The sequence below is a fragment of the Xyrauchen texanus genome, chromosome 12 (genome assembly GCF_025860055.1).
Source record: "Xyrauchen texanus isolate HMW12.3.18 chromosome 12, RBS_HiC_50CHRs, whole genome shotgun sequence".
Classification (NCBI taxonomy): domain Eukaryota; kingdom Metazoa; phylum Chordata; class Actinopteri; order Cypriniformes; family Catostomidae; genus Xyrauchen; species Xyrauchen texanus.
In genome coordinates, this window is record NC_068287.1 from 20525497 (window position 1) to 20596260 (window position 70764).

General features: G+C 41.1%; 4 protein-coding genes across 4 annotated transcripts in view; 1 reads left to right on the forward strand and 3 right to left on the reverse strand.

Moving 5' to 3' along the window:
• Positions 1-4401, forward strand: part of fam83ga (family with sequence similarity 83 member Ga) — a 9255-nt gene extending 4854 nt beyond the window's left edge. The window contains exons 5-6 of the mRNA XM_052139762.1: positions 1-2927; positions 3032-4401. The exon at positions 1-2927 is cut by the window's left edge and continues 425 nt beyond it. Coding sequence (XP_051995722.1) covers positions 1-2927; positions 3032-3433 — 3329 coding nt within the window. The 3' untranslated portion in view covers positions 3434-4401. The remainder of the gene's footprint in view (positions 2928-3031) is intronic.
• A 6501-nt stretch (positions 4402-10902) lies between these two features.
• Positions 10903-29926, reverse strand: LOC127653036 (phosphoribosyl pyrophosphate synthase-associated protein 2-like). The gene is made up of 11 exons (XM_052139526.1): positions 29816-29926; positions 29118-29278; positions 19117-19169; positions 17480-17546; positions 17149-17321; positions 16859-16974; positions 16362-16417; positions 15917-16065; positions 15718-15788; positions 12530-12676; positions 10903-12430 (listed from the first exon to the last, which is right to left on the reverse strand). Exons 2-11 carry the CDS (start codon positions 29198-29200, stop codon positions 12272-12274), a joined length of 1074 nt encoding a protein of 357 aa, XP_051995486.1. The 5' UTR covers positions 29201-29278; positions 29816-29926; the 3' UTR covers positions 10903-12271.
• A 3832-nt stretch (positions 29927-33758) lies between these two features.
• Positions 33759-41061, reverse strand: cln3 (CLN3 lysosomal/endosomal transmembrane protein, battenin). The gene is made up of 15 exons (XM_052139231.1): positions 40797-41061; positions 40650-40686; positions 40478-40574; positions 40328-40396; positions 40157-40236; positions 39825-39910; positions 39672-39744; positions 38517-38660; positions 38271-38413; positions 37700-37752; positions 36496-36564; positions 36318-36373; positions 36002-36095; positions 34318-34458; positions 33759-34228 (listed from the first exon to the last, which is right to left on the reverse strand). Exons 1-15 carry the CDS (start codon positions 40846-40848, stop codon positions 34112-34114), a joined length of 1311 nt encoding a protein of 436 aa, XP_051995191.1. The 5' UTR covers positions 40849-41061; the 3' UTR covers positions 33759-34111.
• A 6128-nt stretch (positions 41062-47189) lies between these two features.
• On the reverse strand, positions 47190-51592 carry aldoaa (aldolase a, fructose-bisphosphate, a). Its single transcript, XM_052139834.1, has 7 exons — positions 51449-51592; positions 50291-50409; positions 49926-50192; positions 49242-49402; positions 48422-48680; positions 48087-48286; positions 47190-47702 (listed from the first exon to the last, which is right to left on the reverse strand). The coding sequence occupies exons 2-7, from the start codon at positions 50400-50402 to the stop codon at positions 47607-47609; spliced, it is 1095 nt and encodes a 364-aa protein (XP_051995794.1). The 5' UTR covers positions 50403-50409; positions 51449-51592; the 3' UTR covers positions 47190-47606.
• Positions 51593-70764: the final 19172 nt, after the last annotated feature.

Consider the following 70764-nt stretch of genomic DNA (forward strand, 5'->3'; position numbering starts at 1 on the left):
CACCGAGTGATGTCATTGGTTTCATTAATATAAGAGACTCCAACAAGACATTGCAAGCTCACCTTATGCGTTCAGAGCTCTTTGAAGTCTCTCAAGCCATCCGATTCAAGGAACCTTTTCGTGAGCCTAAAAAGCCTTTATGTGTGAGTGCTTGTCCCAGTCCCAAATCCCAAACCCCCTCTGATCCTGAAGCTCCAGCTCAGGAGCAAGCGCATACAGAACCCCAGATTAGGTCAGAGGAAACACAGAAGCATTCTAAACATTTTGATCAAAATCAACATCAAAACACTAGCCAGAGCGAGGATCTTATCTTGCCTCTACAATCTCCAAAGCCTGAAAAGGTGCATGTGCTTACCTGTTATAAAGACGATAAAGAAGCCCCATTTGTGACAAATAAAGAGCTGAACTATTTTCCAAATTCAATTTTCTCATCTGCTAAAGATGATAAATTCTCAGATACAAAGCAGACCCTGGATACTCCACAATCTCTGAAATGTCCTGCCCTAAACCCAAACCATTTTGACTTGAAATTATCATTACCAGTGTCCAATACAACTCAATGTGATTCATTTGCACATCAAGAAAGCATCACTATTCAACAAACCTTAAATGACAAAGTCATTTTTGATATTGCCACCGAGGACCACAGAGATACAAAACTAGAGTTAAAAATAAACGAAATACACCAAAACTGGAATGATATACAGATTTCTATCTGTGACTCTACCTTCTCATTGTCTGATGAATACTTTGAGTGTATTGGCCCTATAGCTGACTCAAAGTCTGAAGGAGACCTGGAATCTCTGCGTAATCAGATCAAAAACATTCATCAAAAGCAGGAATTGCCTTCCACGACAGCTCAAGACAGTACAGTCTGCTCAGATGATCAACTAACCTTGATTATTCCAAAACTTTTGAAATCCTCTTGCAGTACTCCATTCAATTTCTCATCAAAAAGGTTTAACACTACAATCCCAACTTCACCTTCCAAAACCACCTCTGACCAAGCAAGTTTAAGCAACTACTATTGTGCACCGACTTCTAACGGTGGTTTCAACTTCTCTTCAACTTCTGAGGAATACTTTGAGTGTAGTGACATGGTGGATTTTGAGTCAGAGTTTGACGGGATGATTCATGAGATGGAACCAAACGTACTGCTCATTGAGGAGGACTTGAACATAAATGCACTAAATGACATGGTCAACGACTCCATGTCCTCTGTATCACAGCAAATACAGAAATTGTCGGAAATGACCATACAGAAAGCTGAGAAACAGTACAACTCTGAGCCAAGCTATGAGAACATGAAAAGTCAGTCTGGATCACAAGAACAGCCAGAAGTCACACACATAATAGAAACTCACATAGATTACAACAACTCGAGGGTAGTTTTACAATCTAAAGATAATAATCAAGCTCAACTGAATGAGAAAGTTAAATCAGGGCCAATACTAGAGAGTGAGTCACCAAGTAAATCTTTGCCAGAACATGAGATAAATACACCTGAGATGTTAGAGATACTGTCTGAAGGACAATCTGTACTGTTAGCTGAGAAAACTAAAAATACGCTACTACAGGACTCACAGCCCCATGAATGCCTGGATATGATATGTGCTTCCATCCTCAGACCTTCAGAAGCGAATGTTGTCAGCAAATCACATTCGACCACAGATAGTGAATCTGTCCAGAGCTCAACTTTGCAGGATAAAGCAGCTTTAACTTCTGTAATCCCAGAGATGACAGCTGTGACAAAGTCTGTAGAATCACACAAGAGTGAGGAACTGCAAAACTCATTAGCTGATTTACATTCTGGATCAAATCATTCATCCAGCCTTGAGGAAGCTGAGAAAAAGCGCAACTCTGATCCAAGCTATCAGAACATGAAAGCAGTTGATGAACCTAAAATGCAGTCTAGATCACAGGAACAGACTGCAATTCAACACGCAATAGAGACGATGGCTCACAGTCACTTGCAGGCAGACTCTCGAGTAGTTTTTTGGTCTGAAGATGATACTCAATTGGATGAAAAAGTTCAAAGACTTCAAACACAAGAGCCTGAAATTAAATCAGGGCCAATAGTAGAGAGGGAGTCACTCTGTAGCTCTGTGCCAGAAAAGATAAATACACCTCGGAAAGTATTAGAGAAACCGGCCAAAGGACAGTTAGGTGAGAAAACTGAAAAAACACCAATGCAGCACTTAGAATTTGGGGTACGTCTAGATTTAATATGTGAGGGACCGTTGGTACAGGTAGCTGAGAAAATTGAAAAACTGCCACTACTCAAACCGTATGTTGTCGGCAAATCACAGTTGGCAACATACAGTGAATCTGTCAGGAGCTTGACACTGCAGGATGTAACCCCTGTAGTAACAAAGAAAATTGTGGTGACAAAGTCCATAGAGTTGCATAAGAACATTGATGAACTGCAAAAGTCATTGGCTGATTTAGATTCTGGATCAAATCATTCATCCAACCTCAAATCTTCAGACCAGGTGAATGAAGAAATAAGGTTGCAAAAGGGTGAGGTCAGCCATCAAACAGTGTTAAAGAGAAAATGTGAGGAAGACAGTCCAATAGAAGACTCTCTGAAAATGCCCAAACAGTTTGAATCTGTTGAGCTGTTGATTGTAGAGGAGTCTGATATCCAAGAGACTACCAAGAACCATTGTGATCACAAAAGAACAAGAGCTACAATGAGCAAAGAAAAAAGACTGAGCAAACCTGAGCCTACAGAGCTTAAGATCATCAATAATGGAAAGCAAATAGATAATAAGCTAGATCATGATCTTTACAGTAAGTTTGGAAAGAAAACTTGTCACTCAACAGCTCTGGTTGAGGAGAGCCAAGAAGGGGAGCATATTTGTGCAAATCAAGTAAAAAAGAACCTGCCAGAGGCAAAACCCAAGCTGGAGTGTCCAGTTAGGAAGGTAAGAATTAATTACTATACCAGGCAGAAAGACTAGCTTAAAAAATATTTAAAAACTAGTGTGAGGGAAAATGTTACTAATTGTTTTTCATTTCTTGATCCTAGCAACCACGTCAAGCACCAACCCGAGAAAGACAAGCCAGAGGAGGCTTAGCTAAATTACCCATCACCAAACCAGACAGTAGCAATCGCTCACTTAGGCCTCCAGTCCCTAAAGCTGGAACATACAAAAACTCACCTGGAAAACCTCTGGGGCAGAATAAGCCTAGCATTACTGCTTCTCCATCTCCTGAAAAATTGTCCACAGGAGGAACCGCTACATTTAGGTCAACGCACATGCAGCAAAGACCCCCTTGGACAGTCAACACATCAATAGGTCCCATCTCTCCCCCAAAACAGCCTCAGGTCAAGCTGAATAAACCTAAGATCAGGCAATCAGATGAGGCAAACTCTAAGATACATTCTGCATCCACAACAAAGCGTAGTTGTAAGTCTTTTGGAATTTAGCTTCCAAGACAAATAAAGAACTTGAAGCAAACATTTATAAATAAAAATCCTCCATGCAACTAGAAAAAGGCAACTTGAAAAGAAAAAGAGACAAAGTTTAAAGCTGTTAGATGGCATGCAATGTGAAAAAAATGAAACCATAAAAAACTTGACACATCTGCATTCTGTTATATTCAGTGTGTTGCGTCTAGGTTATTGCAAAAATGCATTTGATCTGAACAGACTCTTTATCAAAATCAAACTATTTGATTTTCATTTTGCATATTTATATCTGTGAGTGCAACAAATGTAATGATTTGCAATAGAAAACTGTACTTAGTAAGGGTACTTTTTTTGTTGTTTTTCTTTTTTTATTGTTTTATGTAGCTGAAGTCACAGACCTGCATTATATGTTTTTTCCCATTTACCTAATGGCATAACTGTGCCCTCTCATAATGCACCAAATGAAACATGGGTTTTCCCTGCACAAACAGGTTTTATTTTTACTTCAACAAAATGTTGCATGAAATTTATCGGCACAAACAGCCGTATGATTGTCACTATTTATATGTAAATCTTCTATTTCCTCATTCATCTTAATGGAAATAAAATTCACAGCTCACACATGATCTATTATGCCTTCTCCATATACAAAATTTTATGGCTCGTGCCCCAGTTAAAAGGATCTACCGATGCCTACTGCTCCAGACTGCATTTATATAAAGGCCAGACACTAAAGACTGTTCTCTTGTAGATTGATTTGTTTAATTATTGACACATATCTTCCAAGACAGTGTTTGTTTTGTTGCTGCTGGTCATATTTGAAGATGTTTTAATCGTCACGTTGACAACTGAAAATGTTTTTTTCAGCTGACTGCACATTTGTATAGACATACTGTGCTGTAGTGCTACAAAGAGGTTATAAAGTAATTTCCAGAAGCTTTGTACTGTGTTTTACATGGAAGTTAGATTAGTCATCTGCATGTCTTTCCAACATGTCTACATCAGTTTTATGCTTACAGAGCAGGCAAATAAGAGTCATATCAGCATTAGCAAGAAAATTCATAGCAGATAGTGACAATGAGGTAATTTGCAATGTCACTATAGAAATGAGAACACCACCAAACCTATTTTGTTCATAATGTGTTCCAGCCAGTTTAACGTGTACTTGACATTATACTCTGGAATTGATTCAGAACAAGCTTATGGGAGGAACACGAGTATCTAAAACCCTCCTCAAGCTTTGTGAAACCTATATCTCACAATTAAAAAAAAAAGATCTTTCATGGATGGAACTCTGTTTGGCTCAAGCTGATACAGTTCTGTGAAAAAGTATGTACCCCCATCCTGATTTCTTCTGTTTTTGTGTATATCTCATACTAAATAAAAAAAATTCAAACAAAATCTATCATAAAACAAAGGCAATCTGAGTAAACCAAAAATATAGTTTTTAAATGATAATGTTATTTATTGAAGCAAAAAGTTATCCAATACCTAATGGGCCTGCGTGAAAAAGTATTTGCCCCCTTAGTTACTAAATCCTCAAATCTATGAAGCTGCATTCATAATGGGGTTCAGCTGGACTAGACACACCCAGTCCTGATTACTGCCAGCCCTGTTCAATCAAATCAACACCTACATAGAACATTTACAGCAGCATGAAGTTGGCCAAAAGGTCTCAACCTGTAGCACACTATGCCAAGGTTGAAAGAAATTCTAGAAATTATGAGGAAAAAAGTGATTGAAATACATTAGTCTGGGAAGGGTTACAAAGCTATTTCAAAGGCTCTGGGACACCAAAGAACCACAGTGAGAGCCATTATCTCTAAATGGAGAAAACATGGCACAGTAGTGAACCTTCCCAGAAGTGGTCGTCCTTCCAAAACTCCTCCAAGAGCACAGCGACGACTCATCCGGGAAGTCACAAAAAAGCCAAGGACAACATCCAATGAACAGCAGGCCTCTCTCATATCAATAAAGGTCACCGTTCATGACTCCACTATCAGAAAGACACTGTCCAAAAATACCATCCATGGAAGTGTGACGAAGTGAAAACAACTTCTGACCCAGAAGAACATTAAGGCTCGTCTGATTTTGCCAAAGCACACCTTGATGATCTTTAAAGCTTTTGGGAGAATGTTCTGAGGACTGATGAGTCGAAAGTGGAACTGTTTCGAAGACAGGGGTCCCATTACAAATCAAACACAGAATTCCCCAAAAAGAACACCACACCTATGGTTAAGCATGGTGGTGGTAGTGTGATAGTGTGGGGATACTTTGCTGCTTCAGGGTGATGCAGTCAGTGAGGGAAATATGAATTCTGCTCTCTACCAGAAAATCCGGTCATCAGTCGGTGAGTTGAACATCAAGTGCAACTGGATTATGCAGCAAGACATTGATCCAAAGCATAGGAGTAAGTCCACCTCTGAATGGCTCAAAAGAAGCAGAATTTACATTTTGGAGTGGCCTAGCCAATGTCCTGACTTGAACCTGATTGAAAAGCTGTGGCAGGACCTTAAACAGGCAGTTCATGCTCAAACCCTCCAATGTGGCTGAACTAAAGAAGTTATGCAAAATTTCACCACAGCATTGTGAAAGTTTCAAGTTTCAAGTTTGTTTTTATTTATATAGCACATTTAAAAACAGCAAACAAGGCTGACCAAAGTGCTGAACAGTACACAAAGTAAGGAACAAGGACAAACCACACATTCATGACTCACAGTGTTTTAAATGCTAGAGAAAAAAAATAAGTTTTAAGAGAGGATTTAAAAACAGTTAGCGATTGAGTCGCTCTGATGTAAATCGGAAGGCTGTTCCACAGCCTAGGGCCAGTGACCCGAAAGGCTCTGTCCCCTCTATTCTTTAATCGTGATCTGGGGACAAACAAAAGTCTCTGATCACCAGACCTCATGTTTCGTGTGGGATTGTGTGTACAGAGTAGCTCAGACAAATAACACGGTGCCAGATTATTTACGGATTTAAAAACAAAGAGAAGAATTTTAAACTCAATTCCAAGATTCACAGGTAGCCAATGCAGTGATTTTAAAATAGGTGAAACATGATCGAATTTACGTTTTCTTTTGAGGAACTTTGCAGCAGCATTCTGTACTAATTGGAGACGAGCAATAGAGTTTTTGGGTATGCCATAGTAAAGAGAGTTGCAATAATCCAACCGCGATGTAATGAGCGCATGGATAGCAATCTCTACGGTTTTCTCAGAAAGAGAGGATTTAATCTTAGAGAGAAGACGTAGCTGGAAAAACAAGAACTGATCACCGCATTTATTTGTTTATCAAATTTGAGGTTCTGATCCCAGAGAACACCTAAGTTCTTAATGCAAGATGAAGTTGGATGAAGATAATCCAGATCAGTGTTACTGCTATTAAAGTTGTCATGGGGGCCAAAGACTATAACCTCGGTTTTGGATTCATTCAGAAATAAGAAATTTTGAGAGAACCAAATTTTTACTTCTAGGCATACAAAAAGAGATTTCCGTGCAGTATCTTTGTTGCGTTTCAGAGGCAAATAAATTTGTGTATCATCTGCATAGCAGTGAAATGATACACCATGCTTTCTGAAAATGGAGCCTAGAGGTAGTAAATACAGGGAAAAAAGAATGGGTGCGAGAATAGACCCCTGCGGCACTCCACATGAGAGTTTGGCTGGCGATGAAGAAAAATTACCCAATTTAACGAAGAAACTTCTATTTGTTAGGTAAGATCTAAACCAACTGATGACAGTTCCCTGGATGCCCACAAAATGTTCTAGTCGGAATAAAAGAGTTTTATGATCAACTGTATCAAATGGTCGAAATAGGTCGAAAATTATTAAAATCCCTATCATCAAGTGAAGGTTTCTTAAGAAGAGGTGTAATAGTGGCTTGTTTTAGTATATCAGGGAGCGTCCCTGTGCTCAAGCATTTATTCAGAAAAGACACCAAACATGTTCCAACTGAATCAAAAGTTTGTTTCAAGATACGGGGGGAAAGAACATCAAGAGAGCTGAAGGAAGGTTTCAGATGATCAACAATTTCTAGATAGAAGAGATAGAAGAGAAACTGGTTCAAAGACACACCATATGGCTGAAGAACAACCCGGTTCAGGTGAGACATTAGCAGATGACTGCAACTGAGATCTTAGAGAGGTGATCTTCTCACAAAAAAACCTTGAGAAACCTTCACATAATGATACTGAGGGATTAGAAACCACATTTCTAGGAGGATTTAGAGCAGAATTTAACACAGAAAATAAGGCTTTAGAACTATGATGGTTTTTTAAAATTAAATTAGAAAAATACTTAGATTTAGCAGATAACATTGCTTTCTGAAAAGCACTGAGGGAGTTTTTCAGCATTTCATAAGAGATCTGTAGCTTATCACTTTTCCATTTACATTCATCTCTTCTACAAGCACACCTCAGGGAGCGGATGGTATCATTGAGCCATGGTTCTGTGTTAGATTTTGACTTCTTAACTTTTAAAGGAGCAGTATTATTTAAAACCTTGGACTTGGAACATACAGTATTAAACAGACTCAGATGTTCTTCAGCATCCAAGTCGGGTAGGGGTGACTCCAGGGACAGGGACAAACACACCTCATTGAAGGTGTTAGTAAATTCATCATGGAAACAGGGAGAAAAGGAATGAGTCCATTTTGCAGTAGGTGAAATGTGCGATTTTGTAGAAGGAGAGAACATAGAAAACAGTACAGGCATATGATCAGAGATCAGAGTGTTGAAAACCTGAACATCAGTAAGGGAAACGCCATGAGATAGTACCAGGTCCAAAGTATGTCCATGAGTATGTGTGGAATCTTTCACCCACTGAACCATGTTGAACGAGTCAATGAGACTTAAAAACTCCATTGTTAGAGGCTTTGACTGACAGCATATATGAATATTAAATATTAAAATCCCCTAGCAGAAGAATATTGCTGTAATTAGAAAGTCTGATCAGTTATCGGAAGTGTTTGGTTGCAGTTGTTGCTGCTAAAGGTGGCACAACCAGCTATTACATTTAAGGGGGCAGTTCGTTTTTCACATGGGTAATATAGGGGTTGGATAACTTTTTTGCTTCAATAAAAACATTTATAAACTCAGCAAAAAATAAATGTCCCTTTTCAGGACACTGTATATTAAAGATAATTTTGTAAAAATCCAAATAACTTTACAGATCTTTACTGTAAAGGGTTTAAACAATGTTTTCCATGCTTGTTCAATGAACCATAAACAATTATTGAACATGCACCTGTGAAACGGTCATTAAGACACTAACAGCTTACAGATGGTAGGCAATTAAGTCACAGTTATAAAAACTTAGGACACTAAAGAGACCTTTCTACTGACTCTGAAAAACACCAAAAGAAAGATCCCCAGGGTCCCTGCTCATCTGCGTGAATGTACCTTAGGCATGCTGCATGGAGGCATGAGGACTGCAGATGTGGCAGGGCAATAAATTGCAATGTCCATACTAAGACAGCGCTACAGGGAGACAGGACGTACAGCTGATCATCCTTGCAGTTGCAGACCACGTGTTACAACATCTGCACAGGATCGGTACATCCGAATATCACACCTGCGGGACATTGTGATCCAAGAAGGGTAGCATATTTGTGCAAATTAAGTAAAAAAGAACCTGCCAGAGACAAAACCCAAGCTGGAGTGTCCAGTTAGGAAGGTAAGAATTAATTACTATACCAGGCAGAAAGACTAGCTTAATTTTTTTTTAAAGATTTAAACACCAACCCGAGAAAGACAAGTCAGAGCAGGCTTAGCTAAATTACCCATCACAAACCAGACAGTAGCAATCGCTCACTAGGGGCCCTAAAGCTGGAACATACCAAAACTCACCTGGAAAACCTCTGGGGCAGAATAAGCCTAGCATTACCGCTTCTCCATCTCCTAAAAAAATTGTCCACAGGAGGAACCGCTACATTTAGGTCAACGCATATGCAGCAAAGACCCCCTTGGACAGTCAACACATCAATAAGTCCCATCTCTCCCCCAAAACTGCTGAATAAACCTAAGATCAGGCAATCAGATGAGGCAAACTCCAAGATACATTCTGCATCCACAACAAAGCGTAGTTGTAAGTCTTTTGGAATTTAGCTTCCAAGACAAATAAAGAACTCGAAGCAAACATTTATAAATAAAAATCCTCCATGCAACTAGAAAAAGGATTAGTACAACATTGTCGCCTATGGGCACAAAACCACCTTCGCTGGACCAGACAGGACTGGCAAAAAATTGCTCTTCACTGATGAGTCGCGGTTTTGTCTCACCAGAGGTGATGGCTGGGCTCCTGTTTTTCATCAAAGGAATGAGCATTACACAAGGACTGTACACTGGAGCGGGATCGATTTGGTGGTGGATGGTCCGTCATGGTCTGGGGCGGTGTGTCACAGCCTCATCGGACTGAGCTTGTTGTCATTGCATGCAATCTCAACACTGTGCATTTCAGGGAAGATATCCCCCTCCCTCATGTGATACACATCCTGCAGGCTCATCCTGACTTGACCCTCCAGCATGAGAATGCCACCAGCCATAATGCTCGTTCTGTGCATGATTTCCTGCTAGACAGGAATGACAGTGTTCTGCCATGGCCAGCGAAGAGCCCAGATCTCAATCCCATTGAGAACATCTGGAACCTGTTGAATCGGAGGGTGAGAGCTAGGGCCATTCCCCTGAGAAATGTCCAGGAACTTGCAAGTGCCTTGGTGGAAAATTGGGGTAACATCTCAAAGCAAAAACTGGCATGTCTGGTGCAGTCTATGAGGAGATGCACTGCAGTACTTAATGCAGCTGGTGGACACACCAGATACTGACTGTTGCTTTGGACCTACACCCCCCGACCAACCTGTCTAGATCTGTTTCACAGGGATTGTATGTATTTCTTGTGCAGCAGCAGCCTGTCTTACATACAGATGCAGCGTATCTTATTTAAATCTAAATGTGCAGCAGTAGCATGTATGTTGCTGCATTAGCAAGTCTTTGTACATGTTTAACAGCAGCAGCAACGTAAGCAAATCTAATAAAAATTTACCAATAAATTTACTGAGTTTTCAATTTATTTTTCATTGAAATTGGGTTAATAATAACAAATGCATGTATTTAGTTTTGTTAACTACATTATAATAAAGATTTGAGTCTCTTAATACTGGATTTCAACAATCATTTGTGGTTAACAAAAGGCAGGTCACATTTTCACTTGAAACACCAAATAAAGACTTGCAGAACCATTTCAGACTAAGCAGCACTGATTTAAAAATATTTGTCTGAATAGTACTTGCTGAAATAGATACCAGAATGTAACTTCCCTATGAAACTAGCTGAAAGATTGCTAAACATGGGTCATAAACCTTAAGCTTTGAGGAATGGTACTTTCCAGGACACAACAGTCTTCGCCATCTCTGCGTCAGACTCTCAAAGCATGAATTTAATCAGAAAAATCATGAAATTAATAAACCGCTAAATACTATACAATCTATGTAAAATGTTACAACAAAGTTTTATTTTGGTTTTCCTCCACAGACTCGCAACCATTTCATTTTCTTTACTGTTTGACAAAACCAGATGAGAACAGTAAACCAATCCAACAATGAAATATTGGATAACAGAACAGAATACTGCTTAGTCAGTCCAGTTCACCAGTGTCAGTGCAAGGGGTTTTGTGAAGGATTGAGTGCCCTCTGGCTGATTTTTGGAAAATTTTGAAGCAAGCATGGATCAATCAGAATGGAAATTGATCTGGAAAGCCAGTGAACACTGTAATTTCACAAACATGTTTTTGAAATGTATTTTGAAACGGCATAGCATGGTACTCAAGTTTATTGTTAATCTATACAACACATCAGACCCGATAAATGGGCTGATGATTAGTTAATGCATACAACAAACATGCATCAGATACTCTTGAAATTGTTTATTCATTGTTATTGTTAAGTGCTGTAAATAAATACAAAAGCCTCAAATATTAGTTACAAAACAAAAACCCTGCATTTCACTTGAAAATAAAAAGTCACAATCTCAGAGGCAAAATATTGAGAAATGTTGAATGCTATGGCCAAACATTTATGATGCTCTCATAGTCCCATTACTGGCAAAAAATAAATAAGTGCTCATGTTAAAGTATTAGTAGAGCAATTTAGCAGGAAAAAACATTCAATCATGTACATTAATGCTTTATCTTCTAAATTAAGCAATAAGTTAATATTATAATTAATGTTTAGAAATGTACTTTGCATGTACAAAGTAATTATGAAATCTAGCATCAGCACTAACTACACAGCATTGAACACACAGATACACAGAAACATCTAGTGGCACAATAAATACACAAGTCATGAGGCACTGACACTGATATGCCACAGCATGTACATACAAGTACATTTTGTAATTGTTGGCCACTTACTGATCACAATCCTTCCATGGAAACAATAAGCCGAGCTACAGTTAAAACCATTTTTTAATTAAAAGACGTAATTTTCACATCCAGTGGTCCTTTATTTTTCTAGCAATGTAAAATCTACTCTTTAGAAAAATCCCAAATGTTGTTTTTGTTTGTTTGTTTTTAAAAGATCAAGAAGGTGGAGTAATTTGCAATATAAACATCTTTCTTCATAAGCGTTCTTGGATATTGAACTCACATGACAATGTTTAACTTCTCGTTTGATGGACCTTTGAGTAATTATTTAAAATGTATCACATATAGAACAAGGTGAATTAGTATTGTGAGAAGAAGAAGAAAAAAAAAAGAATAAATGATACAGGATATTGCTTTAACCAAAATAATTCTGGGACTGAAAAAGCCTTGAACTCTGTGAATGGAAATGACATGGAAAGACTGGCTGACTGACTGTCCTTGTTAATCATCCATGCCTATATTACGGAACAGGTAGGACATGGATTCCCCATTGTGGATGCGCCGAATGGCTTCCGACAATATCATGCTGATATCCACAGTCTTAATCTTAGGACACTGTAGTTTCTGGATCTCATGTGGAATTGTGTTGGTGACAACTACCTGTACACAAAGACAACATTCAAAATGTCAATATGGCAATGCTCATCCGTGGACACAGCCATAATCCTTAACCTTAAATTAAGATGCAAAAACAATGACCTCATCTATGGCGGACTCCTCTATTAGCCGAGGTGCATCAGAGGACAGGATTCCATGAGTGGCCATGACAAATATCTTGTAGGCACCTCTTTCTTTCAGCGTTTCAGCTGCTGCCAGATAACTATCAACATCATCAATTATGTCATCCTAAAAAAAAAAAAAAATGTAAAAAAATTTATTATATATATTGATTAGTTGGGAGATACCAGCCTGGAAAGAATTCACATCATATTAGGGCTGGGCGAAAAATATTTTCACAATATTTTATAGAAATAATATCACGATATCCGATTACATCGTCAGCCCCCCTGCCGAGGGTCAGTGAATATTATTGCTTTATTGATTTTGCTTTAAAAATTATTTATATTATTTAATATATAATATATATTTATTATTTAATTATTATTATAAAAGTATTTACTGAAACACAAAAAACTTCAAATATTTTTTTCCATTAAAATGGCACTTTAAACTAAAAGAAAAAAAGCTAAATAAAATAACGAATTGATCAAATAAATTAAAATTATAAAACCACCTCTCCAAATCCAAACATTTACCATCTCCAATGGCCCCATTTGTTGCCACGCAAGTATTCGTCTACGACAACAGGTGGAAAATTACTAATAGCCTACATATTAAGAACTAAAGATAATTATAAATGTAATTATAATAATAATAATAATAGAAATATAAATAAACCATTACCTCTAGAATGTTCAACACAACCCACATAATTTCTACTTTCATAAAATTGTTTTGTTTCGTTAATACAGTTAATGCTGCCTAAAGAAAAGAAAATTTAACAAAATTTACGTTTAAGGTGAACGTGGTCTTGCATTATTTTATGATTTAATCACATTTGTCTTTGTTTCTTGAATACAAAAGATATAAACCGATCAGCCACAACATTATAACCACCTGCCTAATTTTGTGTAGGTACTCTTCGTGCTGCCAAAACAGCTCTGACCCGTTGTTACGTCCATGGACATAGTTGTTTTGTTTTCTTTTGCTCTCCCTTGCCATCTCTGTGTTTTAGGTGTCTGGATAATTGGAATCTTCTCTAATTGGTGGCTCCTGCCCTCTAATTTTAACCTGTCTCCTATGATTGGCTCATCAACATAGGAACCTTCATTTGGAGAGAGACAAAAGGAGAGCTGAGCAGAGAGCTGGGAGAGCCAAAGCGGGCATTGAGTTGTTACTTGTGTGTTACCTATCATTTTGGGAATTGTTCCAGCTATTATTGTAAAGCCCAAATGGAGTTGTGGTCATAAACGACCAAGTGCTAATGCTAAGAGTTACTGCTAAAGTTAAACCTGTAGCAGACTAGTGTTTGATATCTCTTAGCTTTTTTCCTGTAAACCCCTTTTTGTGTATTTGTAAATTTTTCTCACTTGTTTTATCCTTCAGTTTTCTCACAGTTTGGAAGCTGTAGTGCCACTATCATGGTAAATTCATTTTTTACTCTTTGGATCATGGATCCTCCATGGATCAGACTTGTTGATCCAGCACATCCCATAGATGCTCAATCTGATTGAGTTCTTGGAAATTTGGAGGCCCAGTCAGCACCTTGAACTCTTTGTCATGTTCCTCAAACCATTCCTGAACAATTCATTCAACAAAACATTCCTGCAGTGCGGAAGGGCGCATTATCCTGCTGAAAGAGGCCACTGCCATGAGGGAATATCGTTGCATGAAGGGGTGCACGGGGTCTGCAATAATATTTAGGTCGGTGGTACATGTCAAAGTAACATCCTCATGAATGCCAGGTCCCAAGGTTCCCCAACAGAACATTGCCCAGAACATCACACTGCCTCCGCTGGCCTGCCTTTTCCCCATGGTGCATCCTGCTGCCATCTTTTCCCAAGGTAAATGATGCACACGCACCAGACTGCTCACATGATCTAAAAGAAAACGTGATTCTTCAGACCAGGCCACCTTCTTCCATTGCTCAATGGTCCACTTGTGACGCTCATGTGCCCATTGTAAGCACTTTCGCTGGTGGACAGGGGTCAGCATGGGCACTCTGACCGGTCTGAGGCTATGCAGCAATCTGCGATATACTGTGTGTTCTGAGACCTTTCTATCATGGCCAGCATTAAGTTTTTCAGCAATTTGTGCTTCAGTAGCTCTACTGTGGGATAAGACCAGACAGGCTAGCCTTTGCTTCCCACACTTATCAATGAACCTTGGGCGCCCATGACTCTGTCGCCGGTTCACCGGTTTTCCTTCCTCGGACCACTTTTGATGGGTACTAACCACTGCATTCTGGGAACACCCCAAAAGACCTGCCATTTTGGAGATGCTCTGACCCAGTCGTCTAGCCATCACAATTTGGCACTTGTCAAAGTCACTCAGATCCTCACGCTTGCCCATTTTTCCTGCTTCCAGCACATGAAATTCAAGAACTGTCACTTGCTGCCTAATATATCCCACCCCTTGACAGGTGCCATTGTAACAAGATAAGAAATGTTACTCGCTTCACCTTTCAGTGGTTTTAATGTTGTGGCTGATCAGTGTATTTGAATGAACCTGCAGAGTTGCCTTCACAATGCATAAGCATGAACCACTCTGTGGAAATAACCAAACTAAACTCACAGTGCCTCCTGAGATTGTTGGAGATCTTTACAGCATTTTCATAGTTGACACTATTCTTGCAAACAATTTTCAGACAAATGAAACACAGAAGAAAGAGTAAGAACTCTTTATATGCACGAGTTCCACGAGAAAGGCTCCCGCCGCACGCCTCTGAACAAACAGAGCATCGGCCATGGGAATTGACGGCTATTCTTTTGTCTGTTCTTAAACATATATTAAAGTGTGTTTCGTCAAGTGCATGTCTTTGTGTCTAACAGCATTTCTTGTAATTTGTCACTTTGAGACATCTTAAAAGTCGCCCACCACTATTGCGGGTAGATGAGCAAAATTACACGCGCATGAAATATCTGCATTTGGATGAGGAGCTTGCAAACTGGATTCAGCCTTGTTGCATTTGGCGGGTGCAAATTTCATTCCCTGGGCACTGTTTGATATATTTGGCGACTTTACAGATCCATGGTTTTGCAGTTTTCTGATATTGTCGATCATCGTCTTTCAATGAGTGTCACAACTGGCATCAGGAGATTTGTAAGATTTCATTGATATTTGATTACATCTTTGTATCGCCCAGCCCTATATCATCTTGAACTCACCACTATAATGGCTATTCGTCCACCCACATCTCCTACCACAGTTATTGGAGGTTTTTCTTTGGGAATCAGCACTATGCAAGAAAAAAAAAGACCAATTAATACAAAGTCTATAATCTCAAGGTAATGGGAAGAAAAATAAATAAACTAAATTATCTAATGAGTGAATGATCTAATAAGTTTTTTGTGAACTGATTATCACAAGGTATCTCTAGGCTCGGATGAATAGCTCCAATGGTCTTGACAGTGGGTGGGGAGTGGCGTCCATCCACCAGGTCCGATTCAGCGTCCTGGGCTTCACCATGGATCACAGCAATGCCCAGTCGCAATCTTTCGGCAAATGACTGGGCCCTGTGAAAGGACACTTTTGCTGTCTGGCTGTACTGAACTGCAGTAACACAAACCAAAGAGACACGCACATTCCAAGAAAAAAAAAACTAGAGAACTAATACAAAACAATCTACATAGATCTACATGACAATCATGTGACAAAGGCTATTTAAGATGCCATGCATCTGTATGAGCAATACACCCAGACCATTACTCAAATGTTGGGAGCTCCTTAGGTGTGGAAATCTTCTACTTCTTTGTATAAGTCTAGTGAACTGCAAGACATGAAACCATACAAGTAAGATAGCTGTCTTTACCTTTTGGCTGATGCTGGAGATTTGGCCACAATTACAGCATTTCTGTAGTCAGGAATCTGAAAGTAGATGAAAGGAAAAAAACACATTTAGACACTTAAAGGAGACACATGCAAGCACATTACTTAATAATGGCTATCAGCACATGTACTTCCATCTGAGCAAGGGAGAAAATTAAGTGTATGCCATCATGAATAATAATAATAAAAAAAATGAATGAATAATCTTGAGTGAAGGAATTCATTCAGCATTACAAGTCTTGGGGGAGAAATGCCAGTGTCAGATGAATCATATTACTCTCCTGCTCTCTATTTTTAAACATAGCTTATTAAATGGTGACATAGTTGTAATCATAATGTGAAACAGACTTCTATCTCTATTGCTTAACCCGAAGGCTTTAACAGGAAAAACTAGAACAACAACTATCCAAATGACTTCAATGCTTCAGTCAGTGCAGTTCATGCAAATGAGCTCTATGTAATCGTTATGCAAGGACCTACTTCTTCTTGGATGTATTGTAGCAGGAATGGTGAAGCGCGAAGATTGTCCACTGAAATGTTGAAGAAACCTTGAATTTCCTTTTGATGCAAATCCATCGTAATAAGATGAGTCAGGCCTGCTCAAGGCCACAGTGGACAAAAAGAACAGACAAAGCAAATGAGCTGGACCATGAATGTCCAATTTCCCAACAAACCAAATTAAGGAAGGAAGGTTTCATTATAAAGATGCTGACACTGTCTTAATCAGAATCTTCAAATCTGAGGTTGAAGTCCATGATGGACTTTCTCACCTGCTTTACACATCATGGAGGCAAGCAGCTTAGACACAATGGAGCCTCTTTTCCTCATTTTGCACTGTTTGCTGTAGGGGAAATAAGGAATGACGCCGATGATGTTCCGAGCACAAGAGGTCCTGCAGGCATACACCATGATGAGCAGCTCCATGATAGTGGTATTAACATCCCTGCAGAGAGAGACTCTTAAAGATTGTGATTTTAAGAAATATAATTTGCATACACAGGGATTTGTAAATTTTATCTGTATTAGAGTCTGAGAACTTATGTCTCATTTGCATTTTTCACTGCCTCCAAGATTTGAATTTGCCGTTAAAGAGCTCCTTACTTGGACACAGTCTGGATGATGAAGACATCTTTACCACGCACAGACTCTTCGATTTGGACCCGTGTTTCTGTGATGAAAGAGATGTTGCTTTCATTTTCACTTGGATCTACCCAGCAGTGTTGTTATCATTAAAAGAATGGCTCACCCAAAAATTTAAATTCTTGCATTTACTCACACTCATTCCATTTCAGATGAGTAGGACTTTCTTCTGAAGAACAACACAAAATGGAAATTTTTAGAAGAATATTTCAGATCTGTAGGTTCTCACAATGACAGTGAATGTTGACCAGAACTTTGAAGCTAAAAAGCGCACATAAAAGTAATCTATATGATTCCAGTGGTTAAATCCTTGCTCTCTGAAGCGATATGATAGGTGTGGGTGAGAAACTGATCAATATGCAAGTCCTTTTTTTACTCCAAATCTTCCTCCCTGCCCAGAAGGTGGAGATATGCAAGAAGAATGCAAATCACCAAAACCAAATAATTTTGAACTGAAAGCGGACATTTATAGTAATAAAGGACTTAAATATCGATCCGTTTCTCACACACACCTGTCATATAGTTTCAAAAGACATGGATTTAAACACTAGGTCATATCTATTACTTTCATGCTGCCTTCCTGCTTTTTAGAGCTTCAAGTTCTGGCAACCATTCACTTGTATGGACCAACAGAGACGAACTATTCTTCTGAAAGTCTTTCATTGTGTTCAGCAGAAGAAAGTCATACACATCTGGGATGGCATGAGGGTGAGTAAATGATGAGAGAATACATTTTTTTGGGTGAAATATCCCTTTAAGGAAAACTGGAATTAAAACAGTTTTGTTTACTGAAATAAATCTAACATTATGGGAAATCCTGAAACTAAAAATAAACTTTCATGATTCCAAAACTAACTAAAATAAAATTGACCAAAATTGTATGTAATTTGTACATTTAGGAATCTTTACAACCCAACTTCGTTGAACATGAAAATGCCACAAGAGAGCGATAACACTAAAGAAACCTAAATGGAATTAAACATATTTACTATGGCAGCACAAATTGAAATACGATACTTAAAACAAAATACTGAAAAACTAAAACTAAATTAAAACTTACAATCATAAGAATGAAAACTAACAAAAACAGAAGACATTTCAAACAAAATTCAAATAAAATCCAAATAAAGAATTTTAAACTATAACAACCCCACCACCCATAAGTCTATAGTCAATATGCAACTTCATATTCCCTTACAAAAACATAGTGTTCCTGCAAACTCCTGTGGTAAAATTACTGCAAATATTTAAATAATTTTGGCAAGGGTTACAAAAACTGTCAGAACAAGAAGTTTGCACAAATATTTGATTGTGTATGGAATGCTGTGATAATCTCATCACAGCACGTATATGTGGGAAGGCAAGGATATTGATATTTCGCTATACGCAAGCTTAACCCAAAACAAAGATTGTCAGTTTAATTAGTCAACAGTGGCTCAGATTCCAGCTCTGTTTTGTCTACATTCTCCAGCATGGCATGCAAAGAATGCAAAGAAATATGAATTTACTCTTCATCTTACAGCAGCGTCCAAAGTTGGTATATATCAAAATACGAGCAGATAATTTATTATTAAGTTCACAAGGAAAGGGCCTTTTACCTCTGTTTGCTTCCTGATAGACCTGCACCTTCCCAAGCTCCACACCCAACCGCCTGTGGAAGACCAGAATTTAAATATGATAACAGCAAAAACAGTTAAAATCACTGTAAAAACACCACTTCTGAGTATTTTGAAATTCAAGATAAAAATGTTCAATCATTTATTCATCATTTTAATTCATCTGTTCCTTTTTATTATTTTACTAAAATGTCAAATTTAGACAGGTAAATCTCACGAAAACCTATACATTTTCACCATTTTCGATCGGGCACCCCTAATATATATATATATATATATATATATATATATATATATTTTAGGGGTGCACCGATCGAAATCGGCTGATATTCATCTTCATCTCGAACACAGTGCGAGTTCTGACACTCGGGATGTCGTGAGCCCCTGCACACGTTACGAGTCGGTTTATCTGAAAATTATACAGGACACGACTTTAGGACCTTAAAATGTGCACATTTGAATACATTTGACAAGGCAGTTCAGGTGAATAGGATTAACAAAATAACTAAAGCATATCACCACAGAACTTCCCCAGTTAATGACTTACATCAAGAGTCTTTTCTCCCGAAATGTTATGTTTAAATATGCAGATTAGCTTGTTTTGGTTCATTTAGAAGAAATCGTATCGGTTACCTAACGTAACCTCGGTTCTCTCTAGATGAGGGAAAAAGTATTGCGTAAGCTAGCTTACGCTACGGGAAAGATTAATCTTTTCTGAGATATTGAAGCCAAAAAATTATCCTTAATTTTGTATCCATTGTTAACGCAGTGCGGCAGCTGCAGACCTTAAGCGGGCTAGCTAGCGAGCTCATTGGTTGCTCTGCGGCAACTGCTGCAGCCTATAGACGAGCTTGGGCGAACTCGCATCCAATGAGAGGCGTCCGCGCGCTCACTGCATCAAAGCCCACCAAAAAGGGCGTGACTAGAGTGCATATAAGCGTAGTTCGTAGGCTGGAACCCTGGTTTTCATTGACTGAAGCGAAAAGTCGCTCGTGGCGCGAGCACGGCCGGCTACGCAATACTCGTTCCCTCATCTAGAGAGAACCGAGGTTACGTTAGGTAACCGATACGTTCTCTTACGAGAGGTTCTCTCGTATTGCGTAAGCTAGCTTACGCTACGGGAACCCATTGTCAACGCCGTGCGCGCCAAGCATCCACTGTATGAGCCCCAGGGTATTAAGGGGGAACCCGGGGGAGCCCTTATGAGTGGGGAAATAAGATTTGGCCGGCAAGAATGCGGGTCAGTGTTTGTGTAATATATAAGCACATAGTGGGAAGGGAACGACAGAGCGGCGGTGCCGGTCTGTGTGGAATGTGTCCCATCAGTGCAGCTCACCAGGGGAGCTGTAGCGTATTAAACCGCTAGTAGTTTTGCCTGCAGAGCGGGCACTTCCATATTGTAAAATCTGACAAATGTGGAGGGGGAAGTCCATCCCGCTGCCACACATATGTCGTGAATGGGAATGCCGCTGGACCATGCCCACGAGGATGCCATGCCTCTAGTGGAGTGAGCCCTAATGCCCAACGGGCATGGCAGGTCTTTTGACGCGTATGCAGCAGCAATAGCGTCCACTATCCATCTAGATAGTGTCTGTTTCGAGGCGGCGAGACCTTTGGTGCGCCCTCCGAACGAAACGAAAAGCTGCTCAGAGCGTCTGAAAGCGGCGGAGCGCGCGGTATACAATCTCAGTGCTCTGACTGGGCAAAGGAGATTGGCGTCGCGTTCACTATCGGATGCTGGTAGCGCCGATAGGTAAATGACCTGTGCTCTGAAAGGAGTACCGATCACCTTGGGAACATAGCCGTGTCTAGGTTTTAAAATGACCTTGGAGTCACTTGGTCCAAACTCAAGACACGCAGCGCTGACAGACAGCGCGTGAAGGTCTCCCACACGTTTGACTGATGAAAGAGCAGTCAGAAAAACGGTTTTGAGTGAAAGGTATTTCAAATCCACGGATTGAAATGGTTCGAAAGGGGGGGCTTTCATAGTTTCGAGAACTATAGAAAGATCCCAGATAGGAACCGATGGGGGGCGCGGGGGGTTCATCCTTCTAGCTCCCCTAAGGAAGCGGATGACCAGCTCGTTTTTTTCCCCATGACTGGCCGTGCAGGGGTTCAGCGAACGCCGCAACGGCTGCCACATACACTTTGAGCGTGGATGGGGATCTGCCCTTATCCAGCAGCTCTTGTAGAAATACGAGCAGCGACGACACCCCACATGTCCGCGGGTCCAGGTCTCTGTCGGTGCACCATTTTGAGAACACAGACCATTTTGACGCATAGAGTCTTCATGTGGAAGGGGCTCTAGCGCGTATAATGGTATTTATTACTCCTTCTGGCAGAGCGACGGGTAGTCGTTGATCACCCACGCATGCAGCGCCCAGCGCTCTGGGTGGGGATGCCAGATTGTGCCGCAAGCTTGAGAGAGGAGATCTGCTCTCACTGGGATGGGCCACGGTGCTGTCAGTGACAGCTGCGTAAGCTCCGGGAACCATGTCTGATTCTCCCAACGCGGGGCTATGAGGAGCACCGAGTGACGCGTTTCCCTGATCCTCTGCATTACCTGTGGCAATAGCGAGACGGGGGGGAAGGCGTAAAGCGGGCGCCTGGGCCAGTCCTGGGCCAGCGTGTCCTCGCTTTTCGAGAAAAATATCGGGCAGTGAGAGTTCTCTTCTGACGCAAAGAGGTCTATCTCTGCTCTGCCGAATAGGTGCCATAACGTCTGGACTGTTTGAGCGTGCAGGGACCATTCCCCTGGGGGAATATTTCTCTAGACAGTCTGTCCGGGCCGTCGTTCAGGTGGCCTGGCACGTGCGTCGCCCTCAGCGAGCGCAGGTGGCACTGGGACAAACTCAGTATGCATTCCGTCAGATGGAAAAGGTTCCTGGATCTGACACCGATCTGACGGTTTAGGTAGGATACCACAGATCTGTTGTCCGAACGGACCAGGACGTGGTGACCCTGAATGACCGGGAGAAAGCGCACGAGCGCGTACTCGACCGCTATCATTTCCAGACAATTTATGTGAAGGAGCTTTTCCTGAACTGACCATAGGCCGAAAACCGGAGAGCCCTCGCAGACCGCGCCCCAACCCGTGTTGGACGCGTCTGTCGAGATGACTTTTCGGCGAGATACAGCTCCCATTGTCACTCCTCGCTGATACCACTCGGCCACTGTCCAAGGCTGCAGAGCTGAAATACAGGTCTGAGTCACCTTGATGGGCTGGCGGCCTGTGGCCCAAGCCCGGCGAGACGCGCGGGTGCTTAGCCAATGCTGAAGCGGGCGCATGTGCAGTAAACCCAGCTGAAGTACTGCTGCGGCTGAGGCCATGTAACCTAGCACTCTCTGGAATTTCTTCAGAGGCGTGAGGCTGTTCATCTGAAAAGATGCGGCTAGTCGCTGAACACGGCGCGCGCGCTGTGTAAATAAGCGAGCCATCATTGCCACGGAGTCTAGTTCTATCCCAAGGAAGGAAATTGTCTGACTGGGCTGTAGTGAGCTCTTGGTCCAATTGACTGCAAGACCCAAACTGTTCAGATGGCTGAGGAGAACTGCTCTGTGAGACAGAAGCTCCATATGTGACTGAGCCATAATCAGCCAGTCGTCCAAATAGTTCAGAATTCGCAAACCCTGACTCCGCAGGGGTGCGAGCGCCGCATCCATGCACTACGTGAAAGTACGGGGTGCTAAGGTCAGGCCGAACGGAAGGACGGTGTATTGATAAACCTGGCCGTCGAAGGCGAATCTCAAGAATGGCCTGTGACGGGGATTTATCTGAATCTGAAAGTATGCATCTTTCAGATCGAGAGAAATAAACCAGTCCCCTGGCGCACATGCGCAAGGAGTTTCCTGATTGTAAGCATTTTGAACGGTCTTTTTGCAAGCACCTTGTTCAAAACCCTGAGATCTAATATGGGTCTGAGGCCGCCGTCTTTCTTGGGAACAAGAAAATAACGGCTGTAAAGCCCCGACTCGCTCAGAGAGGGTGGCACTTTCTCTATGGCCCTTTTGCACAGAAGGCTTGCTATTTCTGAACGAAGCATGCACGCTGCTTCCGTGTTCACAGTGGTTTCGAGCCGCGCTCTGAAGCGAGGAGGGCGGCGATCGAACTGTAGCAAATAGCCCTGTTGTATTGTGCTTAACACCCACTTGGATATCCCTGGAATAGCTTCCCACGCTTTGAAGCGTAACGCTAGAGGGTGAATGGCCAATTCGCTCTGATTGCCGCACACAGAGCGCTGAACAAAATGTGTGAGCGCGTTTAGTGTGTTTATGCATGATTGCTCGCAGACAGCATGAACAGGCTGTTTTGTGAGTGACTTCCCGACTGGAATGAATGGGGAAAGAGTCACATCTGTTACGTGATGCGCAAGCATAGTCATGGGCACGGGACTTACACACAGAGGAATGTTTGCTGGCCGTGTAACAGAGCGGGCAGAGAATGGGCGCGCGCACGTATTCGTGGGCGCATTTATTGACTCTAGCGCTCGAGCGGTTCGTAACCGCTTTATGTGAGCGTGCTCTGGTGGGGACACGAGACATGCAGTGCTTGTGTGCAGAAGTGAACACTGGATTGTGGGCACGTTTTCTACACATAGGGCTGGTCGTGTGACAGAGCGGCCAGAGAATGGGCGCGCGCACGCATTTGTGGGCGCCTTCATTGACTCTGACGCTCGAGCGGTTCGTAACCGCTTTATGAGAGCGTGCTCTGATAGGGGCACGGGATGTGTTATGCTTGTGTGTAGGGGCGAACACAGGGTTGTGGGCACATTTTCTACACATAAGACATGTTTGCTCTTTACAAGATTTATTTGGGTCGCCGTGAAAACGGCGTTTGAGTGCAGGCAAGCGGGCAGTGTCACCGGCTTGTTGGCTGCTAAATTCACCACTGCAGTAGCCTGAGAGAAGGGGACTGACAGGGGGCGAAGCTTTGACGGTGGTCCGGCCGCGGCAGGACTGAGCCGTCGTTTGTTCAACAAAGCTAGGAGGACTTCGGTTGTTCAGGTTTCAGCGCAATCTTAGGCCGAGGCCCGCGGGGGCGGTGGTCTACGGCGGCTGTCTGAGCGCGATCTGGGAAGTCTGGCTTTGTTGAGCTGGGCGCTGTGAAGATGCTCGTGCAGGAGGCTGGTTACGTGGGCGGCCTGCAGAGGAGCTAGCGCGGCGAGGCAGGAAGAGATTCATGGCTTGGGTGGCTTTCTGGACTTCCGAAAAACGGTCAACAATGCCACTTACCGCGGAACCGAAGAGACCGGACGGAGAGAGCGGCGCGTTGAGGAACGTGGAGCGCTCAGTTTCTCCCATGTCGGCTAGCGTTAGCCACAGGTGTCTCTTGGTTACAGTCAGCGAGGCCATGCACTTCCCTATAGCTTGGGCTGCAGCTTTGGTGGCGCGAAGGGCGAGGTCCGTCGCGCTCCTTAGATCTGTAACAGCCTCTGGGTGCCTGCCTCTCTCATCCCACTCCCGAAGAAGGTCCACTTGGAGGATCTGCAAGACGGCCATGGAATGCAGAGCAGATGCGGCTTGGCCGGCGGCGGAATAGGCGCGGCCAACACAGGCGGAAGTAGTTCTGCAGGCCTTAGACGGGAGCACTGGTTTAGACCGCCATCTCGCGGAGGGCGGGCAAAGGTGTGCTGCTACCGAATCCTCGACCGGGGGTGGAAGAGTAGCCCTTCTCGGCGGCGCCGTCCACTGAAGCGAGAGCGGTGGAGACGTGGGATCGAGTCCTGGCCGAGAGAGGCGCATTCCACGATTTAGAGAGCTCGGCGTAGAGTTCCGGCAGGAAGGGAGCAGCCCGGGCCGCCGCGTGGTGACGGCTTTGAAGAAAACAGCCGTCGAGTCTGTTGGGAGCCTGCTCAGGGGGCGGTGACCACTCGAGCCCGAGGCGGTCGACGGCCTGTGTGAGGAGGCGTATCAGTTCCCCTTCGACTCCGGCGCGGGTCCTGCTGGATTCCTGGGCCGTTGAGGAGGCTTGTGACCACTCCTTGCTGTCCGAAGCCATGATGGAACAGCAGCCTTTGTCCTCCGCCTCGCTCTCCGAGGTGGCAGCAGTGCGGCCGCTCGGCGGCAACTGCGCGTCCCGGGGGGGCGGGGAGGGTGAACGCGATGCTCGAGGGAGGGGCTCCGGCGAGACAGTCGCTTCTAAAACCGGTTCCGGCAGCCTTTGGGAGCGGCGCTTCTTCCGGCGCGGCGAAACAGAAGGCGGCGCGGCAGCTCCGGTTTTGCATACTTCGAGTCGAGCCCGCAGGGTCGACATCGGAAGCTCCTCGCAGAGGTCGCATCCGCCGTCAGCGAGGGCGAGCTCTGCATGCCCCAGTCCCAGGCAGAGAGCGCAGATGATGTGTCGGTCTCCGGCGCTGAGAGGAGCGCGGCATGAGCCGCAGGAAGTGCGAGGCATCTTTAAAAAGACGCTCGATACTCTTTTGTGAAGTTCGCTGAGGAACTTAGCTTGCTCTAAAAAAGGATACGTCGCCGGATGGCGTAGCTCGCAGGATGGCTGAAGGTGGCGAAGACGGCCGGCTTCTTCGAGCGCTGTCCACGCTTGCTAGATGCCCCTCGAACGGCGACGCGGCTTCCAGTTCAGAGATGCGAAGAGCTTCGCTGAAGAGATGAAAATCAGGGTTCCAGCCTACGAACTACGCTTATATGCACTCTAGTCACGCCCTTTTTGGCGGGCTTTGATGCAGTGAGCGCGGACGCCATTCATTGGATGCGAGTTCGCCCAAGCTCGTCTATAGGCTGCAGCAGTTGCCGCAGCGCAACCAATGAGCTCGCTAGCTAGCCTGCTCAAGGTCTGCAGCTGCCGCACTGCATTGACAATGGATACAAAATTAAGGATAATTTTTTGGCTTCAATATCTCAGAAAAGATTAATCTTTCCCGTAGCGTAAGCTAGCTTACGCAATACGAGAGAACCTCTCGTAAGAGAACTACAGATGCAAACAGACGGAGGGTAGTAGGGTTAAAACTAACACCATCTAAATGTGTATTTTGGAAGTTTTCTTTCCATTAGAGTAAAACAAGACATTGAAGCAAAATAGACCAAAATCTCAAAATTGACCACTACATGAAAAAAGTGTCCTGCCTTAAACAGTAACTTTATAATTTTGCAATTTTCACATGCTCCTCATCAAATAAAAATCCATTTCTATTAGTTTGTTGTATACTGATAGATCTTTATATGATACAGATGGCCCTACATCAAATGTGAAACTAAGTCCTTGTCACCATCAGTTATTGTGTTTGTGCACGCACGCGTGGTAAGTGTTATTATAATAGCAATAATAATAATAATAATTATTTGATCAATACATTAATGCATTCAGGCAATTCAGTATTCTGTTGCTTGGGTGCACAATGCCAAAAAAGCAAAGGATACAGAAAAGGAAGGAGTGCCAGGAAACAGCCAAGAGTAGCAAATCGCTAAATGCCTGGTTAAAATCAGGTACCAGAAGCAAAACACAAGAGAGAACACAACTCAGATGTTGAAAGTGTTACACCTGAGAGAAGGAGGCTTTAGAGGCAACACCTGGCACAGATCACAAAGATGATCAGAAAATCACTGTCAGTGTTGAAGAGGAAGAGGCCACATGAGGGGAAACAGAGTATAACGTTGAGTTTGAGGAATAGAAGAGGATGAGGAAACTGTGAGTAGTGTAGAAAAGGCCATATCAAAAATTGCATCCTTAAAGTATCCAACAGATCCCAACCACACCCAAGCTTTTGATCTCAAGTGTAATGCCAGCTATGTAAAAATGTGTGTTGATAAAGGACCATGCCAACCTGTCCTTAGATTTCCCCATAATACTGAAGGCTGGTCATTTCAAAAGTCAAAAGTCAAGGCCTTTTTCTTAATGAACCAAAGTACAACAAGAGTACGTGGAGAGTGGCTGGGGTAAACAACTGGAAAAAGGGACTTGAAAAAATGCAAGAGCATGCAAACTCAGAGGCCCACTTAACAAGCATGGTGCAATGGAACGCATTCAAAAAGAGTGCTTTAAAAGCAGCATTTGAGGAATCAGATATTCAAAGAAATTCAAAAACGGAGAAAGAGAAACAAAGAAACAGAGAAATTTTGATCCGATTAATTGACATAACTTGTCAATAGGCAGGGGAAGGCTTTCAGGGGTGATGAGGAGTCTGCCACAAGCTCAAACAAGGGCAAATTCCTTGAACTTTTTAAAATGCTTAGCTAGTACATAGTGAACTCAGGTTACATTTGGATAATGTCAAAGACCAGAAAATGGGTAAGAAGGGGTGTCAAGTTTCACACATCTCAAACAGAACACAAAATGATCCCATCAAAGCCCTGGCCACATTCCTAAAAAGAGAGATAAGGAAAGAAATAGAGGAAGCCAATCTATATTCAGTACTTCAAGATGAAACCACTGATGGATCTCATTTCGTGCAGGTCTATTTTGTTGTGCGTTATGTGTATCAAATGGAAGTCAAGGAGCACTTCCTCCAGGTCTGTAATGCATCAAAAACAAAGGGTCAGGAGACAGAGAATAGTTCTTGACTTGCTAAAGAACAATGGCCTATAGATCCAAAACATGCATGGTCAAGGCTATGATGGCACTGCCAATATGAGAGGTCAATATAGGAGGACTGCAGTCAATAATACTGCAACACAATGACAAGGCTCTGTATGTGCACTGCCAAGCCCACTGCTTAAATTGGGTCCTAGTTCAAGCTGCAAAATCAAGAATCCACTTTGTTACCTTTTTCAACCTGGTACAGAAGCTAATCAAACTGCAGAAGCTCTCTAACACATGTTGGGCATGCAGAGAAACACCCCTTATGGCCCTCCTTAAAGTGATGAGTCCAATTCAGAACACCTCCTATCAGATGCTAGAAGAAGAAGAATTTTCCAAGCTGCTTAAAGGGACAGTTAACTTTATGTATGTAAACTTCTGACCCACTGGAATTGTGATGTCAATAAAAGTGAAACAATCTGTCTGTAAATAATTTTTGGACAAATTACTCATGTCATGCACAAAGTAGATGTCCTAAACAACTTAACAAAACTACAGTTTGCTAATATTAAATCTGTGGAGAAGTTAAAAAATAAATACTTTTAAATTACTTCAACCTAAGTGTATGTAAACTTCTGACTTCAATTGTATATATTAATATTTTTTTGTGAAAAAAATGAAGCCCATTTAAAAGGAACTACTTATACAAACATGTTCTCATCATTTACACACCCTCATGTCATCCCAGATGTGTATGACTTTCTTTCTTCCACTGAACACAAAGACCTTTAGAAACAGAGTTCTATTTTGGTCTGTCCCCTCCCAAAACGGATTCAATCTCTTCTGAAGATATCAATTAAACCACTTGGATTACTTTAATGCTGCCTTAACGTGTTTTTTTATTTTTTAGCTTAAAGGTTTTGGTCACCATTCACTTGCATTGTCTGGACCTGAGCTGAAATATAAAAAAATCTGTGTTCAGAAAGAAAGTCATACACATCTAGAATGGCATAAGGGTGAGTGAATAATGAGAGAAGTGTCTTTTTTTTGTTGTGAACTATTACTTTAAGCACAATAAACCCTCAAAATCCCATTACTGTAATGTACACAGACGATTTACTTTTGTAATGCTGTAACTGCTTTAGCATAAAATACAGGCAGCACAACAAATACTACCATGATGTAATCAATTCGTAACAAATAATTCACAATTTAAATCATATATCATTATTTATTTCTTAGTACAGAGAATAATATATTATTATAGTAATATATTAATGAGAATTTGGGGGAAACAAACTTCAGTGCCAAACTTAAATGGCTTATTTTTCTGTATGCAAATGATATATATTTTTCCCTTTTGAGCTAAATATGACCCAGACATGTTCTTGACAGGCTTTGTGAGATTCACACAGACTTACCTAAAGGGTATTTTTCTTTTAATGGAGACACCCTCTTTTTTTTTTTTTCCAAAAGAAAACTTGTCTGTTCCCTTTCTATAATGGCAACTTACTGTGAAATCCTCTTCCCCAGCTCTCTACTGGAGGGGTTGGAGTTGGCCGTGAAGATGACCAGGCCGCCTTTGGCTGTGCTCATGACCTGTGGTTTTTTGGTGTCTACCTCTAGGGACTCAGGCAGTGGCTCCCTGGGCACCCAGGCACTGCTGAGCCCTTCCTATGAACAAGATCACACTGTTAGTTTAACACCAGACACTTCCTGAAAGAACAAAGGGAAGCAGGCTCGTTTAGATAAAAGAATCGAGTCAGGCTTGATGAAAACTTTGCTGATGTGCATATGAACATGGATGAGTATTTGCTATCGTTAATTACAGTAAAAAAAAAAAAAAAAAAAAAAATACTTTAGCGTAACAGCAGCGTTATATTGACTAGTACATTAAACAAGTCTGTCATTTGACGTGATGTCAATTCAGTTAGATCAATTAATATCCAAGTATCCACTGTACAATGAGCACTCATTGAAAAAAATAAAATAAAGTTAAGTGTTATTCGTCACCCAAATGAATACAAAAAGAATTAGCACCCTCATGAGTTTGTCACGTTAACCTCACTGTATTTCTAATAATGCTAAGCTAGGTATACATCAAACGGCAAACGCCATTAAGAAAGGATAAACACAGCTACTCTTATATCAATTACAGAATATATATATTATATATATTTTTTAGTTAACTAAAAAATTCACAAATCTCACCAGTTTTGATATTTTTTTCGATCCCTTTGATAATTTATTGTTTCACATGCACATGAAAATGTCCACGATGGTCGACAGATACATAGCGTTTCAAAATAAAAGCCCCCTGCCCACTCTCCTAAATATAAATAAACAATATTACTTGATTTATTTTTATTTTTCATTTCATGTACTGGTTAAATTTAGCCGTTTCATTTGCTACCATAACGGTAAAGAGCCACTCAAAAAGATGTAGGTATAATTGTTTTGATTGGAGAGGAATACAATGTAAACAAAGAAAGGGGGACTAGCTGACAAATAACATATTCATGATCTTTTTTTCAACTTGAAGATTTTAGGTGAAATGTGTGTTTAAATATCAAGGAGTTCTAAGGATTTATGTATAGCCTACTTAAGATGCTGTAACATTTTTTTTATAAAAACCTTTTAACTTTTGAAGTTTTCCAAAATCAGTGGTTCAAGACCTTTTTTTTTTTTAACTCTTAGGCCCCCCCCATTGTCCAAGACAATATGTGGAGGCCCCATCCACACAGAAACCAGTTCATATTCAAATAATTAATCACAATTAATGTAGTGATTCCAGAAGTTTGTACAACAGTCAGTTTATTAAATGTGGTCCAACATAATTTGTATCATTTTGATTTCATGTGAGATTTTATGGACTTCTTTATTTAGTGTTGCTTAGAATTTCAGCTGAAAGGGGTCAGATGCAAACTAGTCAGATTGGCTGTAAATATTTACATCTATAGCTTTTAACTTCCTGTGATCACCACTGGATTTACTGACCTGTTTTTCTTGAAATTAACCTTGCACTGATTTATGTGTTACAGCTTGTTAAAATACTTTCTCCTATCCCAGCTAATATGCAGAGACAACTATAAGTAAGCCATTCATATGTTCATTGTCTTGAAAACTGTAAACATTGTGAGCTGTGAAGCTATGAAAACTCCTGTTTGTATTGAGCGACCCCTCTCAAGAAAGACAATAACATTCACTCGATCAATGGCATGAGCAGGTTTGGGAGGGTTACTTTTGAAATGTATTCCATTACAGATTACAGAATACATTCTGTAAAATATAATTTGTAATGTTTTCCATTAGATTACTAAAGGTCAGTAACGTAATCTAAATACGCTGGATTACTTCTTCAGCACTGGTAGATTTTTTAACTTATTTTGACTATAAAAACTCAGTACAGTAAGACAACAATACACAAGTTAAAAATACATTCTCTGAAAAACCTAAATATCTTATGCAGTGTTGATTCTAAAACAAGATAAATCAAATGATCATTTTTTTTAAGGATTTTTAGATATTTTATTTTACAAGAAAACAATACATAAATTATTATAAAGAATATGATTTTTGCCCTAATATCAAAGGTCTTACTAGAAAAAAGAAATTATTATCCAACGTCTGGTAACATGTGCATGAAAAATGGCTAGAAATAACATTTTAGCTTAGCGTAAAACTGACAATTTACACAAGGTTTATTTCTATTTCTTCTGCTCCAAACTTACTTCAAACATCTCTGTTACTTGTATGAATGTAACACATCTTAAGAAAGTGTTTCACCACTGTTCAAATGCACTTTGGATCACATAATTTATATGTATAAATGTTTTACATCTGAAAGGACTAAATATTAAATGAAACAAATGACAATAAAATGAAAGTAATCTCTTCAGTAATCAAAATACTTTTTGAATGTAACTTTATTCTAATTACCAATTATTTAAACTGTAACTGTAGTGGAATACAGTTACTTATATTTTGTATTTTAAATATGTAATCCCGTTACATGTTTTCTGTTACTCCCCAATGCTGGGCATGTGTTGGGGGCAGGACTATCTGTTTCTTGAATCAGAAGGGGGTCATATTTAGAAAGCTGTTTTGAAGACAATGTTTATTTTTGCAATAGAGCATAACAGTCGGGTTCCCGAAGTTAAAATCCCCTTGTTTTTTGAGACTTATTGATTTTTACCTTTAACTTACAAACCTTTAAAAGGCAGACCTACCGTGAACTCTGATTTTGTTAATCAATGGTATATGTTTCTGTTAAAGCCATCAGTCTGTTATTTTAACTTCATTGTTTAAAACCGGTGTTTAATAGCAGAGTTCCCGGTGAACAGCTACCCATGATCCAACAGAGAGCGATCCAGCAATCAAAGAACTGCAGCCAAGAAAGCCTGCCAAACAAGCCCAGCGCGACCACCCATTACTATGATGCACTGTGAATGACGCAAACGAGTCGAAACTACTTATTTATTTGTATATATTGAAATAATTAGCAATAAACATATTGTTTATATACTTATAATCAAGAACCTAAAATCAGTAGTTTTATTGTTTTTCAATTCAATTTCGTCATTCGCAATGCTTCATGGGATTGTAGTCCATGCCCACAGCCTTGTACCTTTGTCTTTTTGTCCCATTTTCAAATAACTGTTTTGCTTCAAATAAAAGTTTATAATGTTGTGATTCACCTTGGAGCTGGTTGGTGTGGTTCATGGCTTACAACTCTTTAATTAAGGATTTTATTAAAAGTCTATGGAATAAATTAATGGGAGAAATACTTCTGGCTAAAAACGTGGACAGGCACTGTTGTGTTTATTTCTTTTTGGTGACGCTAGTGGCACAGAAATAGGAGGTGTAATTGAGCTAGATGTCATGATCACCAAGGAGACTGCTGATGTCAAGATTTGTAATAAAAAAGGGGTTATTTATTTGTCTGTTCTCACCCAAAATCGCACCAGATGGATTAAACCACTGTAGTCATATGGATTACTTTTATGCTGACTGTTTTTTGGAGCTTTAAAATTTTGGTCACCTTTTACTTGCATAGTATGGACCTACAGAACTGAGATATTATTATAAATTATAAATTACATATGCACATATGAGATGGCATGAGGGTGAGTAAATGATGAAAGAACTATTACTTTTAGAAAATGTATAATTTTTTTAGCCACACTGCACGAGATTAGCGTGAATATGTGTGACAGCATCCAACATCTTCCTTATTAAGAGTCAGGAGATATATACTCAGGTAATATACTCAGGTAATATACATCTGAAGCGTTCCTCACGTTTACCTCACAAAAATGGCTAAATAAAGTTCGTGGCATCATATATTGTTATAATATATGATATAGTAACATATAATGTTCTTTTTGTCATCAGTCGAAATGGTATTTTAGATGCTAACCTATGGGTGCCATTATATTCCGGTCAGCCACAACATTAAAATCACTGGCCGAAAATTGTGTAGGTCCCCCTTGTGCCGCCAAACAGTGCCAACTGGTCAACAGAGAATGGGCAGACTGGTTCAAACTGTCAAAATCTACGGTAACTCAGATAACAACTCAATACAATCGTGGTGAGAAGAATATAATCTCAGAATGCTATTCTGAGCTGCAGGTTGGCAGTGTTTTGGCGGCACGATGGGGACCTACACAATATAGGCAGGTGATTTTATTGTGGCTGATCGGTGTAAATGCATTCAACTTCTAATTGAATCACCACTCTGTAGTAAGATAGCACTTTCTTTTAAAACTGCACCTTGTATGGATGTGATTATGCTGCATGCATATTCTATACTACCATCTAGTGGATGAATGTAGTAAGTTTCCCTTGTATAGTTTTTTGCTGGGTGGCCTTAGCATGAATTTGAATCGCAGCAGTTTCCATCCTGGAAAGACGACAACTCATCTGAAATGGAAAATGAAATCTACATATAGCAATAAGTAAGGAACTCCATGTATTATTGCTGAGTCTGTAGGCATGTGATATAGAGATGTAACTGCAAAAGCCAGTTTCATTTATACCCACAAAAGAGAAATGAAACTGCTTATAAATGTTACCATTAGCACGTAGGGAACTAGCTCCTCATTTTCTTATAGGGGTAAAGAAAGTAGCACACAATTAATTGCAAAGTGTCCCAATGAAAACATTTTAATAACAATAGTGAATCTCAAGGAAACATTTACATGTATATATGGTTCCTGAATTTTGAATTAAAGCATATTTTACAATTATGGTCATGCAATGTGACACCCTCTAATTAGCTGAATGGAGTCAGTAAGAGTTCAAATAAAACAAAAAATGGTCAGTCAGATCAGTCAACCAACACTTATTCAGTCAAATCATTAGTGCACAAAGGAATGTAGTTTTTATTAAAAGATTAACAGCACACTCTAGAATCATTTTGGATATCTTTGCATACATATGTTTGTATAATGTGTGAATTCATGACATAATGTTAACATATCCTCTCTTTCACAAACACACTTTCTCTTATAATGAGCAGAAATAATGATGAACAGGGAAGGCGGCAGCTGCAGAGAGAGCAATGCCAAGGCTGTCCCCTACACTCGCTGCAGCCATGGCGAACTCTCTCTCGTGATCAGCAGTCTGTCAAGAAACACAGTGTAAGAAAATGCAATATATGGGCCATGAATTGATACACGTGAATCAAATAATTAAATTACTGGCTCACATACCTCTTTGCTGATGAAGTAGAAGGTATTCACATAGCCAGCTCCTCCTAACAGACCCTCATAGAGAACTATAATAAAGACCACCCATGGGTTTGGCAAGAACTGGTAATATACTGCGACACCCAGCAGTACAGCATTCACACACTAAATGAGAAAATGTGAGAGAGTAACCAGGGTTTTGAATCAAATTTTAAAATGACAAATTATATTTCATAATGTATGTTTACTACCATTGTATTTAGTGTTGCGAATGTATGCTACCCTACAAAACCAAAATATATTAACTACACTAGCACTTAAACCGAGTAAAATTGTTTCAAAATTTCTTGACTGTCCAGCCAAATGTGTATGAGGACATATCATTGTCTAAGAGACTATGACAAATTTTTACCAAATGTTTTGCCTTTGCATGGCAGTGTGTAAAATTGACCCTTTGCTAAGCCCCGCCTTAAGCAACATCCTAGCAACTGTTACCGTCTGCCATTTATCTGATAAGTGATTGCTTTTTTCCAATGAGAGTCTATGGAAATAAAGTGTGCTAGAGTAGAAGTTTTAAGCAAATGTTTATAGAAATTATCCATTTAAATGTCAAAAATTTTGTTGCAGGGGCAAATGGTGACACAAATGACCTGGAGAGGATACGCATAGTGTTTTTTTCTTTCTTTCTTATTTAATTTTTTTTTTTAATAAATCTTGTGCATAGCATGCTATGTATTAATCTATGTCAGTCTGTCAGGAAGTTCTTGGAAAGGAGGATGCTGGGGCCGGCTTGACAAAACACATAGACATTTATTGTTGCACTTTACAGTCGTACACAATAAAGCTGCTTTTCAGCAGTACAGAAAAGGTTGGCTTTTCAGCACAACACCACACATAAACTCTGTTGGCACTTCAGCACAAAATTTCACATAAACTCTGTTGGCTCTTCAGCTAAACACTACACATAAATCTGTTGGCTTTCCAGCACAACACACAAACAGCTTTATTGAGTCTCTCTCTCTCTCAGAGTCTCTCACCAACAGCAGCTCTCGCCACGGCTTTATCTCTTGCCCGCTAACACTGTAATCAGCCACAGCTGGGCGAGATAATCAACTGCAGGTGTCCAACCCGGCCTTGTGCCACACAGTCGCCATTCAGCCCGGCACGCCCCCTCCCCACACAGTCCTTATTCCCAAATGAACATGTATAACAACAGCAAGGAGACCTACATGTGCTCCAAGGTAAATTAATCCTAAAAACGTAATGTTAATTATTTGACGTATTGATTCACGTCTCAGAGAAGGCGATAGTAAATAAAAGAGTTCACAGCATCATAGTGAGTGTTTTATGAGACATTATGTGGAGTTCTGTTCACTTTCATTAATTTGATCAGGTGTGTAATTGCCATCGAATTACTGTGACAATAGTTTTTTTTTTTAAATTCTGATTCACAGTCTCCACAGATTTCAATCAAATTACTGTGTAATTTAATAATTTATTTTACAATGAAACATCATATAAATATGCTTTTTAATATCACTTTTTAACCAGCCCATGTAAGAATATTATCCATTCTGTTTATGAAAATATTTTACCAAAACCGGCACCGTTCACGGCAATCTCCCATTCATTCCTATGGGAGGGGGGAGTTTAGGGAAGGGTCAATTGTATAAAATGCGTTGTCCTTTGGGGGAGCTCCAGCTCTTACCTGTAAAAGTGAGAGCACTAGGATTTTCCTGATCTTAAAGCAGACGAGAGAAGTGCGGGAAATGAACACACCGATCTGGTAAAGTGTCTGGTACCTGCAGAGGAGAGAAGAAGATGACATAAAATTAGCTTTTGCTGGCCAAATGACTGAGAGGTAATGACATCCTAACACAAGTCATTAAATACCATCAGACCCAAACAGCAGAAGCACAACGTCCTTCTGTCCCTCTCTTTCTACTAAAACACTTATACTGGGCTATGCTGTTGTTTCAGAAGGATTCAAAAGCATTAAAAAAGAAAAAGATGTGTGTCCTTACCAGCGATATTGTTCTGCATGTGAGAGATGAGAGTCAGGGAAGTACAGAAGCTCCAACTATGCATGCATGGATGGAGAAAACCATGATGTTGATAGTTCACAGGTTATTTTAGGGGTGTCTCACTGTTATACACCAATAACTGAGATTCATCAAAGTAGTGGCAGTATAGAGCACTCACCAGTCCTTGGTTAATGAAATACTCTGCGAAGTAAACCACGCACAGAGGTAAAATAAACCTCAGCAGGCCCTGAAAGAGATAACCTTGGTAAGTAGCTAAAATAGAAATAGAATCAAGAGAAAGTGGATGGGTGTTTGCTGATTGCAGAACAACAAGGTGCAGACACACAAACAACATGCTATTCTACATGACAGACACACATAAGCTATGTACTTTAAAGCAATATTTGCACTTTTACACATCAGCCATATAGAGGCCAAGAAAATATGTTTCCCCCCTACATAAGCATACTAAACATGGTGCCACGTTGAGCTCTCATGACCAGTCGAATACTACTCACTTTATCTTGGTTAGCTCCTTATATTAAACACTTTCCAAATATATTTAAAGGAACATTCCGGACACGATACAAGTCACGCTCAATTGACAGCATTTGTGGCATAATGTTGATTACCACAAAACATTTTTTGACACAGCTCCTTGTTTATTACATTGGAAAGCACTGACATTGGAAATTAATGGGCCCAATTCATTACCATTAAAAAAACATAACATTTCAAAAGTATAGCCAGCCACAACATGTAAACAATATGCCTGTTAACACGATTTTAGTGTGATAAAATCGCTTACAAACCTTATCTGTGTAAAGTTACAGTATATCGAAGATTACAATTTCATAGTCATGACAACATAGCACCAGTAAATGTATATCCCTTGTTATATGTTAAACCATATAATGTTTACGTCTTGCATCTATAGTTTTGAAACAGTGAGTATTTGAATGTTTATGGACTGGCCCCATTCAATTCCATCATTAGTGTCTTACTGTACCAGCAAATTTATTTTTATAATAAACAAAATAATTTTGTGTGGTTATCAACATTGTGCCAGAAATGCTGTTCACTGAAATTGTATTGAAGCCGAAATATTCCTTTAATCACAGGTGACAAATACGCCTGCAAATTGAATACGTTTACAATGGCATCAGTAACAAAAACCTTTGCTTCTGTGTAATGCAGCATCAATGATGAACGGTATTAGTATAAAGTCCAAGACCACTATCATTTTGTCAATGAAGCACAAAATTACATAGGGTATCTTTAAATTGCATTACATTTTTATTGACCAAAGCAGAAGCAAAATCATTTTACCAGGCCAGAAACACAAAACTGAGGACTGTATACATGCACAAAGAATGGCTTACTTTCATGATATACATTTTGTCAGTGAGGGTTAGGGGTCTGATGAGACTGTCCTCTGTCAGAAGAAAGAGAGCATGGCCAGTACAGTTATCTGAATAAGTCACCATACACAATATTATGAGAGCTGTTTACAAGACCTTAAAAAATATCAATGCTGCTTCATGCTGGTATTTATGAAAGGGATACCAAAAATTTAAATTCTCTCATCATTTACTCTTTTTCATGCCATCCCAGATGTGTATGACATTCTTTATTCTGCTGAACAAAAACAAGATGTACATTCAATGCAAGTGCATGGTGGAACATTGAAGCGCCAAAAAGAGCCTACCTTTTATGCTGTCTTTATGTGTTTTTGGAGCTTAAAAATTTGGGTCACAATTCACTTGCATTGAAAAGACCTACAGAATTAACATATTCTTCTAAAAATCTTTGTTTGAGTTCTGCAGAAGAAAGTCATACATATCTGGCATGGGATGAGGGTAACATTTTTTTTTTTATATCTTTATTTTGGGGGGTAACAATCCATTTAAGGCAATGAATAACAGCAGGACAAAGACAAGAAAGAGTACACACCTTGTTCTTCCTCATATTTCTCATAGTCATTATCAATTAAAGGACGTCTCTCCAGAGAGTTCTCCGCCGTGAAAGGACTATGATAACTTTCGCTGCGACTCCACTGTGGAAATGACGCTGGAAACACCAGGAGGAAGAAGTAGCTAAAAAAAAAGAACAGGAAAAGAGTGAGCAGTCAAAGATTTTGGCACAAATATTTATGTAATCAGTTTGGACCACAGGTACAATCCAGTAAGTTCTTCTGACCTAACTGCCAAAATAACAGGGACAACCAGCATGATCCACAACGTAACTTGAGGCGTTAGACCAGCTTGTGTAAATGCAGAGTAAAGCAAAGCTCCGGCTACTCCTGCAGCCCCTGTGCCAGACCCCCAGCCACTTAATACATCCCTTAAAGAGAAATACACATAGAGAAATTCAACAGAGACAATTAGAGCAAAGTATTGATAAATGCAGATACAGAGAGCGTGGCTCTGTTTGGAATAGCATTTATAATGTGTATAATGAGCACAGTAAACCCTATCTTCAGTGTGCATGGAATACCTACAGTAGGTAGGTATGTCTACATTTTGCAAAATGTGCAGTTTACAGAGAGGAATTCTGTATTCCATAATGAACTGTATTCCAACACACTCGCATTGACCTTCTATTTCCAGTGTGATGAATGAAACATATGCAATATTTATAGAGTGAAATAACTGTTTATGTCATAAAGAAAACTAGACACCACTCAACAATCACATAATGAGGTCAAGTGACAAATGCAATAATAATGTACCATACTACTGTAAAAAAAAGTGTCATGGGGTCTGGGCAGCTCAGCGAGTACTGACGCCGACTACCACCCCTGGAGTCGTGAGTTCGAATCCAGGGTGTGCTGAGTGACTCCAGCCAGGTCTCCTAAGCAACCAAATTGGCCCGGTAGCTAGGGAGGGTAGAGTCACATGGGGTAACCTCCTCATGGTCATGATTAAGTGGTTCTCACTCTCAATGGGTGGTATGGGTTGTAAGCGTGGTATGTTGTGGATGGATCACAGAGAATAGCATGAGCCTCCACATGCTGTGAGTCTCCACGGTTTCATGCACAATGAGCCACGTGATAAGATGCGCAAATTGACAGTCTCAGAAGCGGAGACAGCTGAGACTTGTCCTCCGCCACCTGGATTGTCCTCGTGGTTGCCACCCGAACTGTGCAACCACGAGGACCTACTAAAGAATTGGGCATTCCAAATTGGGGAGAAAAGGGGGTAAAAAAAATTTATAAATAAAAAAATTAGTGGCCAGTATTTAGTGCTTACTGCACAGTATGCAATGAGCAGTATGCTATATTCATGTATGCAATGAGTAGTATTCCAAACATAAATTGAATGAATGAACAAATGGGTTTCTAGGAGGCCCTACCTGCTGTAAAACACAGAAAGTGAAAGAAAGGAAAGCTCCCCCAATCCTGAACTAACACTGGCAAAGACAACACCTGTGGAAAGATTCAGGAAGTGATTCAGAACGTTCAGAATGAATTGAAACAATGTTGCATCTCATCTTAGCTCTCATTACCAAAGATGCTCATTAATATAGTTGAAGAGAATGACACCAGCAGGAAGCTGACTACTGCCGTAGAGAAACACACCAACACACGGAATCTGATCATAATAAATACAAAAGGAAAATCTGATAAATTATTCGTTAATCAACAATTCTCAGGACGACATTGTACCGTGCTACATACAAAATTCAGATTTGTCCTTTTGATCTTATTAACTGGCTTGCCATTTCTTGAGCTATTCATGGCTGTCCGTCCAGTTCTTATAAGAGCACTATAGTTTCAACAAGAATAATCCTTCTCAAACTTAGATGCTGATGCCATATATGACATATGTCATATTTACCCATAAGGCATTTTGTGTATATAGAAAGGAGCTGTGAATTTGATTATGAGGGTGGGTAGAATATCTGCCAGCAGCACTGCCTAGAGAAAGAAAAAACATAGTAGCATGAGTGTCATTCACTGAACATATACACACACACCTACAGTTAAAATACCAAGTCGAAACACTTACTGCAGTGGACACAGGATTGCAGTCATAGCGGCCACTATTGCTGGTGTTCCTGATCTCTGGAGCCAGAGTCTACAACAAAAGTTGAATGGATCAGGTTAAACCTAAACTTTGATGCCAATATGATCATTGGCAGGTCAAGGAATGACTTACAGGGACTGTTGTGTTTTGAGATTCCTGTTTGTTTAGTATGTCATGAGCAGCACTCAGCATCACCACATATCCAAAGTTATTACAAAGCCCCAGCAACCTAAACACAGAGATAATAAAGATTGATATACTACTGCTTCACCTTATCACTTATTTAGACTTGACAGACACTCACCAAAATCCAATACAATTCCTCCACTTGCGACAACGTCCTGGGAACATACAGATGAATAAATATTATGATTAACATGCTGTTTTTATATAAAACTATTAATTATATACTACTGTATACAATGTTAAAGTTGGTATTAAAGCCTCTCACCTTCACTGTCAGTGATGACAGGGTCGGAGTTTACACTCTCATCTCGATCCATTGAAACCTTTGACAGTGTCAAAACAAACTGTTACATACAGAAAAATGTATGACGTACAAAGCGAAGTCTAACCGAAGATACATAAACACAGTCTATCGGAATGATCACATGAGCTAATCTGCAAATATGTTATGTCATAATCAGATCGACACGGATCCATCATCTTCCGCTTTCATTATCTCAATATTGACAAGCGACAACAATAATCACAGCAGAAGGTGTGGCATAGAAATATGTCCGACCGCACTGATGTGAGACGTAAACAGTTCCGCTATATAGTAGTACCATAGATTTACACACTGTAGTAAGTAACCATAGATATGTATGTATATCTATGGTAGTATGCATATATTTTGTATATGCGCTGTACAAATAAATACAAATATTATTTTGCTTATGGATTACAAGATTGTACTTTTGTGTCCTGAGGCAAAAGCTCCTCTTCAAGACTGTAATATTTCAAATTATGTAATAAAATCAAGATTCATTCACAATTACATTTTTTGTTGCATCTCAATCACAATTAGCATTTCAACCATAAGCCCAGTTATTGGTAAACTTTCAAATTCAGAATATGGCATGGGGGTCATTCCCACAATTCGGTGAAATTTCAGTCCTTGGTTCAAGTTGTGGTATTTATATTGTTTAATTTCCCCCGATTACAATATGAATAGGCATGGTAAAAAGAATTAAGACAACTTGTAATGTTACACACTGTTGTGGGCCTAAAAGTACAATTTTAAATAAATGATCAAATTATTTTCAACTAGTGCACTGTCATTTCCTCATGTCCCCAGAGCTGCACGTCAAACATCTTTGACAAAAATACAGTAAAAGGTGCATGATTTTTTCCTCATTAAAAAAGTTTAACTCCTAAAGACATGAATTGTAATTTTGCAATATACAGTGCATCCAGAAAGTATTCACAGCACTTCACATTTTCCACATTTTGTTATGTTACAGCCTTATTCCAAAATTGATAAAATTTATTATTTTCCACAAAATTCTAAAAACAATACCCCACAATGACAATGTGAAAGATGTTTGTTTGAAATCTTCGCACATTTATTAAAAATAAAAACGAAAAAAATCACATGTACATAAGTATTCACAGCCTTTGCCATGACACTCAAAACTGAGCTCAGGTGCATCCTGTTTCCACTGATCATCCTTGAGCTGTTTCTACAAATTGATTGGAGTTCACCTGTGGTAAATTCAGTTGATTGGACATGATTTGGAAAGGCACACACCTGTCTATATAAGGTCCCACAGTTAACAGTGCATGTCAGAGCACAAACCAAGCCGTGAAGTCCAAGGAATTGTCTGAAGACCTCCGAGACAGGATTGTACAGAAACAGTTATGCAGCATTGAAGGTCCCAAATGAGCACTGTGGCCTCCATCATCTGGGCCCAGTTTTTCAAAAGTAATCCAGTGGGATTTCGGATCACGGATTGGATCAAATCTTGGAAAAGGGTTTTTCAAAAGCAAAAGAGGGATTCTGAACTAAGATCGGAGCATGTAATCTGATCTTACATTTGATCTGGATCAAACCTGCCCTTTGGGTTTTGGGTTCAAAACTTTGAACTCTGTTTGGGATCTATTTGATCCAAAAAAAACTGGATTATCCTGATCCCATCAGAAGAGTGGATTCAGTTGTGATTTTTCGAACCAAATGCAATCAGAGATTTCTTATTTTATTTTTTATATATAAAGTGAATGATCACAAAATCAGTGTTTACTGATGATATATACATTTCTTCATATATGAAGCATGTCACATCTAATGAGATATGGTAAAAAAAAAAATATATATATCTCAAAGCTCTCAGCTGTCAAATAAATTTCACTGTTGCTTAAAGCTCTATAATTCTACAGTATATTAATGGCAATGACAACAACAACAAAAATACTCAGTCATGCAGTAGCCTAGTTAAAAGTAATTCCTCACAATTGCATCTCTAATTGCATGTCCAGAGTGTCCTTCATTAGGTAAGAACATTGGCGGCTGTGCTGGTTCTACATCAGGCTCAGGTCCATCAAAATTGTCTTCAAGAGGGACATGACGCCTGGTGGCGATGTTATGCAAAACAAAACAGGCAAGGATTATGTTGCATGCCACCTTGGGTTGTACTCGCAAGTAGTTAAGACTTCTCTTCAGGACTCCATTTAAGCGTTCAATGGCACATCTTGTTTTGCAATGTGAGAAGTTGAAGCGTGCCTGCTCAGGTGTGTTTGCAACTGGAAAAGGGGTCATTAGCCACGGTAGGAGTGGACACGTGCTGTCTCCGAATACTATGCCATTTGGTCAGTGGGATTGAAGCTCTCTGTATAGTGCACTCTCTCTTAGAATACATGCATCATGAACAGACCCTGGCCATTTCACAACACAGTTGGTTATTATGAGGTCAATGTTGCCCACAAGTTGGACGTTGATGCTGTGCCTCCCCTTTCGATTGACATACTCCCACTCCCTTTCACAACGTGCTTGGATATGCACATGAGTACAATCAATAGCAAGCATGCACATGAGTACAATCAATAGCACCAATAGTGCTAGGCATGTTCCCCATTTGAAATAAACTTGTGCTTAGTCTGAGCTGTCTGGTCATCTTTGGGAAAGGAAATCAATCAAATTGATTGATCAGACTGCCCAGTGCTACTGACATAGCCTTCACCACATTACTCACGGTTGCTTTTCTCACTCCCATATTGTCACCAATTACTTGGTAGAAAGTCCCACATGCGAAAAAGTGCAGAGCGATTAAGCACTGTTCCTCCACGGATAAAGCATGACTCCTTTGGGTTTGGTGTTGACCTGACAAGATCTGCAATGAACTTAACGTCATCTCTCCCAAAGCGAAAACGTGCATACAGTTCTCCTGATGTGTATTGCTCGAGTGGTTTGGCATGCTCAGCATGCACCCTTTGACAGTACCTTCTCCTACGGTAACGATGAACAATACCCGCCATGTGGATGCTTCTGTAGGCTAAGAGAAATGGTGAAAACCTGATTGGTGTAAGCCTATTTGAGCACAAGCCAAAGCAATCATGCTCAAGGCTTTTAAGATCAGTGTTGGCACCAAAGAGTTGGAACAATGGACTCAAAACTAAAGGGCCTAATTTCACTGTGGCAGAAACCTGTGCACTGCTGGAGGGTGTTCGGGCCAATTTTCCCTCGATAGTAGGAGGTTTCAGCTCTGCAAAGGGTGGAGAAGTGATCAAAAAAGGAAAACACAACATTTGGGAGGACATAACCAATCATGTCAATGCTATGGGGTCTGACCAAAAGAGGACCATAAAACAAGTTATGTTGAGATGGAAGAACCTTAGGGCCAAGGCAACGAAAGACCTTACTGAAGCCAAGAAACCCCAAACAGATAACAAGCCATATAAGAGGGGTGATTTCACTGATATGGTCCTTGATATCACAGGAGAAAAATCAGAGGCTGTGCATGGCATTGAAGGCATAGAAGCAGATGGAAAGGCCACAATTACAGAGACTAGGACTTCCTTCCTGCAGAGGAAATGTTTGTCCTGGACTTGACTACAGTGATTGAGGAGGAAGATAGATCCACAGTGGATGTAATGAAGACAGTCCAAGATGTTCCAACAAGAAAACACAAACGTTCCTCAGCTACTAACCAGGATGGTGACAGCTATGAGTTGCTTCTGAAACAGGAAACTGAAAGAGCAGAAGTACAAATTGAACTGGGTAAAGAACAAATCTTGCTTACACAACTGCAGCAGAAAAAAGTGCAGATGGAGATACATCTACTAAAGGCCGAGATGGAAAGAGCTGTTATCTGTCCTGTAAATGATTTTTGACTAATGGATAGTATTGTTTTTGTTTTTTTATTTAACATAATAACAAATTAAGGAATGTAAAATATTTCTGTTTATTACAGTGTTTCTGTTTCTTAAAATTAAAACAAACAATGTCTATTTGTGGCCACCGGTATTTTGCCTACCTGTTGTTCTTTGCTAAGCCAGTAGGCTACACTGTTGGTACCATTTATGGCTCTGGTAAACAGGATTTGGTAATCCTGAAATTTGGTATTTGGATCCAATGATTGGATCCACAGTGATCCAATCCAACGTTCCTTTAAAAAACTGGCATAAAAGTAAGATGGATCAGGTGATCCTGGATAGCAAAACATGGGATTTCCAAATCCGGATCAATTTGATCCAGATTAAATTTTTTGAAAAACTGGGCCATGTAAATGGAAGAAGTTTGGAAGCACCAGGACTCTTTCTAGAGCTGGCCGCTTGGCCAAACTGAGCGATCGGGGGAGAAGGGCTTTAGTCAGGGAGGTGACCAAGAACCCATTGGTCACTCTGACAGAGCTCCAGCGTTTCTCTGTGGAGAGAGGAGAACCTTCCAGAAGAACAACCATGTCTGCAGCACTCCACCAATTAGGCCTGTATGGTAGAGTGGCCAGACAGAAACCACTCCTCAGTAAAAGACACATGACAACCCGCCTGGAGTTTGCCAAATGGCACCTGAAGGACTCTTAGACCATGAGAAACAAAATTTCTTTGTGCCGTTTTTCAGCGGCAGGAACTGGGAGACTAGTCAGGATCGAGGGAAAGATGAATGCAGCAATGTACAGAGACATCCTTGATGAAAACCTGCTCCAGAGCGCTCTGGACCTCAGACTGGGCCGACGGTTCATCTTCCAACAGGACAACGACCCAAAGCACACAGCCAAGATGCTACGGGACAACTCTGTGAATGTTCTTGAGTGGCCCATCCAGAGCCCAGACTTGAACCCGATTGCACATTTCTGGAGAGATCTGAAAATGGCTGTGCACTGACGCTCCCCATCCAACCTGATGGAGCTTGCGAGGTCCTGCAAAGAAGAATGGGAGAAACTGCCCAAAAATAGGTGTGCCAAGCTTGTAGCATCATATACAAAAAGACTTGAGGCTGTAATTGGTGCCAAAGGTGCTTCAACAAAGTATTGAGCAAAGGTACGTGTTGCTTAAGTACGTGTGATTTAATTTTTTTTTATTTGTAATAAATTCACAGAGATTTCAAACAAACTTCTTTCATGTTGCCATTATGGGGTTTTGTTTGTAGAATTTTAAGGAAAATTATGAATTGAATCAATTTTGGAATATGGCTGTAACGTAACAAAATGTGGAAAAAGTGAAGCGCTGTGAATACTTTCCAGATGCACTGTATGTAGGAAATCATGACCACTAACATTAAATTAAAGTCATATCAGTAACCTTATAAAAGCTGTTTTATTCTACATAGAGGTGGCCATTGTTAGAATCACATGACCAGCCAAAAACTACTGCCTTAATCTCTGTACCCGTCCTGTTATTTGACTTTTTCACTCATTGATTAAAATAATCATAGCTGACTGTGAATACTAAATTTCTACTATGGCATCCGAAACGGAAAACGACCGATTTTAAATTATGCTGCATTCGAGCCGCTATGTGTTAGTGCAAGTCCAAGACGGAGCAAAGACAAAACTTTACATTTTTGTATTACATTCTTTCACGAACCTGTATTCATTTTTGGTAAATGTGTCATTTTAACACTGATAGTGGAGGTGTTTTATATGTCCTTTGATTTGTTGTCCACCATGATATGGGAAATTAATGTAATATAACATTTTCAATATATTTTAAGTTTACAAATATGTTTGCTAGATATCAATCACAGACCATGTAGTGGCTAATATATCTACTGAATATCCACACCGTTATTGTCCACCCTGACCATGTCCATTTAACTTGATGAACATCTGAATTTTAGTAAATTAACTTCACCAGTATGACTTGCAAAATCTTTAACATGTACCTTTAATGATGCAACAAAGATATCTTTAAAAGTAGAGTTCAAAGAAGGTTTCAATGTCAAAATATCACAGAATTGTAGGATTAACCCATTTGATCTTTTCTCAAACATTCTCTTCTTGGCTAAGCAGAAAGGTGTTTCACATTTGTGTGGCCTTCTCATTTAGGTTTATAATTTTTTATCCTCATTAAAAAATTAAAGCCACCTCATATCATGTAATGTAGCAGAAGTAAAATTGTTTCTAGCAGATTCAGTTAAGTGTTTTTTTGGGTACATGGAATCACATGATTTACTGATTATGTAGTAAACGTGAAACATTTTTTTGTGGAGCTTCTTATATTGGTTATATTTGTGGGCTTTTCAGCAAACATCAACCAAAAAACTTAAAAATTTTGAAATAGTGTCCTCGAAGGTTCATCCGATGACCAGACAAATATATTCAAAGGGAAATTTCACTTTTGATATCAAAAATAAGCATTTTCACAAAACGTTTAATATGAATAACAGCACAAAAAGGAGCAAATGAAGTTAGCTGTGAAATATACTTTTAATGTTTCCAGTGTGCATCACATAAAACAATAACAACATCAACAAACCCCTGAAAGGTAAAGTCAAATACAATTAATATACGTAACTACATCTACAAGAGCAGAGATGTTTTTAGAGAGTTACACAGTATGACACATGGGAGTGCTTTAAAAATATGGAAGAGATTAGGGCAGAAAACATATGGATAAAGTTATTAAATTACCATTAATATTGATTTATATACATCTTTTACATGTAGGTTTCATCTCTTCCTGGTTTCATAATTTTATCTCACAAATGGCAGTAACAAACACTAGAAAGAAAACAGGAATAGGTAAAATAATTACGAAGCACTGTTGGCTTCAATGATTCTTTAGGAATAGGATGTGGATTGAAATATAAAAGGCTTGTTGGTGATTAGTAGGCATGGTTGGCCACAAAGAGAGACTCTCCAGCAGCAGCACCCTTATCTCCTGCAGACACGTACTTCCCAACACAGGCCTTACTGTTGTTCTGTAGAGGACAATAGAAAACAAGGCTATAAGAGCAATGTTGACTCAAAGTTCAAATAATTTCCTATAAACAGTAAGGTATGGTGCTTGATAAAAACTGGATAGAACCATGTAATTTTCTTTTATATTTTTGGGGTATTTTATAACCAGAACAGTAGCAAGTAGATAACAAGACAGTAAAATGATCTCAAGTTAACAAAATACTCTTTATTTTAGTTTAAGTTCTTATGGTTTGAAAATTATATTTTTACTGAATATTGCAATTAGTGGCAATAGCTATATTTTTTATAGGTTTATTGACTGTTTGAAAGATTTTTATTCAATAAGCAACCATTATTGTCACTGCTATTGTTGAAGCTTGCAAAGCCGGTATTTCCATACTTACAAGAGCTCTCTTTACGAACTCCTCCTGGCATGCCTTGCCATTCTCCTTCTTGCCACCCCAGGCTTTGAGTGCTGAGGCCTGCAGGGCACGGCCATAGGAGAAGGTCAGGGCCCAGGGCCTGTGCAGGGGACACTGGTTCATGGCATTCAGGTTCAGTGTGGCCTCCTCCTCACTCTGGCCTCCAGACAGGAAGGTGATACCTATTTAATGGTGGGAAGGGGATATTGAGTAGGGGTTTGGAAATGCTTTGAATATCCAACAGGACTGTGAGAAGATAAAGACTATGGCATACTGGGTTTCTGTGCATGCACAAGTAATTAAAGATATATACTAACCAGGCACAGCAGGAGGAACAGTACGGTGGAGAGCTGTAACAGTAGCCATGGCAATCTCCTGGGGGGTGTTCTTCTGGGAACAGGAGTGTCCGGCAGTCACCATGTTGGGTTTGAGCAGAGTGCCCTCTAGGTAGACATGATGGTCTGACAAGGCCTTGTACACAGCAGCCAGAACCTTCTCAGTCACATACTGGCACCTCTTAAGGTCATGGTCACCATCAGGCAGAATTTCAGGCTCTACAATGGGCACAATGCCATGCTGGGGAGAAAGCCAAAAGAACGTTATCATCTCAGAAAGAAAACAAAAGTGATGGTCCAAGGCCGTTGTGGCCAGAACGGTCACGCTTTACTCGAACTACATTTGCATATGTTGATTATGTGCATGCGGTTTATGTCTTGCAAACTTTGATTTGTGATGTATTAAAAATGCAAATATTTTGTTGTGAATTCTGCTGATTAAATATGTCACCAAGGAAATGTTATCCATCTTAAAAAAAACAAACAAAAAACAACACACACAGATGAGGTTGTTAAATCCATGAGACTGATTAATTATGATCTTGAAAGCATCAGTTAGAATGTCTTAATGTTTATGAATTTATAGCTGGCAAGGCATTAAATTATAATTATATACCTTTTAGCTATTATTGCACATTAAAAATGTACAGTTTTTGTTAAGGCAAAAATGTTCAATGCTGAAATATATTTACTGGCCCAAACAGAATTATTTAGAAGATTATACATTTTGTTTTAATAATTTTATTATTATTTCTCTATTATTTCTCTGTTGAATTATATGATGATAGTGCATGTATCTCACCATCTGGCAGATGCTTGCATAACGGGCAAGGACATTGGCATTCTCCATAATGGCCAGGCTAGAAGGGGTTGTGGAGGTGATCTTCAGCACACACCTCCATTTAGCAAAGTCTGCCCCATCCTTCTTATACTGAGCACAACGCTCATACAGCCCATCTAGACCTGTGAAAATGATATAGATCTTTAGCCAAGCAACTGAAAAAGGTTAGTAAATAGTCTATTTAATTCCATTATATCATCAACTAAGGGTAGATAGTTCAGAAAGATAGCTCACCCAAAATGAAAATTCTGTTATGATTTACTTAACATCATATTGTTCCAAAACAATATAACTTCCATTCTTCTAAGGAACACCATAGAAGATGCTAGACAGAATGTTAGGGGTAGACAGCCTTAGCCCTCATTGACTTTCATAACATCTTTATTCCACAAAATGAAAGTGAATGGTGTACGAGGTTGTCGGTGCTTTCTGTCTAACATTCTGTCTAACATCTGCTTTTGGGTTCTACTAATGAAAGAAAGGCAAAATGAAGGGGAGTAAATTATGACAGAATTCTAATAGTATAATAGAATTCTTAGGTATACAAACCCTTTTTTACCCTTAATAATCTATCTGATAAATAATTTTGGGAGGAACAGAAGTCAAATTTTTTAAAAGAATCTCTAAACACCATGACTCTTTCACCTTGTGTTGTGGTCTCTCCATTAGTGCCAGCCAGGGGAACCACACCCTTGTCCACTTTTATTCCAACTACCATACCCCTTTCCTTAAGGAGCTGGGGGAAAGATTTGCCATCATCTGTCTTCTGGTAGAGGGTCTCATGGAAGAGGATGACTCCACCAATGCAGGGCTTGACGCAGTCATCTGCCGTAAACAACAGCTGGCGGTACAGTCTCCTGTTCTCCTCGGTGTTCTCAGCATTGATGCTCTGGAAACGCTTGGCCACGCTACCTGCACAACACAAACAAGAAGATAGGAGAGAAAGTATGAAATGAAGGACAAAATGTTACAAGTCTAAAGATGGAAAATCCAAAGGCCAAAAGTGGCACCTGTTGACTCATCAGCCGCTAGAATGCCTTTGCCAGGGGCAACAATCCTCTGAGCGATATCGCTCAGCTCTTTCTTCTGCTCTGGAGTGAGGAATGGGTAAGCGTGAGGCATCTTGACTCTAGGGAGAAAGGTGTAGAAATTAAAATTAACATTAGTACATACACATTTACAATTTTGAAATTCACTATTCAGTCAACCAAGATTCATTTAATCCATTATTATGATGATGATGTATTTGTTGTCATGTGATCTGTCCAACCAAAACAGTCAAGATGGTGGCCCGTGTTATAGCAGCGCTGTGGTACTTGATACTTTGATACCGTTTTTAAAAAATAAATGTTACTTTGTACAACCATCACATTGCGTTCCTTCAAAGGCGAAGGGAAGTTTACTCTGAATTGGTGTCCGGAAACTGAACATGAGGACAATTGGGTTTCAGACCGTACATGCAACAGGGATTTTTAGCATGCGCAGCAACATGATTTAAGCTTTTTCATACATTTCAGTGCGGACGAGCATCTTTTGGAAAACACTTGAAAACACTACTGTGGACGGAGAGCATTTTGAAATGAAAACACCATTTTCAAATGTATCCGGATTAATGTAGACATAGCCCAAGTGTGTAGTAGTCAGCTGGTCATGTGAGCCTAATATGGCAGCCACCATGAGGAGACCCTCTCCATGTAGAATAAAAGTAAATAAAACTTTTATAAGGTTAATAATATGACTGGTGCCCTCATCTCATGCCAGTGGTCATTATTTTAAAACGTTAAAAAAATTACAATACATTTCTTCAGGAGTAAAAAAAAATGTATAAGGAAAAAAAATTACTGAGTGCCCCTTTAAGTAATAACACAGCTGTTATGTTAAATCAACACTAACGAGCCCAAGTAAGGCTCGCTGTTCAGATGGGTGTGTACATGATCACGAAGCTTAAAGTACTGATTTATCTTCTTCTACTACATATCGTTTACTAGTTAATGCAGAGCCCTGATGCAATGCGTCCTTGAGATGCAAGCGTGAATGACCTTGCACGGCACATACCGAATACCAGTCAACTTGGTATAATAACGGAAACGCAGAAGCGACCAGCGAAAGTCTAGCATTCAGTCAAGCATAAATTGAATGTGGGCACTATATAATAACGACAAACTCACCAATTAAACGCGGTAGACGATGCGATGGTTTCCGAATTACGGTCTCAATGCAGCCACGTTATGTTCCTGTTGCAATGAAGGGAAAAAAGTGCGAAGAAGGCAGGCAAGCTTTCGTGAAAATATTTTAGCCAATCAGGACGCGTCTCAGGCTTTGATGAACAGGGAGCATGAAGCGATGCTAATTCTGCCGAGAGAGTGATTGGCTGCTGTGCTGTGGAAGGCGGGTTTAAAGGTGACGTAATAAAATAGGGCGTTATTTTACTGCAATTAGAGGCGTATATATGTTGTGTGATACGTGACAGGCATCACATACTGGAGATAGAGCTGGTTGTGACGTGATGTTGTGTTCTGAATCTAAAGATGACAGTGAGAACTTATGACCTTGGCAAGCTTGTGTATTTTAAGAGCTTATTTAACAGATTATAAAATAACACTAAGGATTTCCATCAGAAGGAACCCAGATATTTCATTATAATTTTATTCTCTGCTCTTCATGGCTTTGGAGAAATGCCCAAGAGCTTGAGTTCCACAAGAGGCTCTTAACATTTCAGCTACACACCTCTACTATGGAAGCATATGTGTAGCAATATTCAATTTAACATTTAATATGCAAAATGACAATGCAATATGTAAAATGGCAATGCATTCTGTATTTTAATTTACATTTTACATTACCATTCTAGCAACGTTTGGTGCAAAATGAAAATGAAATTACATAATTTACATTTGCCATTTCATACACTCGTTTTAATATGCATTATTGAAACGCTTTATAAGTTGCAAAATTAAAATGAAAATGTATTACAGAAATGATTAGATATGTGTAACGTTCAAGCAAAAACTGTGGCAAAATGATCATTCAAATGTTATTTTTCTTAATTGCATTTACACTCACATTCAAGACACTTGCGATTGCTTTTTCATTAAATTCATGAATGTAGCAAAATTCAATGTGCACATTGAAAATGCATTCCGAGCCGATCACGCCCCTGCCCCGCCCCCTCCCGCCCTGTCAATCACTGCATCAAGGCGGGGCTCGGGAACAGGTAAACATAACATGTTATGGCTATGTTACGTGTTTTGAGCTTACAGTCTATGGTTTTGAGGTGTTGGAAAAATGGCGGCGGCAGAGCTAATACGAGCGTTAAATTCACTAGCAGATGAAGTGGAGCGTGAACAGAGAAACGGTAGTATTTCCGAAGATTATTACGAGTATGTAGGTGATAGAACCAGTACGTTGTTGGAACGTCTGGGAGAATTTTCTGCCTTATCAGGCGCCGACACCCGTTTGGCTGCTGACCTCTTAAAGGTGGTGGAAGAACAATTGTATTCGGAGAGGCCTAGGGGAGTGGGGAGACCAGCAGCAGTGGAGATCCCTGGCGAGGCTATAGAGGGGTATCTTATGTATGGGTTAAAAGTTAAAGATATCGCGGCCTTGAATGGAGTTAGTCGATGGACGGTACATCTAACACTGTCTTGTGTATGAATCTTGCTCCATACACGTGTCCTCAAAGTCATACTCAAAATTAATGCTAAAGATCGGCTTTCTTTGATGGACACCATTTCTATCCCATATGTACAGTTGCAATCAAAATTATTCAACCCCATGGCCTGCAGGTCATTTTACTGCCAAGAACACAATTTTATGAAAAAATTCAACAAAGGCATCAGTAAACTATTATAGAAAGTTTATTAATACACATTTGAGTGATTCTGAGAATGTAAAGCAGAATAATTTATTCTTTATAACCTCTTTACAAACGCTGCCTGTAAGTGCTTAGAAGCATCTGTCACCTCTCTACTGCAATCTTGGCCCATTTCTTGCTTGAAAAAGCTTCCAGATCACTGATAATCTTTGGCATTCACGTTATCCCCGCTTTCTTCAAATTCCACCAAAATTTTTCAATGAGATTTAAATCTGAATAATAATAACGTTACTACATTTAAAAAACAAAACTGCCTTTTTTTTATTAAAATCCCCATGGCAGAATTCGGGAGTAAACACAGAGATTATGGCCTTGAGGCATTTGTATAAAATCATTAAAATATATTTAAGTTGTTGTTTACTTCAGTCCACACTGCTGCATTCGTCGATGTACCGTCCATCGACTAACTCCATACAAGGCCGCGATATCTTTAACTTTTAACCCATACATAAGATACCCCTCTATAGCCTCGCCAGGGATCTCCACTGCTGCTGGTCTCCCCACTCCCCTAGGCCTCTCCGAATACAATTGTTCTTCCACCACCTTTAAGAGGTCAGCAGCCAAACGGGTGTTGGCGCCTGATAAGGCAGAAAATTCTCCCAGACGTTCCAACAACGTACTGGTTCTATCACCTACATACTCGTAATAATCTTCGGAAATACTACCGTTTCTCTGTTCACGCTCCACTTCATCTGCTAGTGAATTTAACGCTCGTATTATCTCTGCCGCCGCCATTTTTCCAACACCTCAAAACCATAGACTGTAAGCTCAAAACACGTAACATAGCCATAACATGTTATGGTTACCTGTTGCCGAGCCCCGCCTTGATGCAGTGATTGACAGGGCGGGAGGGGGCGGGGCAGGGGCGTGATCGGCTCGGAATGCATTTTCAATGTGCACATTGAATTTTGCTACATTCATTGCGGGACATTTAATGAAAATGCAATCGCAAGTGTCTTGACTGTGAGTGTAAATGCAATTAAGAAAAATAACATTTGAATGATCATTTTGCCACAGTTTTTGCTTGAACATGTTACACATCTAATCATTTCTGTAATACATTTTCATTTTAATTTTGCAACTTATAAAGCGTTTCAATAATGCATATTAAAATGAGTGTATGACATGGCAAAATGTAAATTATGTAATTCATTTTCATTTTCATTTTGCACCAAACGTTGCTAGAATGGTAATGTAAAATGTAAATTTAAATACAGAATGCATTGCCATTTTACATATTGCATTGTCATTTTGCATATTAAATGTCAAATTGAATATTGCTACTCATATGCTTCCATACTCTAGCACTCAACAATCAAGATGCATTCATCCAAAGGCCAAATTAAAAATAAGCCCTGATTAAATGGCTAAAAGCCAACGGTCCAACTGAACCTCACAGAGCAGACTTTGAATAGGAAAGGTGGTCTAAGAATGGGTCTTTTAATACACCCAGCACAGTCAACAATAGGTACAAATGAATTAATTAATTATTGAGTTATGGGCTATTTGAATTGGATTTGTAGTCTTCCTCGCTTGATATTTGACTGTAAATATTTACCACAAATTAGGAACTGACATAAAAATAACCACTTATAAAGCCATGCTTATTAATTCATGAAAACAATCCCCCCAAAAATAAGGACAAGCAACAGCAGCAAATAATTTGACTTAACTGATACGACTACTCTTTTTACTAGTATAGGCAGATATTGTAGAAACACAAGTGCCATGTAGTTGGTAATTAATCATTTTGCACTTTGCAATACAGAAAAATAGAGACATGAGAATGCATGCTTTTTACCATAAGCTGGGTGAAGGAAGGTGAAGAAGAGCAATCAGAGGAGATGGAGGAGGTCTGGATAGTCTCTGATGCTTGTCTGGAGCTGTATGACCTGTATTTATTCAAAAGGTGTGACCTTTGACATTCCGTGGGCTTTGGCTAAACTTAGCAGCAGGCAAACCCACGATGCAACTGGAGAAGGGTTATGTGACATTCACGTACACTGGCATGCAGCAAAGAAAGGTTAAAGAGAAAGAGAGCAAGAGGTATGGACATTATACAACAAACAAACATTAATTATACTATATGCATGAAAACAGTGCCAATTAAAACAATTAGTAATAATCAGAAAAAAGCGTTGGAAACACCAAATTACAAAATGGGGTTGGGGTCTACAGATGAGAGTATAATCTCAGGTAACCTTTGGAATGTGATGTTGCTAATTTAAAGGGCACCTATTATGGAATTTTGAAAATTACCTTTCATGTAGTGTGTAACATAGATTTAAGTGAACAAACACATCCTGCAAAGTTTTATATATGAAAGTTCACCGTAAAAAAGGTTATTGTCTCTCAAAAGTAGGAGTCGACTCTGAGTCAATTTAATGAATCGTATTTCCAATGAGTCATTTTCCTTTTCGTTGTGACGTCAAGATGAAAAATTATCAAATTGTCTGCGCCCACTCATTGCGCGCGCAGACACCAGGGAAAACTTGAAAACATCATGTCAACAACAAGATGCTGTGTTCTGAAGTGCGTATCAAAAGCGACCTTTTTTCACTGCCCAGGGACGAGCATGTGAAGAATCAGTGGCTAGAGTTTATACAACTATACCACACAAGTATAGTCCGAACCTTGTGCTGTGTTCGCGTCATTTTAATGACGATTGCTTTACGAACATGAATGCTTTCAAGTGTGGATTCGCGAGCCGGTTGATACTGAAGGAAGGTTCAGTACCAAGTTTATTTGTATCAGCTTACTCCTCCGAATCACAACCTGTAAGTATTATTAATAATTGTTCCTTTTATGTGTTTTTTAGCATGCTTAATAAGTATTTGTGTGTGTTGTGTAAGTTACGTCCAGCGCAGCTTCTAGGTCTCCAATGTCAATTTTTTTTAAATATGTGAAATGTTTGTCGATGATATTGGAGTTGTCATAAAGAATAGAGCAATAACTTGTAGTAATGCAGTGCTTTACCAATATGTTTATGCGTTGGGCTTACGCAAACAATAACTGATTGGGTGTTTACCACCGAACTTTGGGCTATGATCGCTAACATAAATCAACTCAAATTCCTTCTCTGATTTAGATTTTTTTACTACAAAACGGTGATGGGCGTTCCGTTTCCGACAATCTCTGCACAGAGTATACCAATCACAACTGACTGGGTCATCTGACCAATCACCGCAGATTAGTGTCACGCGAAGGAGGGGTTTGGAAAAATGAGTCGTTGAACGAATCATTTGGGAGTCGGTGAGCAAATCAGGTAAACATAAATGCATATTATAAGACAACAAAAGTGTTTTTTGTCATTGCATGCATGTAAAACTGTTGTTGGGGACTCCCAAAACAATATTAGGAACATTTTAAATGCCATAATAGGTGCCCTTTAACTATGCATTCCATTTGAACTGTCAGAATGGTACATGGCTCACGAGATTCCCGCCACCAAGAAAGGGATCTACTGTCATGTTTGATGCTATCTTGACATTTCATTTATCAAATGTCTTATACAGTATAATCACTTCAGTCAGCAAGACATACATATACACTCGCTGATCACTTTATGAGGACCTGTACAGCTATTTATTCATGTGATGTGGCAGCAGTGCAATGCATAAAATCATGCATATATGGGCAAGGAGCTTCAGTTAATATTCACATCAACCATCAGAATGGTGGAAAAATGTCATCTCAGTGATTTCAACCATGGCATGATTGTTGGTGCCAGACAGGCTGGTTTGAGTATTTCTGTAACTGCTGATCTACTGGGATTTTCACACACAACAGTCTCTAGTTTACTCAGAATGGTGCCAAAAACAAAAAACATCCAGTGAGCAGCAGTTCAGTGGACGGAAACACCTTGATGACAGAGGTCAACGGAAAATGCCCAGACTGGTTCAAGCAGACAAAAAGGCCGCGGTAACTCAGATAACAACTCTGTACCATTGTAGTAAGCAGACAGGCATCTCAGAATTCACAACACGTTGAACCTTGAGGCGGGTGGGCTAGAACAGCAGTGTGCTGTAGCAAGATTCATAAGGTAAAATATTTGAATTGCCAGACTCAGGTAATTCACATGTAATATGAATGTAAAAGTGAATGCTATTCATTGCCACTTTGATAGACTGGAAGCAAAGAAGTTTTGCATGAAAATCTATAATTCTTTCTAAAAATGTATAATTACCAAAAATAATACATATGAACAATTCATATAAAAATTATATGGAATAAACAGATTTCAACATTAATGACAGCAGAGAAAAGGGAACATCAGTGAGAAGTGGAAACCATAGTATGCTAGTTGTCAAATTATGGCCACATACATCATTTTATATTTCTTAATTCACTCCCAAGATGATACTCTGTAAACAAATAGAATAGTAAACAACCTGAACTTCCATCCATCCTACTTAAACTTGATCTCAATGCACAAGCAGTTAATGGAGTCACATTCTGGAAGCTGACAGGTACAGACACAATCCCACATTGCACACCGCAACAATAGAGATGAAATGATACTATGCTGATGGTACTCTGAGATCTTCAAAGTTTTCATTTCTTATTATAATTTCCATCACATTAATTTATATTCATAAAATGCCTGGCTACACAGATGTTTGAATGATGTTGTTCATCTCAAGCAGGAAGAAAAAGTCAATGAGCCACCTACATTAGTGGAAGGTCAGGAGTAGTCAAGAAAGGAGCGCAGAGAGGGTGGATGATGTCGTGGAATATTGCGAAGTTTCTCTAAGTTGAAGAAAACTTTCAGAGTCTTGAGTTCCAGATGCCAAAGTTGTAGTTTATTGATCACCAACAAACAAGAGACCAGTCAGCTGATTGTTCTGACTCTATCCTCCTGAGTTCTCAGTTATATACCTTTTTGTTATCTTCTTGCCCATTATCTCTGACCAATAGAATAATTACTCTTGTCTCTTTCCTTCGCCACCAATATGTTCTATTTTCCTCACTAATTAAATATTGGTGGAAAATCCCCCATCTAATTATTTTTAAAAAAAACATACATCAACTGGTAACTCCACTTATTTTTGACATAAGTCATAGTTCATGGTAAAAGTGCATCAATTTTAGAAACACCTGTGTATGATACAAACAGCCATGTCCCCATCACATACCTTTTACCTTTGCCCTACATTTCAGTGTACCCTCATAATGAGGCAGCCTTGTTTGTTCATACACAGTATCATTTGATTAATGAAAGAAAATACAAGCTCCAAAGATATTTAACTCATCAAGGGAAAACACCATGCCAGAAACATATCATATAAGAGATATCTAACTTATTAAAAGTGTTTTCAGTAAGAAGTGCATCCTGTATTTTAATGAGATACACCATATATTTTAGAGATACGTGTCAGCATAAAGGAAATACACCAAAGATATATGTCAGAATACTACTAATTAACAGAAACAGCAAAACACCAGCTGCAAGAATACAAGACACCATTCATATAATAACTGATTAAAGAAGTACATCCTGTATTTCAAGGTTGTATACCATTCTTTGTGTTCTCTGCAGCATCAACACTTTTAGTAACCTCATATGCTCTCTCCTGGCTCACACAAAGGCCTAGAAACTCATATAAGTATTTTGATATCTAAGAATGATTATTATACCATCTAAAAAATGATTATTCTACAATAATGACAGTCACAAGACTGGGCACACACTAGACTGTACTCACAAGGAGTAACTTGCACAGCAAACTAAACATTGAGGATCACAATTGGCCAGCAAAGGCAGGGAACTGTTACAGATCTGCCAGAATTACTGGAAAGTGAGGGAATTTAAAGAATAGTTCACCAAAAATGTAAAATTCTCGTATTATTTACTCACCCTCGTGCCATCCCAGATGTGTATGACTTTCTTTCTTCTGCTGAACACAAATTAAGATTTTTAGTAGAATATCTCAGCTCTGTAGGTCCATACAATTCAAGTGAATGGTGGCCAGAAATCTGAAGGTCCAAAAAGCACAAAGGCAGCATAAAAGTTATCCATACGATTCCAGTGGTTAATTGTCTTTTGAAGCAATCCAGTTGTTTTTTTAGGTTAGAACAGAACAAAATGTAACTCCTTTTCACTGTACATCTTGCCATTGCAGTCTCTAGGCATGATAATAATTTCAAGCTACACTTTAAAGTGTAGTGCTTGAAGCATGTGCAGAATCAAGCTTGAAATCATGATCATCAAAGAGACTGCTGTCAAGATTTAAAGTGACATTTTTTTTAGATTTTGGTCTGTTCTCACCCAAAATCATATGGATTAATTTTATGATTTTTTTGACTAAGTGTTTTTTTTAGCTTGGAAGGTCTGGTCACCATTCACTTGCATTATGTGGACCAACAGATCTGAAATATCCTTCTAAAAATCTTAATTTGTGTTCTGCAGAAGAAAGAAAGTCATACATATCTGGAATGGTATGAAGGTGAGTAAATGATGAGAGAATTTTTATTTATGGGTGAACTATTCCTTTAACCTGTTATTCAGAATATCAAAAAACAATCAAACAAACAAATTAGCGTGGCAAAAAATTATAATACGTATGTATATATGTGGACTTGGATTTAAACAAAACCCAAACCTTAAGTACTGAACTTTGGCATGTAACTCCCACATTGTTTTTGCTAGCTACATAAAATTGAGGTGATAGTTGAGGAGAGTGGCAACATTATATTTCTAAGCAGTCAGACTTATGATTTTTGCCTGGTGAATGATAAAATTGGTGGAAAAATGCCATTTGGTTTCATTGAAGAAGGGAGCCAATCCATATCTAGGAAAAAGAATATCAAAGAGACTGGGCTCTTTCCAATGTGTTCTACGTCAAAAATATTACAGTTTTAAAAAAAGCACAATGTACACAATTTGTTCGCTTTTGAATGCAAATCTGCGATGTGTGAATTATGACGATTTGGGAGGTAAATATTGCATTTGACCATTATAATGCTTTAAAAGTACAATATTGTGCGTAATTTGAGTTTCCATGCCCACTGTGTCACAATCAAATGTCACGCATGCTCCGACAGTCTCTGAAATGTACTGATATCTACATTAAATAACCTAGAGCAGGTTATGTTCAGAGAGTAAGTTACTATGGCTACTAACATACCATGAAATTTACTCAGTTTTTGGAACTGAAAGTTAATAGCATACTTACTGTACCTGGGTATGTCTGTATCCGGAATTCAACTCATATTTCCTTTTTCTAAAAAAATTATTTATAGTGAGGCACTTACTATGGAAGTAAATGGGGCCAATTTGTTTGCAGGTTTAAAGCAGCGGTGTGGGCTTAGGAGTGTCTGAAGATGTGGCCATACTATGAATTAAATACATTATCTCACACACACACTCACACTCACACACTTTTTTTTCCAATTTTAATAGTCCCACATCAATTTATATAATGTAGCTATATCAGGGTATCACGATTCTTGCTGGCATGGTGAACGGAACAACTAGGAACCATGGTATGGTAATTTGATGTTAAATGTATATGTCTTATTAATATTTCTTTCATTAGGCTACTATGAAAATTAATTTAATTAATTTAAATAATAACTAATACATACATAATACGCAATAAACAGTTGAGCATTGTAACTGTTAGGAATCAGACGAGGGTAGACGAGGAGTGAGGATCTAAATGCAGTTATATTTAATGGAGCAAAAGGTGCACAGGATAACTAAAAATAAGACAACACAGGGAACAAACAAAACATCCACGAGGGGAAAACAGAACAAAACACGAGAAACATCCACGGAGAGCAACCTTAACAAACATTTGCAAACATCAACATACAACAATCGACAAGGAGTGGAAAACACACAGGGTTTATATACACAAACACAGGAGGATCACAAACAACAAACAGGTGCAAACAATGACACAATAATGGCAGTGAGAAGATCTGGGAATTGTGGGAAGTGTAGTTTTTCACAAGGACAGTGAGACTCGGGGCGGACAACAGGGAAAACGTGACATGGAATATGAACGGTGAAACGGAAAACACAGGACAGACAACAAGGAATGGTAACATAACCCCCCTCAAAAGAACCGGATTCCAGACGGTCCTGAAAAACACAAGAATAACAAAAACAACCAAATGTTCAAGGAGAGAGGGGCTAGAACTGGGGGAGAACAGACAGACCAAAGGGGGAACAAGGGACACAGAGACAGTCCACGGAGGCACAAGGGGCGGACAGGCAGACCAGGGAGGCCGAGAGGGCAGACAATGGGGTGTGAGACGGGGCCAGGGTCAGGTGGCCTGGGATGCATCCACCGGGTAGGGACTGGTTTAGGTGGGCTAGGAGGCAGCCACGCTATGGGGACAGGTTTGGGTGGCCCGGGAGCTGGCCACAAGGCAAGGGCCGGTTCAGGGAGCCTGGGAGGTGGCCACAGGACAGAGGCCGGTTTAGATGGCCCGGGAGCTGGCCAAAGGGCACGGGCTGGTTCAGGGGACCTGGGAGGTGGCCACAGGACAGAGGCTGGTTGAGGTGGCCTAGGAGGTGTCCGTAGGGCAAGGGCCGGTTCAGGGGGCCTGGGAGGAGGAGTGGCCACTGGGGGAGCCGGCGGAGCCGCGTGAGGCGGGGCCGAGGGAGGCCTGGGAGGCGGAGCTGAGGGAGGCGATGGCTTAGAAGGCTCAGAAGGCGGAGCTGAGGGAGCCACTGAGGCGGAGCAGGGGAGGCTCAGGAGGTGGAACTGAAGGAGGCTCTGGAGGCAGAGCCGTAGGAGGGTCGGGAGGTGGAGCCGGGGGAGGCTCAGGAGGCAGAACCGAGGGAGGTTCAGGAGGCAAAGCCGGGAGAGGCTCGGGAGGCTCAGGAGGTGGAGCTGAAGGAGGCAGAGCCAAGGGAGGTTCTGGAGGCGGAGCTGAGGGAGGCTCAGGAGGCAGAGCCGAGGAAGGCTCGGGAGGCTAAGGAGGCTGAGCCGAGGAAGTCTCAGGAGGAGGAGCCGAGGGAGGCGGAACCATGGAAAGCCCTGGGGGCTCAGGAGGCGGAGCCGTGGAAGGCTCAGGAGATGGAGCCAAGGGAGATGGCGCCGTAGGCGGCTCTAGAGGCTGAGGCCTGGAAGGCTCTGGAGGCAGAGCCGAGGGAGGGGGCGCCGTAGGAGGTTTCAGAGGCAGAGCCCTAGAAGGCTCTGGAGGAGGAGCCGAGGGAGGTGGCGCCGTAGGAGGTTTCAGAGGCGGAGCCCTAGAAGGCTCTGGAGTCTCTGGGAGCAGAGCCGTAGGAGGCTCGGGGAGAAGAGCCGTAGGACGCTCAGGAAGCGGAGCCCTAGAAAGCTCTGGAGTCTCTGGGAGCAGAGCCGTAGGAGGCTCGGGAGGCGGAGCCGTAGGAGGCTCGAGAGGCAGAGCCCTAGAAAGCTCTGGAGTCTCTGGGAGCAGAGCCGTAGGAGGCTCTGGAGGTGGAGCCGTAGGAGGCTCAGGAGGCGGAGCCGTAGGAGGCTCGGGGAGAAGGGCCGTGGAAGGCTCGAGAGGCTCTGGAGGCGGAGCCCTGGAAGGCCCGAGAGGCTTGAGAGGCGGAGCCCTGGAAGGCTCGAGAGGCTTGAAGGGCGGAGCCCTAGAAGACTCGAGTGACTCGAGGGGTGGAGCCCTGGGAGGCTCGAGAGGCTTGAGAGGCGGAGTTCTGAAAGGCTCGAGAAGCTTGAGAGGCGGAGCCCTGGGAGGCTCGGGAAGCTCGAGAGGCGGAGCCCTGGAAGGCTCAAGTGACTTGAGAGGTGGAGCCCAGGAAGGCTCGAGAGGCGGAGCCCTGGAAGACTCGAGTGACTTGAGGAGCGGAGCCCTAGGAGGCTCGAGAGGTGGAGCCCAGAAGACTCGAGAAACTTGGGAGGCGGAGCCCTGGGAGGCTCGGGAAGCGGAGCCCTGGAAGGCTCGAGAGGCTCGAGAGGCGGAGCCCTGGGAGGCTCGGGAGGTGGAGCCCTAGAAGGCTCGAGGGGTGCTGGCTCTTGGACGGTCATGGCTACTGGCGCTGGTTCTAGGACGGTCATGGCTACTGGCGCTGGCTCTTGGACGGTCATGGCTACTGGCGCTGGCTCTTGGACGGTCATGGCTACAGGCGCTGGCTCTCGGACGTTTGAAGCTTCTGGCACTGGCTCACTGACGTATGAGGCTTCTGGCCCGCTGACCGTGGCTGACGTAGGCTCAGGCTCGCTGACCATGGCTGCCATGGGCTCAGGCCCGCTGACCGGGGCAGGTGTGGGCCAGGAGGCGGAAGCCCGTCTTCTCTTCCTACTCCGGGCAGACGAAGTGGGCCGCGCTGGCTCGTGGAAGGTGACTGGCGTGGGGGTGAGCTCGCTGACAGGTGGGACTGGCGTGACAGGAAGCGCCATGGGTGACTGGAGAGTCATCACTGAGGGAGGAGAGGTAGGGTCCTCCTCAGCGACGCCCACGGTTAACGGCGAGCCGCAGACCCGCAAATGCACCTCCACGAAGCTGCAGAGAGTCCACTCGTGCGTTGCCGGTGGCAACCGCTCCCTCAGTGAGGCGTTCAGGTTGCCCCTGAAGAAGCCCACCAGAGCAGAGTCCGGGAAGTCAAAGACGTTAGCCAGCTCGAGAAAGTCGCCAATGTGGTCCTCCACCGGTTGGTCCCCTTGTTTTAGACAGAGTAGCCGGTAGTTTGCTTGTTGTACCGCTGGATCCATGGTGGGTCGATCGTTCTGTTAGGAATCAGACGAGGGTAGACGAGGAGTGAGGATCTAAATGCAGTTATATTTAATGATGGAGCAAAAGGTGCACAGGATAACTAAAAATAAGACAACACAGGGAACAAACAAAACATCCACGAGGGGAAAACAGAACAAAACACGAGAAACATCCATGGAGAGCAACCATAACAAATATTTGCAAACATCAACATACAACAATCGACAAGGAGTGGAAAACACACAAGGTTTATATACACAGACACAGGAGGATCACAAACAACAAACAGGTGCAAACAATGACACAATAATGGCAGTGAGAAGATCTGGGAATTGTGGGAAGTGTAGTTTTTCACAAGGACAGTGAGACTCGGAGCAGACAACAGGGAAAACATGACATGGAATATGAACGGTGAAACCGAAAACACGGGACAGACAACAAGGAATGGTAACAGTAACTAATATGAGTGTAGTTATGTTCACGTTAACACGTTATCTTGTATTACCATATGGCCTACATAAGAAGTAATGGTTATCTGTTTTATTTGTTTTATGTGCTTTTCTGTGTATAGTGAAATAGATTTCCTACTAATAAATATACATTTTAATAATTTGATATCATGAGAAAAAGGCACCACCGACAGCACAAAAAAGAAAAGAAAAAGACATTTGATATGATTATGGACACAGTTCTGCAAAGTGGATTAAAAACTAGCACGGTTACAATAACATGCAATTTTCACAAAGTTTAACTGCACAAGTTACATTTAAATATATATTTACTTTTAGCAGGGAAATAACTTTACAGCACAAATTATGGTAACTCCTGGAATGTATACTCATAAATAACCATTGCTGGGTTATTTGTTTACCCAGAGCTGGGTAAATATTGGACAGATCACACGCTGGGTTATTTTTGACACAGCTTGCTGGGTTTTTTTATTTAACCTGTGTGCTGTGTTGTTTCTTGGCACAATACTGGGTTAAAACTACTAATACAACTAATAATTAGCATGTTATATATTCCAAATAATCAAAACAATATACATGTACAACATTAAAGCATTTTATTTAATTAGTAAATGGCCAGCAAAAATGAACATTTTATTCTGAACCAGGCAGAAAATAAAAAAATTATGTTTTAAAAATTAATAGCAAATAGTTATTTTACAGAATATAAATTTAAATAAATACTATCAATATTTGTCTTTAGCATTTAATTTATTTAGTCCAGCATAAAATAACTCAAACAATGTTTACTTTCAACAATCTTATTAAGAATGTACATAAGTTGCTACATTGTTGCAAATCAATTCACAATACACCAAATAAAAACAGATACATACATGGATACAAAATACCTGCATTAGTCAGTTTAATAAACAATTTAGTCCTCTGCAGCATGAAAGGAGGCACGCAAAAAGCTAATTGTTGAATTTTCCGGAACCAGGCAACTCATAAACTACCTGCTGCAAAGGGACATAATCGGCCAATTGACACAAGGGGTTCCATTTAGAAATGGCATGCACTAAACAGTGTTATGAGAACTGCTGAGACAGGTGCAAGCAGGCTGTTGTGTGCTAGAAGCAGCTGTGTCGGCCGCACGTAACCCTCCTCAACGCTCCCAATAAAAGGTGTCATATACCGCTCTTAGGTTCCCAGTATCCGCACGGGAACAGGCGACATGACTAGCATGGGAGCAAGCCCGACAGCCGTGACCTTTTCTCTCTCTATGTCTCTCGCTTAGGGTGTGAAGCGGCAGGGGCTATCTTAGCACTATGAAATGAATCAGGGAAGGTGGTCTTTCCTCGTCCTGTTCTTTCAGGGGGAAAAGACCCTGTAAAGGCCACATCCTGCCCAGACTAGGGGGAGGTAACATGTGGCAAATACACCACGAGGGTTGTGAAGCCGTATGTGGGAGCGGCGCAGTGGTAGGTCCTGCCTGATGTGGGAGGAGCTCTACAAGCACGGCGACCAGGGGCAGTGGGACTGCACAAGGGAGAAGCAGGTCCACCGACAGGGGGACCGTAATGCAGAAAATACATCACGGGGAGATTGCCTGAGGAGGGAACTAACCCCGTGGAGCCCTACCCCAGTACAGAGGACCTGTGGCTCGTAGTGGGTCTGGACGCAAATTGCTCTGCTGAATTCGCAGGCCAGAAGGCTAGTGAGGAGAACATCCAGGAAGCAACGCTTAGTGGCTAACCTGGGAGAGAAGGCGCACTGAATCAACTTGGCGAAGGGCGCTGTGTGCAAGTGGAACACCCGGTTGGTTGTGCTGTATTACCGAGTTCTACCGGCAAAGGTATTGGGTGTTGCCCAGCCCGCTGCTCTGCAGATGTCTGCTAGGGAGGTGCCGTTGGCCAGTGCCCATGAGGATGCCACACTTCTTGTCGAGTGTGCTCGGACCCTCAATGTATGAGTCTGGAAGGCCAAGGAAATAGCGTCGACGACCCAGTGGACAGCCTCAGTTTGGAGACTGCATTCCCTTTCCGCCATCCGCCGAGCAGACAAAGAGCTGCTCAGAACATCTAGAGCTCTGTGTGTGGGCCGAATAGATACACAAAGCACGTACTGGACACAGCAATGAGAAGGCTGGGTCTGCCTCCTCCTGGGGCAGCTTGCTGGCAGGTTCATGACCTGGTCCCTAAAGGGGGTCGTAGGAACCTTGGGCACGTAGCCCGGTCGTGGTCTCAGGATAAAGTGAGTATGTGTCGGACCGAAATCCAGGCAAGTGTCACTGACAGAGAACGCTTGCAGTTCCCCAACCCTCTTGATGGAAGCTAGTGCTATCAGGAGGGCCGTCCTCAAGGATTGGGCCTTGAGCTCAACTGAGTCAAGCGGCTCGAAGAGGGGTATCTGAAAGCCGAGAGGACCACTGAGAGATCCCAGGAGGGGAACAGGCTTGGCCGGGGAGGATTCAGCCTCCGGCGCCTCTAATGGACCTGATAATCAAGTCGTGCTTATCCAAGGACTTGTCGTCCACTGCGTCGTGTTGGGCCGTGATAGCGGCTACATGCACCTTCAAGGTAGAGGTGGACAGCCTCTCCTCCAGCCTCTCTTACAATGAATGAGAGCACTGACCGAACAGCGCATCTCTGCGGGTCTTCAGACCGGGAAGAACACCAATTCGCAAAGAAGTGCCACTTTACGTTTCATAAAGTTGCCTGGTGGTAGGAGCTCTGGCTTGGTTGATCGTGTCTACGCCTGCAGGTGGTAGGTCACACAGATCTTCCACGTCCCGTCCAGGGGCCAGACGTGGAGGTTCCAGAGGTCTGGGCGTGGGTGCCAGAGGGCGCCCCGTCCGTGAGAAAGCAGCTCCTTCCTCAGGGAAATTTGCCAGGGAGGTGCTGTCACGAGGAGCGTGAGATCCCAGAACCAAGTCCAAGTGGACCAATAAGGAGCCACCAAGGTGACTTGTTCCTCGTCCTCCCTGATCTTGCACAGCACCAGTGCAGGAAGGCTCACTTGGGGAAATGCAAACTTGCACAGCCCCCGGGGCCAGCTGTGGGCCAACGTGTCTGTCCCGAGAGGGGCTTCTGTCAGAGAGTACCAGAGCGGGCAGTGAGTGTTGTTCTGGGAGGCAAAGAGATCTACCTTTGAATCCCCAAATCATCTGGACCACCTGGGGGTGGAGCCTCCATTCTCCGCTGTGCGAAACTGTCAAGACAGCGCATCGTGTTGCATTTGACAGGGATATGGAGTGGTGGTGGCGTAGTGGGCTAAGGCACACAACTGTTAATCAGAAGGTCACTGGTTCGATCCCCACAGCCACCACCATTGTGTCCTTGAATAAGACACTTAACTCCAGGTTGCTCCGGGGGGGATTGTCCCTGTAATAAGTGCACTGTAAGTCTCTTTGGATAAAAGCGTCTGCCAAATGCATAAATGTAAATGTGAATGTAAGTCTAAATATGAGTGGTACGCAGCGACCTGAGTCACTGCTGACTCCAAAGGAGGAGATGTTGTGACATATGACGAGAGTGCACGCTGGCTTGGCGATTTATGTACGCTACTTTCGCAGTGCTGTCTGAGCGGATCAAGACGTGCTTGCCCCAAATCAGCGGGAGAAACCTCCGCAGGGCAAGGAATACAGCCAGCAACTCTAGGCAGTTGATGTGCCAACGCAGCTGGGGTCCTGTCCAGGAGCCAGCGGCAGCATGTCCGTTGCACACGGCACCCCAACCCTGTTGATACGCCTGGCCATCGAACGCAAACTTTAGGAAGGGTCAGTGTCGAGGCAAGATGGAGACGTGGAAGTATGCGTCCTTCAGGTCTACCGGCGCAAACCAATCGAGCTGTCGAACGCAGGTAAGAATCTGTTTCTGCATGAGCATTTTGAACGGGAGATGAGCAGGTAATAGCGCATCGGGTTAGCTTATAGCTTAATAGGCTTGGGTCCTGAGAAGAGACTCAAATCATTTATCTTGCTCCGTGCACCCGGTGGGGGTTAGAGACCAAGGAAGAGCCGGGACTGCAGAGTTTTGGGGCCGGGGTGCTGTGAGAACAGCGTGCTTCAGCTGGATGACCCAGGGAGTGAGGAAATCACTCCTTAATTGAGAATTTGGGTGCCGCAGCCTGAAGGTGGTGCGGTAAATAAAACAAGGATTCTCCTCCCGGCCCTCTCACCGGGGGATGGAGTGGTCTTGGTACCAGCTCCGGAGTAAACGTCTGACTGCCTGGGTCGCCCATCTCAGGAGAGCTTAGGAGCTTTCCTACGGAGGGCGTACGCCACCTGCGAGGTGCTCAAGAGCTGGGCCTGGGTTGAGGCGGAGCTACCTGTTCACCACCACGAAAAACTGTCCACCAACTCCAAGTTCTAAGACAAATGGGAAGGACTTCTCCTCTCTCTGTTTAGGTACTGCACCATGTTGGTTCCAGACTAAATAAGAAAATAACATCAAACATTAAAGTGCATGTACTTCTTACAAAAAAAAGATTACAGTTGTAGTGCACACAACTGTAATTTAAAGTAAATAAATGAGCCTGCTCTGGTGTTGTTTTCACATGTTCTACTTACTGGTTGTTCATCAATGAAAGAGGTTCTGGCCTCCTCAATAGTTTGCCAGAACATTTTGTTGCCAATCATGTACACCGTTAGTGGAATGATCTGAAGTAAAATGATCAGTGCCATGGTGCCTTTGGTATCTAGGTTTTGGCCAGCTTTTAAGATCACTAGGTCTTAATTATAATTTCTACACAGACGACACACAGATATATATTCATTCTAAACCAGGTGAAAATCTGGCAGATGCCTTTTTTTTCAAACTGCATTTCTGAGATAAAAATGTTCTTTGTCTTAACAGTAATACGACTGTAACAGTAATCTCCTCACCAGCTTCGGAAGGCTGGGTCCTTAAATCTATCAATTGAGGGCTCAGTTTTGGAGCTTCAAATTAAATGAAAAATCTGGGTGTTATATTTGACACAAATTTGTTATTCGCTCCATATGTAAAATATATTGCTAAAACATAATTTCATCATCTTAGAAACATTGCAAGACTAAAAGAGCTACCCTATGTTATCATTCTCTGTGGCTGAAAAGATGATCAATTCTTTAATTTTCTCTATCATTGACTATTGCAATGCTCTCCTTGCCGGAGTCTCAAAATCAACATTAAATAATTTGCAATATGTGCAAAACTTGGCTTCCAGAATCCTGACAGGGGCCAGGGCAAGTGATCACATCACTCCTATCTTGGAATCCTTGCACTGGCTCCCTGTCAGGTTTCGTGTTGATTTTACAATTCTAGTCAATGGAGTCCGAAACATTCAAGGTCCAAAACTAACCTAAAGGCAGGATGAAGGTAATCCATACCTTCAGAGTCCAGTGGTTTAATCCTTATCTTCTGATTCGATCGCTTTTGGGTAAGAAACAGACCAAAATGTAACAATTTTTTTTCCAGGGCTTCGGATTGCAACTAAATTTTTCAGCTGGTGCGACAAAAGTTTGTTATAGGTTGCACACATCATCAATAATTTCTTTGTGTTTTGCAGAGGAATGAAAGTTATTTGAGTTTGAGATGACATAAATGTGATGAAATCAGAGAGCGTCCCCTGATGTCTCGCCTGGCCACTTGTGATCAACTCACCTGAAATACATCTTTAAATAAGCCAAACAGAGTTTTAGTGTTATTAAAGGACTAAATTGTTTGATTTTACATAATTACTAACCTGCAGACATGTTGTCTAAATTATGGAAATCCATTTGTCATCCATTTTTTTTTAGCAAAGACCAGGATCTTGTAAGCAAAGTCAGGCAACCAGGATGAGCACAATTTGTTAGCAGCATCAGGGTGAAGTACACTAAAATCTTGAGATATCTATAGTTGGAAATTATGATTATGACAATTATGATTATAACATGTCAAAATTTTAGTGATAAATTCAGTGAGACTGGCACTTTATCACATGATTAAAATTTATTTGCTTCAATCAACTGGGCAATGGAGCAAAAAAGACATTGAGGTTATATTGCATTTACCATGCCTGGGATATATATTAGATGAGGGAACTCAGAAATTTGTTTGTAGCTGTTGTGAGCCCTAAAAAGAGCAGTTGCTTTTATATACTGCTCAACATGGTCCTGTGGTCTATTGTTTTTTTTTTTTGTTGAATTGCTCTCTCAGGAGACAAAGTTGATGCTGTTGAGTGGTAAGTTGACAAAGTGAAAAGTCATATTGGTTAATTTACATCAGTATGTAAATGTACAATCCCCTCCAAAAATATTGCCAAAAAACATGAGCAAAACAGGCTGTTTATATTCACAAAAATCTAACCTTTAAGTCAAGTAAAATGATTGAAAAAATAAAGTAAATATATACATAAATGTGTGTGTGTGTGTGTGTGTGTGAAATATGTCACCTCATATTTATACTGGAGTATAAATATGAGGTGACACTCAGGCCAAATTTCTACATTAATTTACCACTATGTCAAAGACCTTAGAATACAGTAT

Excerpts from the sequence above, each read along its gene's own strand:
- LOC127653036 (XM_052139526.1), bottom strand. The coding sequence starts at position 29,200 with ATGAGCACAGCCAAAGGCGGCCTGGTCATCTTCACGGCCAACTCCAAC. Across the intron at positions 19,170-29,117 it reads CTGGGGAAGAGGATTTCACA|GCGGTTGGGTGTGGAGCTTG; the intron begins GTAAGTTGCCAT and ends GGTCTTCCACAG. Across the intron at positions 16,066-16,361 it reads TCTCCAGCATCAGCCAAAAG|GGCCCAGTCATTTGCCGAAA; the intron begins GTAAAGACAGCT and ends GTCCTTTCACAG.
- cln3 (XM_052139231.1), bottom strand. The coding sequence starts at position 40,848 with ATGGATCGAGATGAGAGTGTAAACTCCGACCCTGTCATCACTGACAGT. Across the intron at positions 40,397-40,477 it reads CTCAAAACACAACAGTCCCT|ACTCTGGCTCCAGAGATCAG; the intron begins GTAAGTCATTCC and ends CTTTTGTTGTAG. Across the intron at positions 37,753-38,270 it reads GAAATATGAGGAAGAACAAG|AGGACAGTCTCATCAGACCC; the intron begins GTGTGTACTCTT and ends TTCTTCTGACAG.
- aldoaa (XM_052139834.1), bottom strand. The coding sequence starts at position 50,402 with ATGCCTCACGCTTACCCATTCCTCACTCCAGAGCAGAAGAAAGAGCTG. Across the intron at positions 49,403-49,925 it reads TGGAGAGACCACAACACAAG|GTCTAGATGGGCTGTATGAG; the intron begins GTGAAAGAGTCA and ends TCATTTTCACAG. Across the intron at positions 48,681-49,241 it reads ATGCAAGCATCTGCCAGATG|CATGGCATTGTGCCCATTGT; the intron begins GTGAGATACATG and ends CTTTCTCCCCAG.